The 71,622-nt window shown below is 44.6% G+C and overlaps 4 protein-coding genes and 1 non-coding gene across 8 annotated transcripts; 3 read left to right on the forward strand and 2 right to left on the reverse strand.

Annotated features, from left to right (window-relative positions):
- Nucleotides 1-3,465: 3,465 nt before the first annotated feature.
- Nucleotides 3,466-5,260, forward strand: LOC136351291 (uncharacterized). The gene is made up of 2 exons (XM_066303299.1): nucleotides 3,466-4,129; nucleotides 4,322-5,260. The coding sequence occupies exons 1-2, from the start codon at nucleotides 3,924-3,926 to the stop codon at nucleotides 4,560-4,562; spliced, it is 447 nt and encodes a 148-aa protein (XP_066159396.1). The 5' UTR covers nucleotides 3,466-3,923; the 3' UTR covers nucleotides 4,563-5,260.
- Nucleotides 5,261-11,502: 6,242 nt separating this feature from the next.
- On the forward strand, nucleotides 11,503-17,987 carry LOC4345329 (cysteine-rich receptor-like protein kinase 34). 4 transcript variants are annotated; one of them, XM_015792845.3, is made up of 9 exons: nucleotides 11,503-12,023; nucleotides 12,833-12,885; nucleotides 13,247-13,338; nucleotides 13,704-13,787; nucleotides 13,971-14,065; nucleotides 16,318-16,534; nucleotides 16,654-16,888; nucleotides 16,991-17,144; nucleotides 17,389-17,987. In XM_015792845.3, exons 1-9 carry the CDS (start codon nucleotides 11,520-11,522, stop codon nucleotides 17,728-17,730), a joined length of 1,776 nt encoding a protein of 591 aa, XP_015648331.1. In that variant the 5' UTR covers nucleotides 11,503-11,519; the 3' UTR covers nucleotides 17,731-17,987. The 4 variants fall into 4 exon arrangements, 2 of the variants coding, with proteins under 2 accessions (XP_015648331.1, XP_015648332.1); XM_015792846.3 differs by having other exon boundaries at nucleotides 16,991-17,122; XR_010734686.1 differs by lacking the exon at nucleotides 16,318-16,534.
- Nucleotides 17,988-19,072: 1,085 nt separating this feature from the next.
- Nucleotides 19,073-21,000, reverse strand: LOC107277430 (uncharacterized). Its single transcript, XR_010734589.1, has 2 exons — nucleotides 20,294-21,000; nucleotides 19,073-19,913 (listed from the first exon to the last, which is right to left on the reverse strand). It is a non-coding gene; the product is annotated as an uncharacterized protein (transcript).
- Nucleotides 21,001-29,152: 8,152 nt separating this feature from the next.
- Nucleotides 29,153-36,791, forward strand: LOC4345330 (uncharacterized). The gene is made up of 10 exons (XM_015795375.2): nucleotides 29,153-29,416; nucleotides 29,558-29,680; nucleotides 30,466-30,586; nucleotides 30,761-30,889; nucleotides 32,143-32,252; nucleotides 32,328-32,511; nucleotides 33,344-33,535; nucleotides 34,379-34,600; nucleotides 34,690-34,876; nucleotides 36,198-36,791. The coding sequence occupies exons 1-10, from the start codon at nucleotides 29,391-29,393 to the stop codon at nucleotides 36,290-36,292; spliced, it is 1,389 nt and encodes a 462-aa protein (XP_015650861.1). The 5' UTR covers nucleotides 29,153-29,390; the 3' UTR covers nucleotides 36,293-36,791.
- An 8,581-nt stretch (nucleotides 36,792-45,372) lies between these two features.
- Nucleotides 45,373-55,748, reverse strand: LOC4345331 (berberine bridge enzyme-like D-2). The gene is made up of 2 exons (XM_015793776.1): nucleotides 55,743-55,748; nucleotides 45,373-46,980 (listed from the first exon to the last, which is right to left on the reverse strand). Exons 1-2 carry the CDS (start codon nucleotides 55,746-55,748, stop codon nucleotides 45,373-45,375), a joined length of 1,614 nt encoding a protein of 537 aa, XP_015649262.1.
- Nucleotides 55,749-71,622: the final 15,874 nt, after the last annotated feature.

A 71,622-nucleotide genomic window follows, 5' to 3' on the forward strand; every position in this document is an offset into this window, starting at 1 on the left:
TCAACAGCATCCCTTTGTGAGAAGCCATTGAAATGGCTTCTGGACCGCAACAATGAATCCTTCTCTACCTCTCCATATCTCCATCTTAAGACTGTAGTGGGCCTCGGGGAGGAGTTTGCCAGCTGTGCCCCTAGGGACAACGTCGTCCCTCGAATGCTTTGGTACAAAGTGAAGAGCAGAGATGAGGAGAGGAGAAGAAAGGAAGGGATAGATAGGTGTAGGAAGATGGTCATAGGCAAGTAGGCCTACCATTCTTTATTATTATTTTTGCTGATCTAACGGCCACTTCATCATATAAACAAAAATCACCTCAATTTGTGCAAGGGGTGAACTAAATGGTTTTGATAGTTGAAGAGGGTTCAATACCCAGTTTTAAAGAGTACGGGTATTATTTGATGAAAACAAAATAACGAAACACGAATAACAGGAAACCCAATATTTTATTAGTCATAGATGAGTGTTTACAAATAGACGGGGTTCCCATAGGAGTCTGCATTTTGATTTCGCGAGGATAGTTTATATACATCTGTATGACGTGCAATCTGCTGATTCCTGGCACCTAGCAACGAGGCGATCAATTAATTACATTTGTAGGAAAAAGCCTATCGAACACCTTCGATTAAACTGTGCTCATGGTCATCGCCTTCAAAATTAATTGCTCGTCGAAGGTTGAGGTTAGTGTAGATTTAATGGTGAATATAGTGAATGTGGAACGGGTGGTTCGCCAAAATCTGAAAATAGTACACTATCATCACGCTGATGTGTAGAGGAAATTTTGTGAAGGGAGTGACTTTTGCCTCGTCAATGCCTTGTCACGTACTCCAGCCTTCATCAAATATGGTCTTTGTGGTTGCTTTTGCCTAGTTGTGCCTTGCAATGGTGTATCCATTTCCCATCCATTTTGGACGTGTTAATAGTATAGTGACCTAGCCTCGTCGGTACTCGGCCATGGTTTCATATAGCATCGTTAGTGATCAACACAAGGTACATTTTGGTGGTTGCAGTTTTGTCAGCTTTTAGCTGAGATATCGTCAGGTCTTGTCAGTCTCGCACATAGTGTAGATGATGATTGAGGCCATTTAATGTCATCGACACTCGACCATGATGTCGATGTGTGTTTTGAATATGAACGCCTTACCCTTGTGGCTAGCGTTGCTTTTTAAAGAAACAATCTTGTTATTTTCAAGGAAGAATTGCTCCCGTGTGTGAACATGAGGCAAATATCACAGTATAGCTTAATAGACATGATCAATCTAACAATAGTGATCGACTTTGTTTTAGTCGTCAAAAGATCAAATAGTACATCTGCAGTCTGATTGATAGGTTCAGACATGCTTAGTACCTTTGATCAAGCAACTTGCTCAATAACACCAACCACCGGCACTGGAAACGGATCTCGTCGAAACCATCGCCATCGGTGTGGATGGTTGTATTTCGGGATGGTACACCTCCCGTGTGTGACACAGACTGGTCATATTTGTAATCCTTCTAAAGTCGAAGGGAATGCACCTATGTATAAATTATGGTTGGTCCATTGCCAATGATACTTAAACTCCACCCAAGTTTATACAAGTGATTACTCAAAACCCGCAAGATAGATTATACGATTTAATGCCAATGAGGCCAGATGAGCCTTGTATTTGCCCACACGTACACACCGTTGATGGTAATTAGCTCAACGATGAACAATGATCATCTTCTTAGTGAAGACTACTTGATGAGGGTTTCATCGTCGAGATTCTATTCCTCAATCTCTTGGTGAAGATCAGTAGATGAGAATTTCATTGCCGGGATCTTGTTCCTTGATCACTTGTTCTTAGGGTGTGTTCGCTACGGCCAGCTCCCAACGTGCACACAGTACGTGCGGAAAACGGAGCGGTCTATTAGCACGTGATTAATTAAATATTTGCTAATTTTTTTAAAAAATGGATCAATATAATTTTTTTAAGCAACTTTCGTATATAAACATTTTATAAAAAACGCACCGTTTAGCAGTTTGAAAAGCATGCGCGTGAAATACGAGGGAGAGGTGTTGGGAACACCAGCATCAAACACAGCCTAGTGAAGTCCGGCTGATGAGAATTTCATCTCCTGAATATTGTTTCTTGATCTCTACTATGGCCGTGTTTAGTTCCTCTAAATTCTCAACTTTTCATCCATCGTATCACATCGAAAACTTTCCTACACACATAAACTACCAACTTTTTCTCCAAACTACCAACTTTCTCTCAACTTCCTAACTTTTCCACTATCTAAATACAGCCTATTAAGACCGGCTGATCAGAATTTTATCGCCAGAATCTTATTCCTCAATATCACTCTTGGTGAAGACTAGCCGATAAGAATTTCATCATCGGTTTCCTTTATCTCTAAGTGAAGAGTTGCCAATGAGAATTTCATCACCAGATCTTGTTCCTGGATCTATTAATGAAGACCTACCGATGAGAATTTCATCGTCGGGATCTTGTTCCCACAGCTTGACTTTTCTGTTAGCCGGGCTGCACGCTTGCTCAACGCTATGGCATGTGTGTTGGCTCCCTCTACGTGCCGATGCCGGGTTACACAAATATATACGTGCAACACTATGGCGTTGCTTGTGCTATCAATGATGAACAGTTGATGAAGATGGGCTGTGTATATCTATTATGGATGTAGAGGCCAGATTTTAATCTATTTTCAAAGAAAAAAAAAGTTGATGAAGGCCGGTGAAGATATCGTTGCTGCCAGTGACCTAAAGGATTTGGTTTTCATTTAGGCTTTGGGTTGAGATACGCTCCGGTGCTCTCTACTTGAAGTATTCTACTACAAGTAGAATTAATCTCAACCGTTAATTTTATAGGATAAATTAGTAATCTTCTAATATAGTTTAGGGGTAATTTTGGCATGGGATGTTTTCTTCGGTTGTTCGCATCAGGTCCGACGCATCGCATCTCGCCCCGACGCAAGCACCGCATCTCTCCCCGATGCAGGTTTTCGCTACTCCTCCCGGCAGGCAGCGGCACGACGCCGCTGCCAGCGGCTTGGTGTGGCGAAATCCTCAGGTGGCCACTCCTCCCACTCCTCACCCGTGTATCCGTTCCCCTTCCTCTCCTCTATTCCATGCCGGCATCCCGGTTCGCCGTCGTGGCCTTCCGTGGAGGAGCACGCCCTCACCGGCGCCCCCTCTGTCCTCTGTGAGTGGCCGATGCTAGTCTGCCTATTTGCTCGCTGTCTCAGTGGTGAACATGTCTTAAATTTGCCTGTATAAATGCATATACTAGCTTGTAAATGGCTGTGTATAGGAAAAAGTACGAATTACCCCCCTCCGAATCACAAAACCAGATATTCTTCACCCCCAACTATGCATACCGGACGAATTACCTCACTCGACCCAATCCGCGGTGGTTTTGGTCTACGTGGCGTACACGTGATAGTCCAGTCAACATTCTATTTATAAAAAAATTGTGAGACCCACCTGTCATACACTACTCTATCTTCTCTCTCACTCTCTCTCTCTCTCTTCCTCTCTCTCTCTCACCGTCCCACGGGTCAGCGGCGGCGGCGGCGCGTGACGCGGAGGCAGCGGCGGCGGGGGATGAGGAGCTCGGCGCGGCTTCCCCCCTCCCTCTCGGTGGCGTGCGCGCGGGGACGAGCACCCAACGAGGCAAACATCCATTCCTAGATCCACTCGCCCACGACCACCACTCCCCCGTCTCGCTCTCGCTGTTGCCGTGCTGAGCTCTGAGGTGAGCTGCTTGGTGGGTGGAGGGGTGGGTTTGGTTTGGTTGGTCGCTGGTTGGCTTGGCTGCGTAGGTGCGCAATGCAGTGAGGGAGGTGGGTAAGGGGGGGAGGGAGAGATCAGGTCAAGCGGGATTATAGGGTGCGCACAGTCGCGGATCGAGAACGAGGAGGCGGTGGCGAAATGCAAGGAGCGGAGGCAGTGGATGAAGTCCGTCGTGCAGGCACGGAACGCGTTCGCGGCGGTGCACTCGGCGTACGCCATGTCGCTGCGGGACACGGGCGCCGCGCTCTTCGAGTTCGCGCATGGGGAGGGCGTGCTGCCGCCGCCCCCGCCCCCACCGACGACGACGGGGCCACGGGGGAGGAGGCGCGCCCCGTGGGATCATACTAGTACTGCAGAAATCTCTAGGCAATCAACCATTCACTCTGTTTTTATTTCTGGAGTTACTATCAATCTAACCATGTTTTCAGATGTTAACACAACGTTATTGTTCAGCAAATACTCCTCTTCACCGAGCTGGAGCTGTAGACAGGATCTGAAATCTTCTGAATTTTATTTAGATATTGAAATCTTCTGAATATTTGTCCCTGTCATGTACAGCACGAGAAGTTGCAGCAATGGAGGAGACCTCATCAGGGGCAGCAGATCGCTCTCTGTATCAGAAGGCAGCAGCGATGGTTGCCTCCTACACGGAGACGTACCGCAGCAAGCCCTTGTCCTTCTGGCTGCTGCTCGTCCTCAGCGCGTGAGCATCCCGGCGTCGAGCCTCCTGTCGCGGCTGTACTACAACAACGGCGGGCAGAGCAAGTGGATCCTGTCGTGGTCCGCCGTCGCCGGCTAGCCGCTGACCGCCACTACTGGAAAACTGATCTTTGCTCGGTCGCCCAAAGCCACAATAGTCCCGGTTACAAAAAAACCCGGTTTAAAACCCCGCAGCATTATACGATCTATAGTCCCGGTTCATCCCTGTCAGTCCCTTGTCAAATGGGCAAACCGGAACTAAAGATCACCATTTTAGTCCGCTGAAGACCTCTTAGATCTTTACTCCCAACTAAAATCACGCATAGTATATAATCTCTATTCTCTATCCTCTCCCCCACACCGGCCTCAATCTCCTCAACAACCGGCCTCTCCTCTCCTCAGATCCATCTCCCTCTCCTCCTCCCCCTCCTCCTCCCATGCCCAGCAAGGGCCGCCTCCTCCCCCTCCTCCCTTCCCGCACGCCCCTTCCTCCTCCCATGCCCAGCGAGGGCCGCCTCCTCCCCCTACTCCCTTCCCGCACGCGTCAGGCGGCTGGTGGGGCCGCACGCAGCAGGCGGCCGTGCACGGGCCGAGTAGCGAGCGGCAGCAGGCGGTGCTACCGGCATCCATTCTTTTTTCTTTTTTTTTTTACAATTTGTGATTCACTGAGATGTATAATTTTATGATTTGTTGTATGGATCTGAGATGTATAATATGTGATGTATTTGGTTTGTGTGTAATTTTTTAAAGATTTGTGATGTATTTGATTTGTGTGTACAAGTAACTTAAGATTTGTGATGTGAATGTTTTGGGATGTTAGTTTGATTTGGGGAGAAGTAGAGAGAGAAGAGAGAGTAGTGTATGACAGGTGGGTCCCACAACTTTTTTTTATAAATAGAATGCTGACTGAACTGCCACGTGTACGCCACGTAGACCAAAATCATCAAGGATTGGGTCGAAGGGGTAATTCGTCCGGTATGCATGGTTGGGAGTAAAGAATATCCGGTTTATGGTTCGGAGGGGTAATTCGGACGACCGTGATAGTTCGGGGATACTAGCTCGTACCTATATTAGAGAATCTATATTTGCGGATGTTAAATTGAACTGGAGATCTATCTTAAAACTGTTTTTTTAGGCTGACTGATTGCGGTGGACGAGAGTCAATGGCTCGTTTAGGATAATGATAAATTACGATAATACCCCTACGCGAATTATTATCTCTGGAACAAGTATATCCCTCTACGTTTCTACTATCACTAACTCAGGCGGTAATAGAACTAGATCTTAACCATACGATTAAATACGTTAATGGCTCGGATTACTTTCTATCACAAATAGAAAGCACCGGAGTAGGGCTCGTTTTATTAATATCTGTAGAATAGAATATGTATGGGTGTGTCATAGGTTTAACACCGCACAGGGCGCTTCATGCGTAGCGCCTGGCGGCGGCATCGCGCATGTGCCTCAGTGCTTCTACGCGCATGTCTCAGCCCCTCGCGAGCAGGGGTCCTTTGTATAGGCAGAGAATATGGCAAAAGTGTGTGTTAATCCTCTATTACATTCAGGTAGTCACACGTTATAATTCCTTTGGATAAAGAGAAAATCTATTATATACGTCTGAAATATAGCTAACCTCTTATATACCTTTGAATTTTGCTTCCTTCATTACATACCCACAAAATTTGATTTTGATTCCTTCTATATTCCTTCCGTTAGTTGATCATTAATTGACCATCCCATTGCTATAAAATGACTATTTTACCCTTTGGATGAACATAAAAATTTATGAATTACATTATTGAAAATGCAATACTTTGTCGCATGAAACTATTATAGTTATGAGTTTGCTATGTGATGACAAAATTTAGTTTTAGATAATGAAATAAAAAAAATATGTTTTTATTTTATTTTTTAAAAAATCATAAAAATGAGGAGCATTCATACAAAGATAGAACTACCAATGCTCATAATATTTTTTTTATGAATGCTTTGAAAAAAATCCATTGTCCTATTATAATTTCAAATAAAATTTTTAATTTATTTTATTTTTTATTTTCAAAATTTATGTCAAAATTTTCTATACTAGTTATTTAGTCTCATTAGTTTCATAAAATACACATACTGTGTATTTAAATAAAATTTTCAATCGTTTTTCAAGCTTATATTCAAACGTAAATCATCGAGAGCATAAAAAACATTTCAACCAAACATAACAGAAATGAAGGAAAATGTAACGGCAAAAGTATAGAAGGGATGAAATTTCTGAGATATAGAAGGGATCAGCTAAATTTTTCGATCGTCACCTCCAACTTTCGTCCATCATCCGCATCAGACCTTTCGTCCTACAGCGCGTGCATCAACCATCGCTAGCGAGTCCGTGTCGATTTGGTCCGTCGTCCTGCCTCATCCGTTTCGGCGCCATCCTATTTTTTTTTTTTTTGCCTAACCATCATCCGCGAGACATGACAGATTAGAATCTGTGCGTGACATGACCAATCGGACGTGATCGGTCGGACGTGGCCATGCGGCGTTAGGCTACCCCTTTGAAGTTGGACCCCATGGACGTCTGTCTGTCGGAGGATGCTACGCGTCGGACGTTCGATATTTTGTAAATATCGGACGCCCGACCCTACACTGTCGTGCGCATACATATGCATATATACATGTGTTCTATTATTTCTACTCTAGTTGATTAGCTCGTGTAAAAAGTCTATATGCTTGTGCATGCATGACTGTTGTTTATACTCTAGTTGATTAGCACGTGTAAGAAGCCTATATGCTTGTGCATGCATGACTGCATAGTTACTATGCAGTACTTGTCTCAACCTACTTTTTATTTTTTTTAAATTAAATTTCCTTTTAAATTAATTATCCGATTTATGATTCGATTTCACCATTAAACTCCTTGCAATTAAATCTTTACAACAAGATCTCAGATGGTTATATTTTGATGAGAAAAAAATAAACATTGTTTCACCACTTGTAAAAAAATGTTTCACCACTTGGTCAAATGTTCCAACTCAGTCTATAAAATATTTCAGACAAATACAACATTCAAGAAATACTAAATGCAACACCGATAATGAATGTATGAAACATTGAGTCCCCATGAGTGAGACATAAAAATCTTGGTCAAATGTTCCAATTTAGTCTATAAAAATGTTTCTGAGAAATACAACATTTAGAAAATACTAACTGCAACACCAATAATCACTGTATGATAAATTATGATAAATTGAGTCTCAATGAGTTAGACAAAAAAAAACTTGGTAAAATGTTCTAACTCAGTCTATAAAGTGTTTCAGAGAAATGCAACATTTAAGAAATACTAATTGTAACACCAATAATCACGGTATGAAACATTGAGTCTCAATGAGTGAGACATAAAAATAAAAAAACAAATGACATAAAAACCCATATGAAAGATATAATATATTTGCAAATATGAAATATTATTAAAATATTTTCATGTAATTATAAAACATTAAGTTATTACATCTGAAACATTATAAAATACAAATTGGAACATTGAAAAAACAATATGTGCAACATTTACATATGTATTAGCGAAACAGTACTAGTTGACACATTTAAAAGAATAAAAAATATTTTTTCATCGGAATATAGCCATGTGTGATCTTGTTGTAAAGATTTAATTGCAACAAGTTTAATAGTGTAATCGGATTGTAAATTGGAGAAGTAATTTAAGAAAAAGATTATTTAAATATAAAAATGTATACGTGCATCGGTGCATGATTTGGTAAAGTGCTCTACATAGAGCAAGGGAGTAGTAAAGTGCTTTGCATGGAGACAAGGCAGCGGATAGAAGCATGCATGTGATGAGATAATGTTACGTCCGATATTTCATTGGAGCGTCGGACGGCCGATGCGAAGCATTTTCACTGTCTGTTCGATGTTTCGTCATCGTAGGCCGTGTTTAGTTTCTTCCATATTCTCAACTTTCCATCACATCATATCACATCAAAAACTTTTCTACACACGTAAACTTTTAACTTTTTTTTTTCAAACTCTCAACTTTTTTTAAACTTTCAACTTTTTTTAGGAATTAAACACACCCTAAGGCTTGTTTAGTTGGGGAAAATTTTTGGGTTGAGTTGTCACATTGGATATGTGGACACATATTTGAAGTATTAAACGGAGTCTAATAACAAAACAAATTACATATTCCGCCAGGAAACAACGAGATGAATTTATTAAGCATAATTAATCCGTTATTAGCAAATTTTTACTGTAGCATAACATTGTCAAATCATGGCGCAATTAAGCTTAAAAAATTCGTCTCGCAATTTACACATAATCTGTGTAATTAGTTTTTTTCTATATTTAATACTCTATGCATGTGTCCAAACATTTGATATGAGAGCGTAAAAATTTTTGTTTTGAGAAGTAAACAGAGCCTTAGGGCTTATTTGGCACAGCTCCAGCTCCAGCTCCAGCTCCACCCCTCCTGGAGTTAGAGCTTAGCCAAACAGCTTCAGCTCCACCCAAACTGGGAGTGGAGTTGGGTGGAGCTCTCTCACAAAATGTACTAGAGTTGTAGAGCTGGGTTTTGGCAGCTCCACAACTCCACTTCAGACTCAACTCCTAAAGTTATATTTAGGAGTTGGAGCTCTACCAAACAGTCCTAGTCCTAGTATCGACCGATCGCCGCCACAGCCCCACCACCTGCCGGCTGCCACGGTCGTCCCGGCGGCTCCCCCGCCGTCCTACCTCGCTAACTCGATCTGTGCGCTAGCTCTGTACGTCTCTACCTCCCAACAGTGGTTCCTTCGGATCCTCCTAGCTAGCTGGCCAGTCCGGGCGCTCTCCCCCTCGATGATGCCTTCCTGCAGTCTGCCATGCCCTAGCCTCTGCCTCACCGCAAGTTCTGGCTTGCCGCCGACGCCGACGCAGACGCAGACGCAGCCAACTGTGTGTGGTTGCGAATTGCGATCCGTCATCATCGTCTTGACTCTAGCACCTGCCGGTTGGGGCGGGGTAACTCGATCGGTTCCCTCATTCCCTGATCTGGTGTACGGCATCTCGATTGTCCTTGTGGCCTTAACACAGTATTAATTCTGTTTATAATGTTATACTGTTAGTATTAATCTTTTCTTTACCTATTATAATATTATAAGAATTATAAAGATGATTTTGTACTCACCCCTCCCTTCATCTGTCATCTAACAATCCATGCGGGAGTCCTGATCTGCTCACGATTTTTTTTTTTGCGTGCATAATCTGTTTTGGATCAGGCTGTCCATTTCCTTGCTTTTCGTCCATCGCGTGCAAGAGATCGTGCCCTGTGCGCATCAGTCACCCGTTCTAGTGTGCGCCGGATCGTGCTCGTGTGTCTCCTTCTCCCGCTCTCGCGCCAGTCATCAGCTTGCATATAGAGTTTGGCCAACCTCGATAATATCTGGCGCTTGTTCACATACCAAGATCTTGTAGCCGGCGCACGGTGATCGGACAGAAGCGTCAAGCAACACGACGCGGATGTGGCATGTGGCCGTCGACTGGCCGTTGCGTAGGCTGTCAAGAATTTTCTGTGCAACTCCAACGAACTCCTCCCGGATTCGGGATTCGTTGTCTTGGCCGCTATTTGCATCACCAGCATCTCGTAGCCAAAGGTCTTGATCCCTGTTGTTGACTTCGCTTGCATCACCTAGGTCACTGCCATTGCTCAGTCTCGATCCATCTTTTCTGTAGCCTGTAGCAAAATATCGATCTGATCTGTTGAGGATGTGAGTTTGAAGAGATAGGTGCAGCACATTCTGATGATTCCCCCCATATCAATATTCTTGTTCCAATTTGTCTTTTCGATCTAAAGTCTCAAATATAGTGTTTATCTCAATTTTGATGAAGTTCTGGGCAAATATTGTTCTCGGTGTGTCTGAATTTTGATGTAAAATTATCTGATTTTGGTGAAGTTATTGACAAATGTTGTTCAGTTACGTTTAGCTAAATTTTTAGATCAATCTAGCTGTACAATTTCAAATTATGTTCATATTTAAGCCTCGAGAGATAATGCAATGTTCATGGCTACATCTAATCGGAGTTAGACCTGTTGATGTTCGTCATTCATATCTAAAATATGTGAAAATTCAAGTTGGGAAAAATTCGTGTCAACGCACTTTTGTCAAAACACTACCAAAACCATAAGTTCTTCATCAGACAAATAGGGCTAAATTTACAAAGCCTTGCATGTCTTTTTACCACTAAGTCATCTTAAGAAAATGGGAGTAAACCTGAGCATTAGTTCAAAAACCAAGATAAAATCATAACTGAACATAAAAACAGAGTTAAAAACAGAGTTAAGAACATAATTGCCTATTGTCTTTTTAACCAAGAGTAAAAACTAATGATGCTACGTTCTGCATTATGATATGGTCAACCAAAATAGCCATCTCCCATTGCAACGCACGTGCATATTTACATATTAAGATATCAAAATTTATGATAATTTTATCATCTCTAAGAAGATATCGGAATATATCATGTTTTCTAGTATAATATTTAGTATCTTTAGATACTAGGTATATTAAGATATCAAAATTTCTAGTGTAGAATCTTGATACCTCCAAGAATCTACTCTGTACTCTTACAAAATACTATAGTGGTGGACTGGTGGTGTACTCGTGTTGAGTCTGCCCTCGTAACCACCAACTAACATGTAAGCCTGTGAGATTGGTGGATCTCACATAAGCAATTTAATTGCCAGAAAATCGCCTTTTCACATAAATAGAGGCAAAATACTTTTTTTCTTACTAAATAAATAATTGCAACGCACTGATATTTTGCTAGTTTTCAAAGGATCGTAAAATTTTTCCACAAAATTAAGTTTAGAGACAGCTTGTTCGCTACACTATTTTTTTTTTTTGGAGATAGTTACCTTGCCCTCTAGCCACTGGCACTTGTTTGATGGATGACTAGCAAATTTCAAAGTCGTGATCTATAGCCGTCCTCTTTCCGTTTGAATTTGGAAATGAAGTTACCTCGCGATTTCGTGAAATATGGAGGTGACATTGAAGAGAAAATTTGATAGGTTGATATTTATATGTGCTCCGTTCATGAGGGGGCAGTTGCCGCGAGAGAGATGGCGGCGGCGGTGCTGAACGCCCTCGCGCCGGCGGCCACCGTCGCGCAGCTCGCCGGCGCGGACGCGGCGGGGCTGGTGTCGGCGATCCTGCAGGCGGTGCGGGCGGCCCGGCGGAACCGGAGGGAGTGCCGCCTCCTGGCGCGGCGCGCGATGATGGTGGGCGACCTGCTGCGGCTGCTGCCGCCGGAGTCGGAGACGATGCGGCGGCCGGAGGTGAGGCGGGCGCTGGACGGGCTGGGCGGCGCGCTCCGGCAGGCGCTGGAGCTCGTGGAATCGTGCCAGGAGAGCGGCGCCGTGCGCGGCTTGATGACGGCGGGGAGGCAGGCGGAGCAGTTCAGGGAGGTGCAGGGCGAGATCAACGACTACATGCTACTCTTCCCCGTCGTCAGCCACATCGACATCACCCGCCGCCTCGACCTGATTTACGGCCTGCTGCTTCCTGCAGACTCTCAACCCCACCAGGTGAGGTGATTGCTCTTCCTAAATGACATTTATCGAAAAACCGGGGTTAAATTTTTAGATATCGTTGATTCAATTCCACCCCTGATTCCTCTATGATGTAAAATTGTTAATCCCTAGGAGTTACTGTACCATTTTACAATCCTTGGTAATTTCTGAAATAGAGGAATGTTAGTTGTGATGAAGGAATCGTAGGCTCCTAGCTTTGCCAGCACAACCGTTTGGGGGAATTGACTGACAGAGAAATGCCAGGGGCCTTCCGATTAACTCCACAAGGTGGTGGGGCAGTGGGTTAAATGTCCTGGGTTCAAAGCCTCACCCCTTCTAATTATTTGATATTAGGTCATTCCCTATTATTTGCGTCTTTTTTTTTTTTGGAATTGACTGAAAAGGCATCAGCGTGGGATCTGACAGAAAAGTTCATATCTAGTGGCTTGCGAAATCCTATAGGAGGAAGAGGAGGCTACTAAGTCGAGGGCCATCACAAAGAAGACCACATTTTGGAGGAGGTTAACCAAAGAGATTGCCTGTTTGTCTCCACCACACTGGGAGTTCGCCAAAATTAAGAAAACAATTTTGATGTCCATGGCATATTAGCCAAGCAACAATGGCAGCAGTGGTACCAAAAAAATATATTTAAGTGAACTAGTGGCATGAAACAGAATGGCAAAATTGCGTTGGCAAATAAGGAAACCACAAACCAGTTAATATTCAGAACCAAATCATGATTTTTTTTTCTAAAATTGTGCATGATAAACTATTGTCCTCTGCTTGATTTTCAGTGATTAACATCGTATTGAACTGTATTCCAGATGCCAGAGGATGCGCCAGGTTCACCTGGCGACCATTTTGAAGCTGATGTTAGGTTGGTCAGATGTTACCAATGTATTTTGTAAATATGTGACACACGACAGTGTTCAGATGCACATTTGTGATATTTTTAACCATGCATTGTTGTTCGAATTGTATTAATCATGCATTATGTACAGTACAATCCATTAGAATCATGCTTTTCCAAAGTCCACACAGTAAAACAAACACATTCTCTTGAACTCCAGGATAAACATCGTTCATGTATTTAGCTCTGCTAGACTACGAAGTAACATTCCTTTCTTACTCTGATTAAGGGTAAAGAGTTTTTTTTTCTTTCTAAAATAGTGAAAAGGTTTTTTCATACTCATGTGGCCAAAAAAGGAACTCTATCTTTTCATGTGTGTAACTTTCAGGAATGTGGAGATCACTGCAGCTGAGGTAATTCCGTTTGAAAGCAATCAAACTATAACAGAGCCTTTTGAGTTCGGTGAACACCATGTAGCAGGTGTGTGCTGACTTCTAGTGCACATATTTATTTATTTATTTTATTTAGATACATGAAGTAATCCAAACATTAAACAGTGTAAAGTAAAAAAAATTCTACCAGCAGACTTGGTAGGAATTATGTTGGCTAAAAAATGAAGTTCTACAAAAAAAATTCTTATACATGAAGTAATGCAAAAAAAAAAAAAAATGGCAACTGAATTCTGGGGGTCCAAAAGGAGATTTAGTGTAGGTTTTGACAATGTATCGAACCTTTTGTTCTGTTTCCATTAATGGAAATTGGGGGATGCCCTCTTGATCCGTAAAGGAAAGTAATGCAAAAATTTGTATGTTCTTATAAATAATGTTTTGGGACATTGTATCTAGGTCATCAGGAAGGTTTGGAAGAGCTGCTGTCCAAAGTGCAGAGGTTGAAATGGCTTTGCTGGTGGTCTCAGCATGATTCTCTAGGTTGGTCACAAAAGTCATCTCAGCATCCACCATGATGCGCATCCTTGTGTTGAGTACCACATCCGACATTTAAAAAGGATTCAATTATTATAACTTTATCCTGTTAAACATAAATAAACTGTTAAATTCTGCTAAAAGAAATTTTAATGCATGAAATTAACCGAACTCCATTCCTTTTGACAGAGCGTCCATCAACTTATGACTTATTAAAGGCTGCTACAAATAATTTCTCATCTAAAAGTAAAATTGCAAGTGGGGGTTGGGCTACTGTTTACAAGGTAGTTCACAATTTTCCATGCCCTTATTATATGTGTTATCGTATAAGCATTTTAGGATGAAGCTGAAAGCAATAGTCATATTTTTTCTGATTGTTTAAAATATCTTATCAATCATCAGAACATTTTTTTATAATAATCAGAATATGAATATTCTTTAATTGTGTTATATAGTTCTTGTGTTTATTAGTAAATGATAATGAGATAAGGAATTGAGTTTATGCTAAATTATGACTCTTTTTACCTTAGTGCCAGATCATCGATTGAATGACTCGAACAAAGCCAATTTGTTGGCATGCTTATGTATATAAAGCACTGCGATATATTCAACTAGATGAAACCCCGCGCGTTGGTGCGGGAGTTTAGTATGATAATAGTAGAAATAACGTGTAACATAGCTAGACGTTTTAAGCTTATAGAATTTGTATTTTTTTATCGATCATTGGAAAAAGGCTATAAACCATTAAGTTGATGTGGTTTATGATAATTTAAATGGTATATAGATTGATAATCCAAAAAAAAGTAAGGTGGTGTGACTTCATGAAAGAAGAAAATGGGGGAAATGATTTAGACAATAGATTAATCATTTAAAGGCTAGAAACAATAATATGGTTTAATGGGAGAATATAGATACTGTAGAAATTGATGGGGATATATATGTTGAAATATTATGTAAATTATGTGGGATGATGATTTAACATGCTTGAATTTGAAAGCTTCAAAATATAATTAAATATAGATGATATAACATGTTTGCATGAGGTTTAAGATTTAATAATTGCTAATGAATGATAATGTGGTATCTTTGCATATCGAGTTTTAGGATGTAATGAGTTGTAACTTTATAGATAGTATAGATAAGCTTATAGAAAACACATAAGATGCCATGGCCCAAACCTATGCATCTTGTAAACAGCATTGAGGTATACCCTTTTAGGTATATAAAGTGTTGGAAATGAATTTGTCCAGCATAATTTAACTGAAGGTACAATATGCAAAACTTTTTTTTTTTTTTGTATTTGTAGAACGGGCAAGGAATATTGTAGTTATTTAATTATTCTAATTTTGTTTGTACGTTCCCTTTATATGTTGTAACCAACTGCACACTTATATGTCTGTTGGTCCTTGATGTCTCTGGTTTGAAATATAGCCAAGCAAGATATATATGATATACTAGGAGACAACTCATTTTCTATCTGGACAAATAACTCTGTCATCAAGAATAAGTTTTAGAAAACCCCAAATTTCTTGTCGAAGTGCAGAAAATACCAAGTATTATAACTCGTCATATATAACACCGGGTTTTATAAATGTTTCTGAAAGCCCCATTGCAAATCCAATTCCAATCCTACATATTTTACTATCTTGGAAACAATAGCCCAAAACAACAAAAGAATTAAAGACTTCATCATAATTAAGTAATGTACAGTTCAACACGCATAAAGATTTTGTGAAAATGTGATAAAAATTTAAGTAAAAATATGTGATCAACATGTCACAGGGTGTTATGAGACCCTAAGACAAGAAACCTCCGGTTATATATGTACCACAACCATCAGACCCAGGGTTTTCTACAACTTCAACCATAAAACCTTGGTTTTCTGCATTTACTCTTATATTCATGTTAAAGGAGCATTTGATTTTATTAGTTTTTTTGTATGAGTGGTTCAAGGAGAACAAAATTTAGGGTCTGTTAGGCACAGCACCAGCTCTAGCTCCACCTCTCCTGGAGCTGGAGCTCAGCCAAACAGTTTCAGCTCCACCAAAAATAGGAGCGAAGCTGGGTGGAGCTCTCTCACAAAATGAACTAGAGAAGTGGGGCTGGGTTTAGGCAGCTTCACAAGTGCACTCCAGACCCAACTCCTGGAGCTAAATTTAGGAGTTAGAGCTTTACCAAACAGGCCCTTAATACCTAGCTGTGGTTTCAAAGGGCACAATGGTCACTTCCTTTGGCTTTCCTTTTTGATGTTGCAATATAGAGAAAACTAACATTTTATACACTAACAAGATTAAGGTGTAAAAGTGAAGGTAGCCTAGTCAGTGATCAAGACCCCTTTGCTCCACATGCTTGGATTTTTTTAACGTTAAGTTTGGATGTTGACGAGATTGATTTTGCATAAACTTGGGCTAATATGTATATGCATAATCCCTCATATGGTTAGGATATTCAAACACTTACAATATGCAAAAGCTTTGCTGCACAGATTGATAATCAATCTCATTTAGAGAAAATATCTTTTGACTTCACTTTCCAGGCTCAAATGCGTAATAGTCTTGAGATTGCAATCAAAGTATATCCTATGGGCACGGGAGAAAAACGTGTATTTTCCCAGTACGAAAGGGAGCTTAATTTACTTACGAAGCTTCAGCATACGAATATAATTAAACTTCTTGGACACTGCACTGGAGAATGGGAGCTGATTTTGATATATGAATATATGCCCAATGGGAGCTTGGACAAATTTATACATGGTATTCTTTCTCGGATCTTGTATACATTGTTTATTATTGAACCAATTTCCACGTATTGTATTGATCTTGTATACATTGTTTATTATTGAACAAATTTATAAATAATTGCCATGTTGCAGGCCCAAATAGAGAAGTATCGTTTGACTGGTTTTCGTGCTTCAAAATAATTCAAGGGATAGCAGAGGGTCTGCTCTATCTACACACGTATGAAGCTGAGATATGCATTGTGCATAGGGATTTGAAACCGAGCAACATTCTGCTTGATTCAGATATGAATGCTAAGATAGGTGATTTTGGTATAGCTAAAACTATAAGCCCGGCACGGCAGCAAGACACATATGTATCAGGCACATTGTGAGAAATTATGAAACGCGTGGATGATTAGATTTTATAATTTTACATCCATTAAATTCTTCTGACTGGTAATGTGTACTGATTCTATCTCTTGAATTGCAGTGGGTATATTGCTCCTGAATATCTTCGTGGAGGTATTTTATCAACAAAGGTTGATGTATATGCCTATGGTGTCATTCTTCTAGAGATTATTACTGGCAGGAGGTCCTGTATTCCCTGTCTAAAAGATGATGAGTATGTGCATTTAACTGAGTATGTAAGTAAATTATAATCTAAACGCTATTCAATCTCTAAATTTTGGGCCAACATCCAAACAAATTAAAGAAAACTGCATAATATTTTGTACACCCTCCATTTCAAATTACTTCTTGTTGTAGATTTGTCCAAGTCAAACATTTTAATTTTTAACCCTGAAGTACCTCCACGTAGAACGACAACTAATTAGAACGGAGGGAGTACATATTTATAGGACATTTTCTGAAAGACGATTCTTTTCGCAGGCCTGGGATCTATGGAGAACCGGAAGATCAGCTGAGCTTCTAGATGCAGCATTGCGCAATGAGGCTCGAATTGCTGAGATAACAAGCTGCATTCAGATAGCGTTGTTGTGTGTTCAGAAGGATCCGGCTGACCGGCCTTCCATGTTGGATGTGCTTGCGATGCTAAGAGATGAGAAGATTGTAGCTGCCCCTAAGAAACCAGGTGATCTTCTCCTTGGAGACGAAACGAGCGTAGAGTCAGGTGATCTTCTCCTTGGAGAGGAAACGAGTGGAGAGACTGCACATTGGTTCGCAAGCAGCGGCGCTACTTGCAGTTCTACTGAGTTCACGGTGCCCCGGTGAGAAGAGATTTTGTCATATTTGAAGCTGGTGGCTACTTAAGGTGCAAGTACGTTATGTATAAAGCTATTACCTTTGATTATTCACAGCGTTGCAAGCAAAATAAGCATGGTGAATGTGTATTTCAGATTCTGAGTAATTATGGATTTACCATATGTGATGGAAATAAATTAAACATACAGAAGGTGGAATGTATAGTATATCATAAATATTTTAGACAAAATTGGCTACAAGCAATATAATTCTGTGGCATTTGCTTATGGGCGAAAGTAAAAAACCAAACATTTACTGAAACACTAGCAATTTTGTTGCATTTTGCTATAGAACACTGACAGTTAAAATAGTAGCCCTGTACGTGGAAGATAGGCAGAGACGGAAGAATCAGATGATAGAGTTTGTGTCGAATACGTGTATATGGTAGGTTATAGTTTAGGACTTGGAGTTGTATTAGATATAGAAATATAGTAAGAGTCAGATTCTATTCTAGAATTGATCTTAAATAAAGAGGTAGACTTGTTGGAACCACATGATGACTTAGCATAGCGATATGTAATGGCTGCTGGCGGTGTCCGGCCAAGGGTCGTTGTAACTTTGATATACTGTATTATGCTAAATTGGGAAGTAGTGTCCGTAATTAGTGCCCCTAGGATGTAGACTTCGGTTGAACCTCGTTAATAAATATCGTGGCCCGGCCCGGTATCATTATCGTGTTTGGATCTCATATGATATTTTTCTTCCACGTAGTATACAAACTCTATTTGCGTATGTATACAAAGTTTGTATACGACGTATACAAAGTTGAATACATATGTATAAAACCCCTGAAAAAATATGCACATATACAAAGTTTGTCTACACATATACAAAATTGTATATACAGTTTTACTTTGTATAGGTGTATACAAAGTTTATATGCAGAGAAAAAACAAAAAAAACCATAAGAAACTGAAATAACCGGAGAAGAAATGGAAAGAAAAAACCAGAAAAAAAACGTGCCACGCAGTTCTGCCAGGCCCTTCTCTTCACGCGCACCACATGCATTAGGGATTTTGCCACCTATAGGAGGTATGGAACCCCGACCCGATCTTGGTGGAGTAGTTTGTTTTTACTTTGTTTATTTACGGCGGTTTCGTTCCCCCTCCATCCGAATTATTGACCATGTTCCATGGATTGTATGACATCGAATATATGTTTCATCTAAACCCAATCTCCATTGCTTTTATGAGTGTTTTTGCTCATCTGTACAAGGGCTGTTTTGGCGTTGTTACACACACATTCAAATTGTTGTTTTGAAACGTACATCTTCTAAATTGTTGCCATAATTTACACCCAGCTTGCAAGTTCGTACGCCATGAGTCAATATCATAGTTCCGAAAATATTCATAATATACATGGAGTTGTCCCAAATACACAACAAGACATGTTTTACTTGGCGTTTCAAGCACACAATACTTTATTATAGGTTTACCATTTGTTGGTCGAGGCTTGCTTACCCAACTCTTCATAATAGTGGTACAGCTAGCTGCAGATGATCAGTATATATACTGATGAAATGATTTTCCCCTTGTCAGGTCGAATGATTACCTGGCTCTAGCTTGTGCTTCCTTGAAGCGTTCTTGTGCTTCTTTCACAAGAGAAGAGAGAGATCTAGCAGGCTTGATTGCCTCATGATCATTACCAGCAAAGAACATGCATTTATCAAGTTCTAACAAGTTCTCTGAAGCCTTGGTCAGTACATGATTTCGATCATGTTCATTGAAGTCCTTGGCGCAGCTCGGTTTGTGCTGAATTGCTAGTATAGCCACCTGACAGGAAAGCTTCATTATTCTCAGACAGTCAGCTGTGGCATCGTTATTTACATCTATTATCTCTATCAGCTTCTTCAACAGTTCTCTGTCCACATGAGCAACATTAGAGAAGTCATCTGCATCAATCAGTTTCTCGCATATCACCATTGTAAAGGATAGCAAGGCCGCAAGCAATTTCTTTTCCTGAGATAGTATATCATCTTGCTCCGTAGGGGACTTGTCCTGAACGGCATCTTTTGGCGGTTGGCTTTCTTCATCTCTGGCTATTGCAGAATAGTCGCTTCCTCTCGCCTCTGTCGCAGCACCTGCATAGTTGCTTGAATCTGAACCTGCCACTGCATTTCTTTCCGTATTACTGGACAATATTAGGCCCAGAACCTGTATATAGCAGCACAAAATAAAAGTTATCTCAAAGGAATAAGAATATACACAATACTCCCTCCATTTCATATTATACATCGTTTGATTTTTTTCCTAGTCAAACTTTGTTAAGTTTATATTTTTCTATAAACTTGGTCAAACTTAAAAGAAATTTGACTAGGAAAAAAATCAAAACGATTTATAATTGAGAGAAACGATTTTACAATCGTGCCATGTATGTATATGCTGATTCAGTGAAATGAAATACCTACCGCAAACTACTATGATTCAGTGATCACACATCACTTAATTTAGGCATCAAATTAGCACTAGCAGGAAATATAACACTATTTACGGTTTAGAGTTTAGACCAAGAGGAGGAAATAGCAGAGATTTACCGTTGTCAAAAGATTGATGGCATCCTGCTTCGATAGTTGGCAGCTCTTCAGGAAGCGAGAACATAGGTGCTCCAATATTGCTGCTGCGCTAATCTGGCACTGCTTGTCCTTGACAAGCATTTCAGTGAGTTGATCAACCACGGTGCCGTATCTCCTTATATCCAAAACATCCTTGGAGTCGCCTTCACACAAGATTTCCATGATGGTCCCTGCTATCCCGTCGCCGTTACTTGGAGTTGAGAGAGATTTTACAAGCAGTTCACCTGCTTTTCTCCTCAATGTTATCCTTGTTGCCGAAGAAGATGTCCCGAAGCAGACTAACAAACTCTTCCTTGGTCATGAGCCCAGTATAAGGCCCCAATGCAACCTGTGCAAGGATCTGTAGTGCCGGTTCCTGCAGTCGAAGCCAGCGATCGTTGTTTCGCTTGATAATACGTAGCAAGTTGCTTACCATGTCCTGGCTAGTTGAGGTTTCCTGGAGCAGCCTTGTGCTGGCTTCTCCAGGAGAACTGATAAGCCTGGCCAGGACTCTGAGCGATGTGCTTAATATGTCAAACCATACATCATCGTCTTCGCAAACGGCGTCAAGGAAAGCACGTGAAGTGATCGGAGCTGTGATCTTGGACAGCAGGCCTTGGGTGTCGCATATCTCTCTGCAGTTGTGATCGTCGCCAGCGAGCCTCTCGATGATTAGCAGGATTAGTTCTTTAGCTCCTCTGGGCTTGAAGGAACTTGCACTCTTCCTCCTTTTGACGTCCTCACGGAGCCTCTCTCTTCTAGCTTCCATCAATTGTTTGGAACTGCTGACTCATCCGGTTCTTGTCCTCTTCTTATTTGCGTCCATGTTGCCTACTTGGCGATGACAAACTGACTCGTTGGTCAGCAGTAGTGTCAGTATGACTCCTCTCTGATGACGTACTGTTGAAAAGCTTGCATCGGCGAACCACATGTGTCATGCTTTTGGTGGTGTCCAGCACAATCAAGAAGGCAAGACACGGATTGCAGTGCTCCTGGGAACCGAGCTATGTGTAGGTCGCCGGCGATGCCCGCCATAATCCTTGCAGCACGCTCCCTTATCTCTCTTTCATCCAGGGTCCAACTTGTCGGGCGCGAGAGCATCGTGAGCAGATTTTGGATGGAATGCCTGGAGGATAGCATGTGGCGCCGTACAGATCTCGTCTTCTTGACGACGAACGTGTCGAGCATCCGTACTCCGGTGAGATGGTCATCATGATATCCAGACTCGAGCAGGATATTTGCACATTTCGATGTGGTTTCTTGAAGGTATCCCGTGGGCTGAAAACCCCACTACCGTTCGAACCCGCATTCCGTGTCACAAGTCTGCGCAACAGGAACCAGCTATAGAAGCCCACACCGTGAATCAGAGCAAGAGAGTAGAAGGCAAACAATGCTGCCTTGAGTTTTCCTTTGCCGGCATCATCGGAGCTGTAGTAATCCAGCTGTATGAGGCGCATCACTGATATCACGATGGACACCATCGGCCCAAACATAATCACAAAGTAACTGAAACCCACTAGAACGAATGACAATATATACCAGGGGGATACAAGTAGCCAATAAGCAACAAGATGCACAAGCAGCTCCACGTTATGTCATAGCAAGGGTTTTTAATTTTGTCACTTTTATGTACTAACGGTTTGATAGCCCCATCCAGACTGCCGATAATACCCATTATTGTGTTTTCTGTTGCCATGACAGTCTTCTCGCCGTAGTCATCGAGGGTCAAGATCCTGGTGTGCTGATTAACTACTAATATATATTTAGATTAGGGTGTGAAAGCAATCAATCATTTCAATATAATTACATAAATACTATAGAACAACCTCCCATCCACACGGGATGACTAAATAACCATCCAGCTGCACATCTTATCCATATCAGTAAATCACGTATTCTCCTTCCCCTCCCCCCTCTCTTTCTCCATCTCCCTCTATCCCTCTCTCTCCCCCTTCCCCCCTCCTCTCTCTCTCTCCCCCCTTCACCCTCATGGCTCATCGGTGGTGGGCATTATGCAGCCATCGGTCCATGTGGTCAAAGACGACCAGTGTGCTACCGTGAAAGGCCGATCCACTCGAGGTGGAGGGATCGTGGGCGTGATTCTTGAGGCTTCTTCGAGGTGGTGACAAATCAGATCGGCGAGCTTTTTGTTGGTTTTTTATGTGGTTTTTAAGCATTTGAGAGGTGATTTCTCAGGTTAGTTTAGCTCATTGATTTGAGTTAGCTAGCCATATTGAAGGATTTTGTGTGCCTTTTCCTATACTCGATTACTTGTTTTTAGGGGCAATGGAAACGTGTAGGAATGTTCTGGCTATGGGGGTAGTTTGTTCTTGTTTTTATTAGATTTTTTCTAGAGTTGAAATTATTTCTGTTGATTTTTCTTGAGTTTTCTTTTGATAGATGGATGTCCTTTTAGATATCTCAGTGATTCTCTAATAGTATCATGATACTATAGTGTATCACGTCGGTGATATCATGATACTCATGTATCAGACGTGATACCTAACGATATCATAGGTGATACCTACAAGTATCATGCTTAGTACCTGGGTACCACGGTCTAGTACCCAGGCACCAGACTTTCGATACCAAGATCTGGTACCTACGGACCCGATACCTGGTACCTAGGTATCAGGTATCGGATCTAGTACCTATAGGCATAGTTATTAAGACCGGACCGGTGAATGAACCGCTTGAGCTCTTGGTTCACTGGTTTAGTGGTCGGACCAGTGGTTTTACTGGTCCAACCTGGTTTGATTAGTAATATAGAATAAATGTTTTTCTACTGTCACGAGCTGTACAATGGTCACTTGGCTAGCGCGTGGTGCACTCAACCCATGACCTGAGGTCGAATCTCCATCCCCACCAGTTTTCTTTGGATTTTACGTGCGCCTGCGTTGGTGCCAACTAGTTGGGCCCTTCTCTCGGCCCATTAACCGAACTTGGCTGGTTCAACCAGCTCGGTTTAACCTCCGGTTCATACAAAAACCACCCGGGTTAACCGGTTTCATCCGGTCCGACTGCATGCCCGACCTTTTCAGGGGACCGGACCGGCGGGGGTCCTGGTTCCAGTTTTTACTTGGTATCAAGTCGAGGGGAGAGACGATCGACATGCCACTAGCTCTTCTTCTCCCTTCCTCTCCTCGATGCCGAGAAAGGGAGGGAGCAAGGGAGAGCGTTGCTGCTTCATTGTGTTCTTCTTCTCCCTTCCTCTCCTCGATGCCGAGCAAGGGAGGGAGCAAGGGAGAGCGTGTTTGGTATCCTAGGTACTTGGTATTAAGTCGAGGAGAGAGACGATCGACATGCCACTAGCTCTTCTTCTCCCTTCCTCTCCTCGATGCCGAGCAAGGGAGAGCGTTGCTGCTTCATTGTGTTCTTCTTCTCCCTTCCTCTCCTCGATGCCGAGCAAGGGAGGGAGCAAGGGAGAGCGTTGCTGCTTTATTGTGTTCTACACATGGTTGTGCAGGCATGTAAAGAAAAGAGAAGGGTTCATTAAATGTACCATTCTAACGGTATCCCGTACCGTAGCAGTCATGTATAATTATCTATCTATTATATATTAAAACTTTCAACAAATGCTTCTAAACCATCACATTGTGCTATAATAAATTAGAAAAATAAAAAATATTCTAAGGAAAAAAAAAGCAAAACATCAAGCCCACTAATGAAATTGGTACTGATACTTTTCGTCCATCCGGATGTTTTTTTGGAATCAGATAGGTTCGGTTGGATAGTTCCGGATATTTTCGGATTCGGAAATGAATTCGGATTATTTTTCCTCGAAAATAGAAACAAATACGGTAAGTGCACTATCCGTTGGAAAGTATTCGGAATTTTTGCGGATATCCGCAAATCCTATCTTACTATAAAGTTGATGGCCACTAACTTCTAAAGGTCAACATGAAAGTGTGCCACATCATCACACACTAGAAATTATTATCTAGAGTACTTTAAATTACATGCAAGTGTACCACATCATCACCCACTAGCAATTATTATCTAGAGTATTTTAAATATCATGCAAATATGACATATCATTTACAATTTTGTTGTATTTTTAGAACTCAATATTCAAGCAATGTCAAATCATTATCTCCACATCATTTTATATTATTTAAACATATACTTTTACCATTTTTAGAAATGTATAACATATATACATATCCCGCAGTAAAGAGCGGGGTATCAACCAGAATATTATATAGGTTCAGGTCGTATATATTTGCTGGTGGTTGGTTTTTTTTTTTTTAGAAACACAGTACAAACGCAGGCGCTCACAACGTGCGCACACTCACCCCTATGAACGCACACACGCACACCCTACCCCTATGAGCACCTCCGGAAGACTGGGCCGGCATATCTTGGACCTCCGGAAGACTGGGCCGGCATATCTTGGTTTTTTTTTTGAGAAACACAGTACCTCCGGAAGACTGGGCCGGCATATCTTGGTTTTTTTTTTGAGAAACACAGTACAAACGCAGGCGCTCACAACGTGCGCACACTCACCCCTATGAACGCACACACACGCACACCCTACCCCTATGAGCACCTCTGGAAGACTGGGCCGGCATATCTACGCACACCCTACCCCTATGAGCACCTCTGGAAGACTGGGCCGGCATATCTTGAGACTGACGAAGTCACCACAGGCGCCTCGCTGTCGACGGGTACAACGCCTACCACTGAAAGAATAATTAGCCGTAAATACGAGCACCCGTGTCAAATCTAGGATTTGAACCCGGGTGGGCTAGTTCCATCACAAGGAACCTAACCAGTTGAGCTATGCTCACTTCGCTTGGTGGTTGGTTTTTTATTGATTTAGGAAGATGGTTTTAAGGGTATATGTGGACCTATTCTAGGCCTCTATGCTAATGTTGTGTAACGCCCCGATTTTCGTTCGGGATTAAAAATCATTTAATAATGCATTTTATAGAAATTAAATAAAAGTTAAATCAATTTAATCAAGTGAAATATTGAGGGAATTAAAATTTTCCTTTAAAAATCATTGGCCGGGAATGTTTTGTGATATTCTTTGTGCCCTAAAATACTCTCTGAAATTTCCCGCGAATTTTCGGAGCTTAATAGCTAATTTTAAAGTCACAAAGCTCATTGCATCAATTTAAATAAATTGAAAACCAAAGAAAAGCTCCCCTTCCTTCCTTGGGCCGCCTTCGGCCCATGCCTCCCTCCTTTTTGGGCCGCTCGGCCGTTCCCCTCCTTTCCCTTTGCCAAGTCCGCATCACCTCCCTCCCCTCTCTCCCTCTGGCTGACAGGTGGGACCTGTGGGCCCCGCCTATCATCCCCGAGCTCCAGCCGGGTCGGCAACCGCCGCCATGGCCACCGATTTTACCCACTCCTCTCGCCGAATACGCGCCACCTCACCCACCGCATCCACCCCGCACGCGCGCGCACGCCCGTGCGACCTTCTCGCGCCCGCAACCACCCCACTCCCCCTCTATCCTCGCAAAAACCGGCCACCAATCTCCTCCACGTCGCCGCCCACTCCATCGCCGGTTGCCTCCTCTCCTGGGCTCGATCCCGCCTTCCCGAGCCTATAAAAGTGATCCTCGTGCTCCCCTCCTCCGTTTCCCCCTCCTCCCGAGCTCCCCGCGCCTCCCTACCGCCCTCCCCACGCTGCTCCCGCGCACCGCCGCTTTCCGATGAGCTCCGGCCACCCGCCACCGCTGCTCCACCCACCGCCGCGCCAATCCGCCACCACCGTCGGCTTCGCGGCGCCGTGCCGCAGCCCGGCCCCTACTCCATTTCCCCTCTCCGCCTCCGGAACACCGCCGCTTCGCGCACCACCTCTCTCCGCCGCCGCCACCGACTCCAGCCGCGCGCCACCAACGCTCCCACCGCCGTTGTGCTGCGCCGTTTCCATTGACGGCTTCTCCGCATCAAGCTCCACCCCGGCCTCCACTCCAAACCCACAAAACCACCACCAAAACACCATTCCACCATGCATCTGAGCCACTGCCGCCTCCCGTCGCGTAAAACCGGCCACCACCGCCACCCTAACCACCGCAAGGGCAAGCTCGGCCACCACCTCCCCGTCGATGGAAACTCGCTGAACGTTCGCTTCCCGTGCACCGCCGTCGCTTGTCACCGGAGTTCCGCCGCCTCCCTCCGCCTCGAGCTTCGCCGGCCGCCGCGTTGCGCCGCCACCGCCGGTGGCCATCCGGCTAGGCCGCCGCCGCCACTGTTCGTCGCTGCTCGGCCGGCCGGTCTAGGCCACGCCCGCCCTGCCCTGTGGCCGCCCGTGGACCGGCGTGGTCCTGGTCCACGGTGCGCCCGAGGCCGCGGTGGTCCGCGTCCACCGTGGGCCTCCCCCTTGAGCCGCTGACGCCTAGGGCCCGCTTGTCGATGCCACCTCCTCCCCTCGGTGACGTCATAAATGATTAATAATTGCCTCATAATTCGATAATAATTGTAGAAATTGATTTAAATGGCTCAAAACTTCTAAATTCATATCTATTTCATGCGAACTCCGAATTGAGCCATTCAACTTGCAAAATTCATATAAAATTGAGATCTACATGTTTGTTTACTTTTTATGTACTATTTCATTGGTGTTTATTAGAGTTTTTCCTCATTTTGCGTGCCAGCGTGTAGAATCCGTTGTTTCGGAAGATCGCGGTTGCAAGGAAAAGTGTTCAGAAGATCGTTTGAAGAAGCAAGGCAAGTCACACATTCCCCTTGAGCATGTTGATCCCAATTTACAAATGTTTTACCATTTGCAAATAAATATGCATGTTTTGCTAATTACATGGGATCAGGGTTTACCTATCTGCTTGCTTGTGCCATGTTTACTTGATATCTGTCCTTTGTCAACCTTGGGTAATAAATCGACTAGCTCAGGTTACTTATGTGACCTAGCTAGAACTATATGCTTAGCCATGCTTAATTACCACTAGCTCAGTTGATGTGATAATTGCAGTATTAGATCTTTTTAGTATCAGAACGACCTGCGTGCTCGAGACACCTGACCATGTTGCATTGGTCGTAATTATCCAACTAAAATACGACTGAATGGTGGGCTGTGGGTGCATGGTTTCGCTGGTCGCACCTATGGCAATTAAGGACCGGTTCGCGGGATGCACTGGAAGACATACAGCGCTTGCCACAAGCGGGAATGGGTAACTGTCTGACTTGAAGTATAGCTTTCCTCTAGCTGACATTCCTAGGCAAGAGTGGGCGTGATGGAGTTGGGTCGGCCGGGGTGTTCGGTTGATCGGCTTCTGGATTCACCGTGGCATGAGAGGGGACTGCCCGCCGCCTTGCGAGGAGTGGGGGTGAAACCTGAGGTGTGGTGCGATTGGTCAAAGGGGGTTATATGAAGGGTCTTGTCACAATCACTCGACATGGTGATGTGTTCATCATGGGCGCATGATGATGCGGTGACATGCCGGTGGATTGTGTCTTGTGGGTACAGTTGTGCACCTCTGGCCAGAGTAAAACTATTCGAATAGCCGTGCCCGCGGTTCTGGGCGATCGACCAGATTCACCGTGATTAGTCTCACACTTAATAAATCGACTCAATGCACTGTAGTTCAGGTGTGTTGGTTGGGCCTGTTCAACATGGTGTTGTGTTGATCAGTAGAGATTTAATATTACTTTAATTACTCAACAGTTTTATTGTTTGCTCAATAAAATATTTTACAACCGCCTTTATGCAAATAGCCAGGAGCCATTCTTGAATCCCCTTGCACGTCTGCATCATTGGTGTGGCTTGCTGAGTACGGTGGTTGTACTCAGCCTTGCTATTATTCCCCTTTTTCAGAAGTGTAGTGCTTCTGAGCTGAAGACGAAGTTAGGGGACTAAGGCTCAGACTCCAGTTGAGTTTTGCCTGTGGAGTGGAGCTGAAGCCCCGCTAGGATCGTCTTTTTCTGCTGCTGCTGCTTTCTTTTCGGTGTGAGGACTAAGTGCCTCTTCTGTAAGTATTTTATGCTTTATTTACATTTAGAACTGTATATTACTTGTCGTTTTGTATACCCTGGCTGGTACTGGACTGTGATTTAATACACAAAATAGTCTGAAAATTTAGGGCTAAATTTCTGGGCGTGACATGTTGTTGGGAATTCTAATGAGGGTAATTGGTGGGTGCATCGAGGAACTCATCATCTCTAGCTCAATGGTGTAGGGAGCAATAGGGAAACACCTCACACCCGATGTTGGGTGTTGACCATGTACTAATATAGCCAATAGTATGTACAAGATCCTCAATTAGAGCCATGTTGACGATTATTATAGACCAATTTTGACCGTCAATATAATTGAAATAAAGGAGAACTAGCTATACTTGCAATGCATATTTATTTTTAGAATAATCTATTTACACTTGTACTTTGAATATTTTTTTGTTTGCAGAGATTGCTACGTAAACGGAGGAGAATCGACAGAAAATAACTGAACAATCAATCGCACGCCATCGAGAAGTAGACTTATGGGTAAATGGACCGACATTTTCTGAGTTTGTATCCGTACTCGATACTATCCGTGTCCGACCTGATTCTGATTATAAAATTTGGGTTAGGATATGGGAAGGGTGAGATCCGACTGAACCCGACCCATTTTCACCCCTAGCTGCCAGGGAAGAAAAGAGATAAAGACGCATGCACCACAATTTTTTTTATTTTAATTTTGCTGACTAGGATGCCATATCAGTGAAACCGTGCATCCATACTGCTATGGGACCTAAATTGTACGGTTTTGTATAGTTTAGGGGTGAAGATTTCTGGTATTGAGGATTATGTTGGCTGGTGAACTTAATCCATTTTTTTTTTATCTCTGACAGCATCCGAAGGAGCCCATAACCAAAGCAGCCCAAAGCCCAACCGATTGACGGTGCCCTGCCGAAGTGCCGAGAGCTCGAGAGACGAATGCAAAATTAATCTGTCCGTACGGCTGAATAATCCATTCCCCCTTCCCTTTCCTCCCCCCCCTCCGATCCAACCGCCGGCGGCGGCGGCGGCGACCGGCGGCCAGAGCGAGCTCCGTCCCGATCCGGCGGGGAGGGGCCTCCCCGCCCCCACGCGCTAACCTCCCCAGGCGGCCTCCTCCTCCTCCTCCTCCGCAGCGATGGGCTCCATGGAGCCGTTCAACCGGTGAGTCCCCCCTCCGTTTCGCACGGGCCCTGGAAACTCTAACCCTAGCGGGTGGGGGGTGATGAGATGTGCCCCCACCCTCGCCTGCTTTTCGTCGCTGACCTCGGCCGATCGTGCCCGCTGATGATGATGATGATGCAGGCTGGTGAGGCTGGCGGCGCGCGCCTTCTACGACGACATCTCGATGAAGGGCGACAACCAGCCCAAGACCTCCCGCGGGGACAACCGGGGGATGGCTGTCGTCGTCCTCGACGCGCTCACCAGGTGATTGGGTCTGCTTCCTGAAGATTCTGTGGGGGGAGAATTTCTGTGTTCGCGAATTCGTATACCTAGGTCTGGGTTGAAGGCGGGGGTTTTCCTCTGTTGGTAGGATCGTGAGGGGCGAGTGGAGTTAGTAGAACACAGTTCATTTGGGTCCATCCGGAAATGAATTGATAAATTGGATACTTCTAATGAGCACACTTAGATGATATTGTTGCTGCTGCTTAGGGACATCTCGATGGATGAAAATGGTGGAGGTGTTTGCATGAACCAGAATTCCCCCAATTGGACTGTTGTAGTTAAATTTAACAGTGATGTGCCACAGCAATTTTATTTGAGTTTTGACTCTTTCTTCCTTTGACTGGTTTTATATGTTTTTTTTAAAAAATTGGAGGTTAAAGATGATAACAATTGTTAAGGAATTCTGTACTCAGGAACTGCAAATTTACTAATGGATCAAGGATAAAATCCTAGATGTCCTCTTTTCTTGGTTGTTAAGACATGTAGATTGGAGCCAACGAATGAAATGTCTAAATCCTTATAAAACATTCTTTCTTAAGAAGTTTTTATCCACAAATCTTTGGACCTCAGCACTTCAGCTACATCATGTTTGATGGATTGTTAATTTTATTTATTAGTCCTCATGTTTTCCATCCACTTATTTGTGCCTTCTTTTCCATACACATTGATACTATCAACTGATGCCTTTTATGCAAATTACATTGTCTTGGTATAAAATGGTTTTTGGCTCTGAAGTTATGCAAAAGCTAATATTTTTCCACCACCAGACGCCAATGGGTTCGAGAGGAGGATTTGGCTAAGGCATTGAAACTCCACTCAAAGCAATTGCGCCGTATCCTCCGATTCTTTGAAGAAGAGAAACTAGTGACACGAGATCACCGGAAGGAGGTTAGTTTTTTATTGCGGCTATTATTATTGAAGTTCCACTATATCTCCATTGTCTTTTTCGTTTTCTAGGGATGGACATGTTTTAACTGACATCTCCTGCGACCCAATGAAAAATATTTTTGTTGTGGTTCATTTTCCTTTTCTAATTTTAATTTTTTTACTTTGTTGCTGCAGTCAGCAAAAGGAGCAAAAATATACAGTGCAGCAGCTGCAGCTGCTGGTGATGGTCAATCAATTACCAAGGAGGGAGAAGAGAAAGTAAAGATGCATACCCACTCGTACTGTTGCTTGGACTATGCACAGGTAGTTATCCACTGGTTTTATCTAGATGTTTTTCATGATAAATACCATTCAGATTGAAGGCATTCCCTCCACAATATAGGGCCAGTAAATTGTTCTTTTCCTTTTCTAGAATGTTTTAATAAGGACGAGTTTAGTGTAGATGCCAGGGAGTGGGATACTGTTATTTCAGGATACCCATGCAAAGTGTTGAAAAGTTAGTGTGGTTTAGCATATTTTACCTATGGGGGTTGAATACTGTTTAATGTTCAATCACTTATTCCGAGTCAAGGTGTGTGAACATTGTGGATAATAAATTTTCTTTAGATTTTTTACATTTAGATAGATTTTTTACATTTAGATATTGCTTGCATGTACTAGAAAATCAGTGTTTCATCATCAGGGTTCATATGCAAATACAGTTTCTTCGTGTGTAATCTGGCTGTAGTAACTCCTATAAATGTCATTCTCTCATAATCATAGATTCATTTATTCGAATTTTTGGTGTAGTTGCTACAATTTGAATCCACGCCATTAGGAACCTAATAAGTTGCATAATACTCCCTCTGTTCCATCTTGTAAGGTGTTTTAGTTTTCTCCTAAGTCAAACTTCTCTAACTAACATTTATAATACCAAATAAACACTATCAAGGCATATTTTATGGTGGATGTAGTGAAACTAATATGATGTTGTAGATGGTAGTGCGTTTTTCTATAAACTTGGTCAAAGCTAGAGAAGTTTGACTTAGGACAAAACGGCAATATGGAATAGACAATGGAGTACTCTAAGAAACAGTACAATTGTAGATAACCAAGGCCTACTTGGTTCATGTGGTGATTATATTCATTTCTACTTGTTTCTAGAGACACAAAACCAAACATAAGAAACATGTGCTAACAAAAACTATTTTTGTGGATTGTTTAGATCAATTGTGCATCATAAATTTCGGTTGAATGGCAATTTATGAACTAGTTTGTATAAACAATATAACATAACATAACATACAAGTTAACCTTGTCATACATGTCCATTAAATTGACTTTACCACACTTTTTTGTGCATGCTGCTAATGGCATTTACAATATTACTAAGTTTGTAGTTTTTGTTTACTTCTATGTTGCAAGTATTTGAGTTATTTTATTGTTTGAAGTAATGAAGGTCTTTGATCTGTTGAGGACTACAACTACAAAACCTAATCATTCTCATTCATCTTTCATCTTATTCTGTCATCATATTTGAATCGTGTTTGATAAGATGCATTTTTTTTGAAACACAGATCTGTGATGTTGTAAGGTATCGGATACATCGCATGAAGAAAAAGTTGAAAGATGAATTGGACAGCAGAAATACAATCCAACACTATATATGCCCTAACTGTAAGAAAAGGTACTAGGTACAATTATAGTTCTTTTGATGCTAGGCACAAAATCAAGTTACTTAACCTTGTTTTACAATATGCAGGTATTCAGCCTTCGATGCATTACAGCTTATAAGCTACACCGATGAGTACTTCCATTGCGAAAATTGCAATGGTGAGCTAGTTGCAGAGAGTGACAAGCTTGCTTCTGAGGAAATGGGAGATGGTGATGATAATGCAAGAAAACGCCGGCGTGAGAAACTAAAGGATATGCAGCAAAGGATCGATGTAATTATATTTTTATTTTACAATGCTAAGAACATTTTCTTGTGAGCATTCAATTTTAAGCACTTTTAATGCAACTTATATATATAATGGTTCAACTAGTGCAGAATAAGACAAAATGTTTTTGATTTACAATCTGCAATCATACTGTTGGTTAGGCCATGATTCCATGCTTTTTTTTTGGCACAACAGGAAATATAGTAAGTTATCTGCTTGTGGTCTTTCTGGATGCTGTTGAAATTATTCTTTTTGTTTCTTCATTACGAGTTTTTGCTTGGAGAAAATTACTTGCATGCATTAGTATGCTAGATGTTCATCAGACATGAATAGGTGACCATGTTAGTAACACTTATATGTACATCCCATTATGGGACAGTTTACATCGTGAGTTCTACTTCAGAGTTGTTAATGCTTTGCTATAAACTACAGAAATTAAATATACATTAGTTTCAACTTTAACAGATACCATGATATATTTCCACAGTACCATCTAAACACTGTTGCTTCACTGGTTTGCTTATACAACTTATGATTGTAGATGTGTCTACAATCTGCTTAAAGTTCAATATAAAAATCTCTTGCTGTTTCAGTCTATTCAACAAATACTTTAATGCGGTAGACAACCAGTTCTTTTGGATGAGAAATTTAGTATTGTGATCTTTTGGATTAAAACGATGTGCCCTTTTTTTAGTGAAGAGTCTTTTCTTTTTTGCTGATAATGAGTAGTAGTCTGTCAATATTTTTGTACTAATTTGGAAATTTATGTTTGTTAGTCTTGATCTACTGGAGTTTGGTGTTATTTATTTTTTTTACAACTTCGTTATATTTGGTTCAGGAACAATTGAAGCCATTGCAAGCACAACTTAATAGGGTGAAGGATCTTCCTGCTCCTGAGTTTGGGAGCTTACAATCATGGGAAAGAGCTAACATTGGTGCTTTTGGAACTGCTGACCCTAGTGCTGCTGACTCGTCTAGGAACCCACAAGGGCAGTATGGTACACCAATGCCATACCTCGGAGAGACAAAGGTAAGATTATTTTTATAATAGTAGTTTTTAGTATTGTTTGATTTTTTATTAGTACGCAATCAACAATGGCGCGTCTTGAAGCTTCCTGAGATTGTAGGTGGGTCCAACATGTCAGGTGATGGTGGATCTAACGGGCAAGACTAAGGGAACATATCCTATGCACACAAGTTTCCCGTGCACACATATCTACAAAGTCTCATATTCAAATTCATTATATTTTAGCCGTAACAAAAAAAGTGAAAAATCTGACAGTTTTAAGGGTAAAAATCTGTCAGAATTGTCTTTTTTATTACGGCTAAAATATAATGAATTTGAAGATAAAATTTCACATGTAGGTGTAATACTATTCGAAATATGTGTACAATTTTTTGTAGAATTTTTCGTGACATTTGCTAGTTCGTGTGCACTGAGTGTGCACGGAGTGTGCACGAGAAGCTTGTGTGCATAGGATATGTTCCCCAAGACTAAAACCTGTAGTTTTGTGATAACGGAAACACGAAATCTGTATTTTGTGAGACAAGTTCGTAAATCTGTAATTTTGTGATAGATTGTGCGAAGTACCTGTAGTTTAGTGAAATTTACTAAAAAGAACTCTGAATCAAATCTAACATAGTTTCTTCTCGAATTTTAGCAAGGATTGTTGTTTTCTTTAAGAAAAGTATTACTGATCTTCTGTAAAATAATGCGATGTGTTTATTTGTTAATCCTTACTAATGCATGTGTGTTTAATATGTGCTTACACATGAACGTCTCCTGTCTTGTATAGATGATACTCGGTACATTTTCATACATTTTCAATCATGCCTTGATCTAATCATGCTTTTTACTTATTTTTCTTTTCAGGTTGAAGTTGCATTGTCTGGCACCGGTGTAAAAGATGAAGGTGCTGAATCAGGTACAAATGGTAACGGGCTGAAAGTCTTGCCTCCATGGATGATCAAACAAGGTATGAATCTTACAAAAGAACAAAGAGGAGAGACCAGTAACTCATCAAATCTAGATGAAAAATCAGAAGTCAAGGATGAGAAAAAACAGGACTCAAAAGAAGATGAGAAGAGTATACAGGTCAGTTTGGGAATGAACATAAAATCTGATTTTACTTTTAAGATTTATTTTCTGTTCAGAGATACTTATGTTATTCTTTTATTGTGTAGGATGAATACATAAAGGCTTATTATGAGGCCTTAAGGAAAAGACAGGACGAAGAAGAAGCGAAAAGGAAGATACAGCAGGAAGGGGATACATTTGCTTCTGCGTCTCATTCTGAACGGCAGGTGGGCATGAAATCCAAACGAGAGGATGATGATGAGGGTGTTGAATGGGAAGAAGAGCAACCTGCAGGTAAATTTATGATTGTAACAACAGTAAATTGATCTTTTAGGCAATGTATCATATGCACACAGTCATCTTGGTGTACTCATGCACTCAATCCAGACCCTCCAATCTCTATCCAAAGGATAAGAATGAAGAGTGGTACTTTTTCACAAAACCGCCCACACCACCCTAGTAAGTTTGCATATAACCCCTAGTTTTATTCTCTCCTCTTCCGTCTATGTCCAGGTTCAGGCTTCTCCTTTCTATCTTTCTTTCTTCCCAAATCTGTCTTTGAAACGGTGAAACCTCCTCCTTCCTCTTCGCCCCTCTTAGTGCGGCACCGACGGCATCTCAAATACAGCCCACGCTCTTTGATCCTTCTGTTTCCCTTTGTCCATGTTCTTCTCTTTCTCGTCCTAACATTAAGTTAATCCTAATCCTACAAATTAATTTCTATCTCTCTCACAGCAGTGGAATCAGTCGCGGCATTGCCATTGCCTCTTAGTTTGTAGCTAGCTATATATGGCACATACGAGAGAGGCCGATCCGTTGATGCCACGGTGCCATTCTTCGACTAATACTTATAGTCTTCCATATAGCAAAAAGCAAGCCCGTGATTAGCAGCATTGTCTCCCTTTCTTTTGGGTTTGAGAGGTGATTGAAGCATCTTTCCTATTAATTGAATGCAACAGCTTTAGTTTGGCTTGGTCAAGCGTGTACTTGCTTAGAGGATTTGAATCGTTGTGGAAGCCACACGAAGCGGGAGGAGACAACGCAGATAGATCTGGGAAGAAGCTTTGGACCTGGACATGAAAAGAGAGAAAAGAACAAAGGGGTTATGTGCAAACTTACCAGAGTGGAGCGTGCGGTTTTGTGAAAAAACACCACTTTTCGTTCTTATCCTTAGGATTGAAATTGAAGGGTCCAGATTGAGTGAGTGCATGAGTTTACTAGGATGACTGTGCACATAGGATACGTTGCCTTGGATCTTAATTCTATGTTTATCAAAGCTGCAACATTGAACTGACTTAATATTTCTGACTATTCACTTATTCGCTGATATAATAGATTAATAGCCATATCATGACTCATCTTAGTAAGACTGCCATAATTTCTTGCAATGTTGATGTGTTAACACAATTTTATATATGCATGTGTTGGGTGGGTGGGTTTGGGGCATCCTATCCATATGGCCTTTCATCTTGGCATATGCTTTTGGAATATTTCGATGGAAGTTCATACGCTACATATTTCTTATCCTTGATGTGTCTGCTTTTGATTATATGCTTTAGACATTTGAAGATGTCCTTTTATCAAGTATTATGTCTAATTTTTTGAACTAATGCAGGGAATACAGCTGAGACATACAAACTGGCAGATTTGAATGTTGAAGCCCAAGAATCTGGTGATGAAGAAGATGAAATTGACTGGGAAGAGGGTTAAAAGGCAGTCACAAATTCGTTAAAGTAGTTCAATTTCATTCCAGGAATTGGATGATGAGCAATATCACCAACTGAACAAGAAGCCAAGAAAAAGGCATGAAAAGCATTGCCACCAAAGAATTAGTTTGTATGGTTTGTTTGACCAAGGGAACTTTTCGGAAGTGAAGCGTTTTCCTTTTAATAGCGAAAACATTTCCCAACCCCAGGCGGCATTTTCTCCCCAAGATCCTTAAAAAGCTACCATACTGTAAAGTATTATGCTATTGACATCTTCAAGGGCCATGTGGGTGGAATTTATTGTCGCAAAATCAGCTCTGTTTTCAGTGAATGATCTTTTTTTTTTTTATGTTGTGAGACTGTACGCTATGGCCATAAACATGCCATTTTTCAGATGTTCTTGCCATGACCTGTATATTATGATGGCTATGCGCTAGATTAAATTTCTGAGATTAATGAATTGATTTACTCCAAGATTAATAATATCAATGGTAGTTTGCCTACTTGTCAGCATGCAGGTAACTCGATGAACGAATGGATGTAGCTAGTATGCTGCACCGAAATCTCGTGCCCAAACTGACGTTTGTTTTGTAGGATTGACACGAGAGCAGTCAGTAATTAAGCACGTAAACGCTAAAACGCATTAATAATATTCATCCGTTCCGTTCAGTTGTTAGCTGTTATCGATCAGCTCTCTTTTACCTACTTAAGCTAGTTTAATTACTGTAGTTAATAACACCCAGGTACTTGACACCATACATATATACATTGGATCAACACACCACACGATCGAGCACACCAACGGCGGCGGCAGAACACCACCACCGCCGGCGGCCATGATCTCCGGTAGCATCGACGTCCTCGCCGTCGCCTTCGCCGTGGCAGCGGTGATCGTCGTCCCGGTGCCCGTGGCGGCAGCGGCGGCGCCGGCGAGACTGGACACGTACCTGGTGCGGATGGTGAACCGGATGGAGAGGAAGATGGAGTTCGACTGCGACGAGTGGCCCGACGATTTTGAGCTGAGGGCGAATGGCGGCGACATGAACGTCACCTACGAGACCGCCGACCGCCCCGGCTACGACTACCTCACCCCCAGGGTCTCCTGCATATGGTCGTAAGTAGATGCTCTCCATCTGTCATAAAATAAAATAATGTAGTTAGATTATTGACAGAAATAATGTAGTTAGATTATTTAAATTCGTAGTAGTATAATGTGTAACTAGATTTGTTTATTTATTTTAAAATGGAGATAGTATTAGATATAGACACGGCTACTCCAACTTACATTAATTACTTGATCGATCATTACAATAAAATCTTTTGAGGGACGATCCGTGGTTCTTCGAAAGTAATTGATGTTGGTAGAGTGCTATATTATTTTATATCTCTTCATGGTTTTCGGGATGTCACTTAGTTTGGCCAAAAGTTTTATTTATGTTATGAAAGTAGTATTTTTAACTTAAAATCCAAATTATGGTTTCTAACTATAACTCCAAATCTATTTCAGATTCAAATCTCTACCAAACAATCTTATTTAAGATTTCGTTTGGCACAACTCTAGATCTTAAATTCACACTGAATTTAGACCTTATAAGTTAAATTAAATTGATTTAAATTTTATATTCCTTCTGAAGTAAAAACAAAATGATTCATTCAAATATTATCAATATACTCATATATTCAAATCGGTGAATTTACGAAGCTAAAAATATTACTATATTTATCTACAAAGTTAATCAAACCTTATTTCTATATTTATTTTCTATATTTATGAACAAACTTAGTCGAACCAAGAATAGTTGGATCTAAAACGACGGAGGGAGTATCATGTGACTCGCAGATACGAGGGGAACTACATGAGCAGCGTGATAATCTGGGACGAGGAGAAATGGCCGGAGAAGAAGGCGTGCCTGGTGGGGGGCGGCAGGAGATGCGAGCTGGTGTTCGAGAACAAGGAGGAGGTGCTGGTGGTGACGACGTCTTCGCCGGCGGCGCCGGGGACGGGGTCGTCGAGGAGGGTGCTGGGCGACCTGGCCGTGAAGGACTGCAGCACGCACTGGTACGGCCACCTCCTTCCCTGGGGCGCCGGCTGCACCTACCCCAGCCACGACCACGCCTACGCCGGCGCCGTCCACAGCACCTGGACCGCCGCCGCCATGGCCAGCACGATCGGCCACTGATCCATCGCGGCAAAAAAAAAAAAATGTTGCAAGAAGATGATCGATCACCAGGAGGAAATATATGCAGAGCTGGATTGGTTTGAGGCCTAAATTACGCTTACCAATATTTGGCAATTTTAATAGTGTTTAGTGTCTATTTGTTTTGAAGCCAAATTTTGGCATGCCTAAGAAAATAGGCCATTTCATAGTGAGCTTAGACTATTTTGGCTTCAATCCAAACACAATTTTGCCTTACCAAAATTAGTCATACCAAAACTTGCCAAATTTTGGTATTGACAAAATTTGATAAGGCCTATTTAGACCACAAACCAAACCAACCCGTAAATCTCTCTAGCTATCTCTCACGCAGATCACGAAATTTCACGGAACCCCCGATCGATAGTAGTAGGTATAATAATGGATCAAGTTGTTGTGTAAAACATAGGGGATTTTAATTTGGTACGTGACGTATGACGATCTCTATTATACTATGGCTTTAGAATTTCACAAGTTTCGTCCCTGCCGGCAGAAAGAACAAGTATCTAGTGTGTTGGTTTTTCCTTGCTTTCTCTGGCACGTTCTGATAAAAAAAAACATCATATCAAAACAAGGAGGATAGGCAAGTAAAAGGTTTTTTGCGAATTTATGGTTTACTTTGATCAGGTTCATTACTCCACCCCGAGATCATCATAGTAGTCGCCGGCGCCACTGCCACCACCACCACCAGTCCGCCAAGGTTTACAAAACAATACGGTTATCATGGTTATCACGTGCGGTAACATTCTCAGTTTTTAAAACCACAGTAAACCTTGTAGTAACCGTCTTACCGTGGATCGGTAACCGCACCCAAAAACGGTTTGGTGAACCCTAGCTGCCGCCTACTCGCTCCCGTCCCCTCCACCTCAGCCACCGGAGAAGATGGGGCGCCGGGGGGGGGGGGAGAGATGAGGATAGGGAGTGGGAGTGGAGTGATGTGAGGTGGAGCAAAGGAGAGGAGAAGAGAAGTTAGAATCTACAAAGTGCCAACATTGTTCAGGAGGCTAAAGTGCTACTGTCTGGAGAGCGAGAAGTTAGAATCAACAGTCTCCCGTAGTCAAAACTGTGTAAGCCATTTCTTGACAAATAAGTCTAGAGTTGATTCAGTTTATGGTTTTTGGATGGGTGAGAGTTGTAATTTTATCTCGTAACTTGTTTGCGAGGACGCTAGTTTTGAGTAATATATTTTCCCCTTCCCCGCAAAAAAAAGGGAGAGGAGAAGAGAAAAAAAAAAGGTGCATGTGAGCGGAGAGGAGGAGAACGAGAAAAAGGTGAAAGAAAAGTAGTGTGTGGCCGGTGCAGGAACGCGTGGGGTCCACTTGCTCTTCACATTGCTCCATAAGTGGTTCGCTTTGCAATAATGCACGTATTATCGTTGACGGGTCTCTTAATAGATCATCTGTGAAAATAGTTTTTTCATGTGGTCCTTGAGCCATTTCCGGGGAACGATTTTTACATGCAGAAGTAGTTTTGGTCCACCTATGATTTGCAATTTGAAGGATCTTGTCCGGAAAAAGACAATTTTGTAGTTGTGTTAGTTCAATGGGATCGAGCTAACTTTGGAGCATACAATTTAGATATACAGTTGCCATTAGAGGCGATTTTTAGCGTACTAATTATGGTAGTAGCTAGGTCTCGATACAAAATTGCAAACAGCTTCCTGGCATATCCTCGGGCTCATTTTAAGTATCCGTTAAATTATCCAGTTTAATTCATAGCACTCAATATTTTACTAATAAAAACTGCGTGGAATCACTCCTATCTTGTTTTAAATGTACGATGCTAATAACATTTGGACATGACGTTTGACCATTCGCATTATTCTATTTGTCCTCTATTAGTCCCTGAGTCAACATACTTAATTAGGACAGATAAATTTTGCTATAGGACACTACGATGACTTCGTGGTTTTAGCTCTAGAACACATCAAAAGTTAATCTTTAGGGGAAGACGCTCTCAAAATGTGATTATTTGCTGATGGACACCGTAGACATTAAAATATTAATTTTCGGTTGATAGGAGAGATAAACATCGTGAAATGTAAAAAAAATGCCCCTTGACCCACTTGTCATATTCTCACATTTCACTCCCTCTCACACTCCGGCCACAATACCTCCTCCGCTCACTGCCGATGACCACCAAGGCCTTCCCTCCTCACCTCCTCCGTCTCCGCCATGGCGGTGCGAGTCGGCTCCCTTATGCACGCGGCCGCTGGCATGGCATGCTCCCTCGCCCGACTCCCCGGCGCGTGCTAAGGGGCAAGGGCGAGGCGCTGAGTGTCGTACACATGTCGTCGGCTCCGGGGGCCTCTGCCTCCCGCCATGGCACCACAAGTGATGGAGTCAGAGGTGGTTGCACGAGCGCTCGTGTTGCTAGTGGAGGCGCACCTGGGCGGCCGCGCTGCTATTCACCTCGACAGTCTTGCTGTTGCTGCTCATCTGCTCTGTCGCCAAGAGCCGTCGGCCCTAATAAGCTACCTTCGAGCAGAGAAGATGGAAACAAAGAACGGCGCCAACGAGGTGGGGAGGAGAGCGGCTCCTGCTGGGCGAGGGGGAGGGAGAACGGCGTCGACCGGTGGGTGAGGGGAGGGAGTAGCTGGCTAAGGGGATCATATTGAATAAGAGAGATGGAAAGGGGTAATTTGGTCACTGCGTGTCAAAAATGTGAGTTTGCTCTCGTCTAGTTAGCACTAAAACATAAAATAAATGGGCTCGGTGTTCACTGGCAAATAATCAAGATTATAGTGGCTTTCCTCAAAAGTGACTTCGTGTGTTGTCTCACAGCTAAAATCACAAAGTCGTAATATCCTATAGCAAAGTTTACCATTATTAGTAGGCAAATTTTGATAGAGGACAATGTGACTTCGTGGTTTTTGCTCTAGGACACGTCAAAAGTCAATCTTTGGGGGAATGCACTATCAAAATGTGGTTATTTGCTGATGGTTACCGCGGAGGACTACTGGGCGGAGCATGCAATTCATAGGCCAGAGTTAGCAGCGTCGGCTGATGCACCCATGTTTCGAGTTGGTGCGTCGACGGCGTGGCAGGAGGCTTCGCCCGCGGATCTGCCACCCTTGCGTCCTCCAGGCCGCCACCTCGATGCTAGCTCCTCTGCTGCGTCGATGCTGGGAAGGGAGGAAGGAGAGGAAGAGAAATGAGGGGCAATTTGGTCACTCGCGTAAATGTTTAGGCCCACTTTCGCCTCGTCGGCACAAATACACTATTTTAATCGGTGCAGTGTCCGTTGGCAAATAACTATGTTTAGAGAGTGCTTTTCTCCAAAAGTGAGTTTGTGCGGTGTACTACAGCTAAAACCACGAAGTCGCGGATGTCTTTGTAGCAAAATTTGCCTAGGATTTATCCCCTATTAGTAAAAAAAGGGACAGATACGATCATGAAAAATATGTCGTCAGCCCATCACCAAAAACGTAATTTAATAGAGGTATGAAAGTTATCATCGAGATTTATTGTACTACCTCCATCTCATAATACTTGTTGTTCTAGATTGTTTAGCATGTATCAAGGTTAGGAAAAAAGATTATAGTACCCCTTATTAAATAATGTATATTGCATGTTGGATGATAGTTGAGGTAGAATAGGCCTTTTTTGACAAATTGGTCCTTGTAGAAAACTTATTTTGAAACTAGTCCCTACCAAAAACTAGAGAGTCGGCTCAGCGCCAACAATATAGCTGACCTGATGTGGATTCGAACCTTGGTGCTAGGGTACACAAGCAAATGAACATACAATTGCACCACAAGTACATTGCTTATTAATCGCCGTGCATCAGTCTAATTAGCGTGTACAAGGAGTCAGCGCCAAATGCATTGGCGCTGAGGCCCTGCCACGTCGTGCCTCGCCCACCACGCTGGCACGATGTTAGCACCAACCGCTTTGGCGCTGATAGTTTTTGGCAGGGACTAATTTTGAAATAAGTTTTCTATAAGGATCAATTTGTCAAAAAAAAGGGTAGTATAGGATGAAATTTGAATTGGAAGTGGGTTATGTGTTACTGTTTTGAGATAACTTTTGGATGCTAGGAAGATCGGTATTGTGGGATGAAGTAGTACTACATAGGTATTGTGTAGATTGATGGCAATATCATAGGAGTATCATCTAGATTATAGTAGTATATATATCATAAAGGTTGACCAGACTGTCCTATGATGATGCCATAAATATATCATCACATTTTATAGTGGTTCAATTGATGTATCATGATATCTATCGAGAAGGTATATAAAGGTTGACCAGGATTGTACTATGATGATGCCATAAATATATCGTCACATTTTATAGTTGTTCTATGAGTAAAATACATGGCCGGTCCTTAAACTTGTGGGGCGGTGTCAGGGTTATGGATACCACATACCTAATAGTAGTCGACTAAATCTCGGCAGAACCCACCATATACCATGTCTTATACGGGAACAACCTTCGGATATAGGAGGAGTTCCGCATAAGGAAGGATATGAATAGAGTTCTACATGGAAACGACAAGGACTACTCGGATTGTATCCATATTGATCTCCCTAGTTCTACTTGGACAAGGGAACACCTATAGGTATAAATACAAGGCCCCCTAGGAGGAGAGGTGACACGGAACAATAGATCAAGACAAAAGATCAACAAACAAGCCAACACGCCCTCCAAATATCAATATCAGAGATTAGCTTAGACAAACCCTATCCGGTACCTACGGGGGCCGGCAAGAGGGGTCAAGCACTATCTCTGATCTCGACGAGTTCGTGTTCGAGGAAGAAGACTACCCTGTCGTCGACTACGAGTTGGTTATCTAGCCGTCAAGTCGACTGACAGCCAGATATGTTATCCCACATGTTGTATTTGTGTGATCCAGATGAATAAAGAGCAACACCAGTTTCGGCCAACAGGATGTAGGGTTATTACCTGATAATTCAAGAGCCCGAACTTGTATAAAAATCCTCGTCTCCGTCTTTTTTACTACAGTCTCGCATATATCCTAGTACCAACGATCCCCATACTATGCAAATACCGGAATCGCGACATCAAACGTTGACAGGCGGTATCACTTAAGTTCATAAATTTAGAATATGCATGTTTAGGTCTACGATCTCGTTTTAATGTACCATCCCGGTCTAATCCGCGGTTGACCGCGTCTTACCGCCAGCGCAGTACATTTGCATCTGCCCCCCTCCACAAAACGTAGGCATTAATATCATCCCTAAACACCATCATGTGATAAAACGATCCATAACAAAGTAGTCTTCAAATGTGAAATATGCAGTACCATTGTGTGGAATTACAGATAGCGCAGTAGCAACCTCAGAGGCTTGATTTAAAATGCAGCAAATAATGTTGATCGAAGATAGCTCAAGTGCCTTTGATTAAAACAACAGGACAAACCACATTGTTGATGCAGTAGTTGCTCACACTTCTGTAGAACATTCTGTAGAACAAAACCAACTCGGAATTTGAATCAGAAACCAAAAAAAGATGATTTATATTGCAGGGTCTGTGTCAGGTTCCAGAAATCATCTCTCTTGATTAGGCTAGGAATAAGAATAGTATCAAACAGTGATGTGTGTTGTCGAAGCGACAACTGCATACGTCGAAAGACATGGTTACTCAATAGTAGTCGGAAAAGAAGTGAAGTGTATTAAATTGAGAATTTTTCTTGGGGCCCCCCTATTACATGGCCCTATGAGACTATTTATAGCCCCATTACAGGTTCTTACTACTAGGGTTTTGGTTATACAGGGGAATTTACATGGTTACCCTTATGAAAGGGACATTTACATGGGTACATAATGTAATTGAGGTTCATGGGCCCTTGATGGGCCGCTAGGCGATCGTCGGCCCAATAGCCCCTAGGCTTGATGGGCCTGAATAGCTTCTTCGGTCCTCGCGGGGGCGAACTTGCTATGGCGAAGTCGTCTCCCTTCGGCATATACTCTTCGCCCTACATCTTTTGCCCAAGAGGCCTCTGGCCCGGCAAGGTACCCGCGCGATTCCCCGCCTCTCGCCGTCCTTGTTCCATAGCCTTCGCCATGGGGGGGAGGGGGGGCTTCGCCCTGACTAACCTTGACGTCTCGGGCTTGAATCCCCACTGGTCGCGTGGTTTCGGCAGGTTTTGTCGAAGGGCCTGATGCCATACCGCCAACAATGTGATTACATGACTTTTCAAGCCTGGCAAGCACATTTTTGACAGAAACAAACACAGTCCTTGGTTCAAATTCAACCCACGATACACAGGTGCTGGTTCTCTATCTGCTCTAAAGTTGAAGTCCATCACCGCCGCGCCGACGATGTAGCCGCCACGCGCTGGCCCTCATGGAGCCCAGCGACGCTGCCTCTCCGGAGCCCTACCACGCCGATGCCCCTCGCGGAGCCCAGCGCCTCGCTGCCTCTCCCGGAGTCATCGAGATCGCCCTACTCGCTGCTCTCTCCCTTGGAAGTGGAGAAGAATGCAATGGATTTAGGTTTGCAACAGTGCCTACGTTTTGTGGAGGGGAAGGATGCAAATATACTGCCTGCGTGGCAGGCGGTCAGAGGTGGTCAACCGCGGATTGTACCGGGATGGTACATTAAAACGAGATCGTGAATCTAAATGTACATTTTCTAAGTTTATGGACCGGTCATGTATTTTACTCTTGTTCAATTGATGTATCATGTTATTTATCTACAAGGTATTGCCAAGATTTTGTGGGCAATATCATGGGCATATCATCCAAGTTTATTTTTTTTCCTAAAGCTATTCTTAATTGCCAGTATTTTTTTTATAGCAAATCCCTTTTTATATCATATTATTCTGATGTATCCTTGATTTTAAAATTTTAGATATTTTCATGGCAGTACACACTCTCTAAACATTGTTCTTGCCGGCAAAAGAATTGTTTCAACTTTCAACTTTATATTTGTAACGGTGGAATGCTCTGCGCATTGCTGAAGACGTTGGAACGATCGATGAGCGTCTTGGCCCCGACGAGCCGTTCGAAGTTCGCCGGCGAGAAGTACGCCGAGCCCCACGTCGACCGTGCTCGGCTCACCGACGACGACGGCGAGGACACGTTCCCGGCGAGAGCATTGGTGCCGAGGTCGAGGTCCACGTAGTTGACATACGCGGCGCGCGGGTTCTTGGACACGTGCGGCGCCATGTACGCGTACAGCGCCCGCAGCCACGCCATGCGCGCCTCGCCGCCGCCGCCGCCGCCGCCGCCGTCGTCGCCGGCCTCCCACGTCACGCCGTACTGGACGCTGTACAGGTTGCCGGCGCGGTGCGGGAACGGCGTGTCGCCGCTCCCCTCACGCGCCATGGCGCCGCCGTAGGGGTCGAGGATCACGTACCCCGCCGGCTCGCCGGCGAGGTACCGGAGGATCGCCGCCACGGCGCCCCTCGCGATGGGCGACCGCACGTAGTCCGACTTGCTCTTGGCGTAGTGCTTCGTCCTGGAGGCGCGGCTGGTCAGCTCCTCCGTCGAGCTCAGCCCGGCGAACCTCGCCGCCGACTCCACCCAGCTCATCTCCGACATCTCCGGCTCGGCGAGGCCCAGCTCCGGGAACCTCTCGCTCAGCACCGACATGGCCAGCTCCTTGGAACCAAGAACCAGCCCTGTGAAGGACACCGTCACGTTTCCATCTCGTGATGGCGACGACGAGCTGGCGCCGCCGATGGTGAGGAAGACGGAGAGGTAAAACTCGTCGGGCAGAGCTGAGCCGACGTACTGCCACCGATGCACTAGCCCGGCGATGGCGTCCACCGAACCGGTCCTTTTCGGCGTGAACGCCGTCAAGGTGTTCGGAACCTGGACGAGCCGGAGCTTCCAGGCGTAGACCACGCCCCAGCCGCCGCCGCCGCCGCCGCGGATCGCCCAGAACACGTTCTCGCCCATGGAGCTCCGGTCCAGGACCCTGCCGTCCGCGTCGACGAGGATCGCGTCCAGCACGTTGTCGGCGGCGAGCTTGAATTTGCGCGACAGCAGCCCGAACCCGCCGCCGGAGATATGCCCGCCTGCTCCGACGGTCGAGCACGACCCAGCCGGGAACGCAAGGGAGGACGACGACGACGCGACGGCGTAGTAGATCTCGCCGAGCGTCGCGCCGGACTCAACCCACGCGGTGGCCGACGCGGCGTCGACACGCACCCTGTTCATCCTCGTGAGGTCGATCACCACGAAGCGGACGCGGTCGGCGTCGTCGCCGCCGTCGCCGACGGTGTACGAGAGGCCCTCGTAGCTGTGCGCGCCGCTGCGCACGCGGATGCGCAGCGAGGCGTGGCGCGCGCACAGCACCGCGCTCGTGAGCTCGCTCCGGCCGCGCGGGAGCACGACGGCCGCCGGCCTGGGCACCGCGCCGGCGGCCGGGAGCGCGAACCGGAGGTTCTGGATGGAGAAGTTGAGCAGCGCGTCGTAGGCCGGCGACCCGGCGAGGGAGAAGTTGCGGACGCCGGTGGCGAGGAGGCACGACGGCAGCGAGCCCGCCGCTGCTCTGTCGTCGCAATGCTGGCCGGCGGCACACGCCTGTCAACGGTGGCGGCCATGTCGAGGACGAGGAGAGCAAGGTGAGGAGGAGGGCAAGAAGCAGAATGGTGGTGTTGCGCATGGCTGATCTCACTGCTGTGCTGTGCTTAAGCAAAGAGGAAGTCTATATATAGGACCTTTTTTTTATTAACGATATACCCCCTTCAATTTTATTTTAATTAACGTTTTAGACAATAACACGGTCTACAAAATATACCTTTGACCTTATTTCTCTATTATAATATATATAACTAGTATGGTGGCCCGCGCAGATTGCGCGGCTAGCATCATTATATTTTCTCTCATATAATAGCATATATGTTTTCTTATTATATTATTAAAATATATTACAATGACAACATAATTTTAAATTTTGCAATAACTTTACGAAACTACTAATGTGTAATATTCATATTGTATTTTATATAAGTGTTAGTTATTAATTATTTTTAATATCAAATTTTAGTTATTTGTAAATTATATATATTTCTATATGAACTCTAGACTTGTCTTTTAATATTTCTTTTTTTTAATTCTGAATTTTTATTATTTATAATTGTATTTCTATGTAGACTCTAAACTCATCTTTCAATATTCTTTAATTTTTAAATTTTAATTTCAAATTTCAGTTACTTCTAAATTGTATTCCTATATTGACTTTAAACTCTTCTTCTCATGTTTTTCTTAATTTCGAATTTTAGTTATTTATAAATTGTATTTTTATACGGACTCTAAACACTACTTTTTATTTTATTATGTTTATTCCGAATTTTAGTTAGTTTTAAATTCCTATATGGAATCTATACTCTACTTCTAATATTCCTTATTTTTTAATTCCGAATTTCTATTTTTTTCTGAATTGTATTTCTATATGGACTCTATACTCTACTTCTAATATTTCTTATTTTTAATTCTGAATTTTTGTTATTTCCTAATTGTATTTCTATATGGACTCTATACTCTAATTCTAATATTCCTTATTTTTATTCCAAATTTCAGTTATTTCCTAATTGTATTTCTATATGGACTCTAGTATCCTCTTCTAATATTCCTTATTTTTTAATTCCGAATTTCAACTATTTCTAAATTGTATTTCTATATGGACTCTAGTCTCCTCTTCTAATATTCCTTATTTTTTGATTCCGAATTTCAGCTATTTCTAAATTGTATTTCTATATAAACTCATCTTTCAATATTCTTTATTTTTTAATTTCAAATTTCAGTTACTTCTAAATTGTATTCCTATATGGACTCTATACTTTACTTCTAATATTCCTTATTTTTAATTTCGAATTTCAGTTATTTCCTAATTGTATTTCTATATGGACTCTTGTCTTCTCTTTTAATATTCCTTTTTTTTTAATTCCTAATTTAAACTATTTCTAAATTGTATTTCTATATGGACTCTAGTCTCCTCTTCTAATATTCCCTTTTTTTAATTCCGAATTTCAGCTATTTCTAAATTGTATTTCTATATAAACTCTAGTCTCCTCTTCTAATATTCCTTATTTTTTAATTCCGAATTTTAGCTATTTCGAAATTGTATTTCTATATAGACTCTGCTTTTTCTTTTTCTCCGATTAATGTGAGAATTTTTAGGTCATGAGAGCGAACGTGGAGGCTCCTTTTTCTATTCCTTTAATAATATAATACATTTCATCGCCGGTCCCTAAACTTGTACAGTTGTGTCATCCCGGTCCCTAAACTCGCAAATCGACCGTTCATGTCCTCAAACTTGTTCGACTATGTTATCCTGGTCCCTCGTTTAGGTCCTCCAACTTGTTCAGTTGTGTCACTCTGGTCCCTAAATAGGATGGTCTAAAAACTTTATTTCAAAAAATAATTCATAATATTTTTATGTGAACTCTAATGAAGACAAACTTTATATTAAAATTGTAGCCGTCGACGCGACCTACAACTTTGTAGTTGAAAAGTTTTTGAATTAAAACTGTTTAGGGTCCCAAAATATTGTTGCATGTTTATAGATTTTGAAATTTTAATTTTAAAATTACATTTTGGGACAAAAAATGACTTAGAATAAAAAAAATCAACTACAAAGTTGTAGGTCGCGTCGAGGGCTACAAGTTTGATATCAACTTTGTCTTCATTAGAGTTCACATGAAAAAGTTATGAATTATTTAGACCGTCCTATTTGACCCAGATGATATTCAAATCCAAGTTTAGGGACCGGGGTGACCCAACTCAACAAATGGGAGGACCTAAACGAGTGATCTGTAAGTTTAGGAACCGGGATGACATAGTCGAACAAGTTTGAGGACATGAACGGTCGATTTGTGAGTTTAGGGACTGGGATGATACAACGGTACAAGTTTAGGGACCAGTGATGACACAACGGTACAAGTTTAGCAGAATGGTGGTGTTGCGCATGCCTGATCTCACTGCTGTGCTGTGCTTAAGCAAAGCGGAAGTCTATATATTGGACCTTTTTTCAATTAACTATATACTCCCTTCAATTTTATTTTAATTGACATTTTAGACAATAATACGGTCTACAAAATATATCTTTGACCTTATTTCTCTATTATAATAAATAAATGTATGTTTACTTTTATTACAATACTTTGAAAGATAATTCTATATATCTTGTTCTAGTTTCTTTAAACTAAATATTTTTAAAGCTATTAGTGGTTAAAGTTATAAAAGTTTGAACTTAACCTTGTTTAAAATGTTAAATAATATGAAACAGGAGGGAAGTATAAGACATTGGGACAGTAGTATATCCCGTCCCTGAAACGTAAGACATTGGGACAGTAGTATATCCAGTCCCTGAAACGTAGGGCATATGCCCAATACCCTATTGGCACCAGTGGCGGTAGTGGTGGTGTCGCCAGGAAGAAGAGAGCCGGCAGGAGAGGTGGCACCGCGCTAGGGAAAGGAAGAAGAAGATGACGAGGGGAGGGGACGGGTGGGTGTTTATATATATTTATGATTTTTAGGGGTATACTGTCAGACTTATATGTGAAAAAAAAACCTAATGATTTAAATGCAAAATGCAACTGACTGATATGGCTGAAATGCAAAAAGAAAATACAGGTGTGGCTCGTACTGTGTAAAGGGTGTCACAAGTATGATTTCATCATACTTGGCATCTCCTTTTTCTCGTAGATATATCTTCCATTGGCTATATGCCCTGAGAATTGCTCAAACGTCGTGTGAAACATGTGTATTGTGGAGGCTATTCGCATACTGTACCCTATTCGCTCCCTTAAGAAAACGGTACTATTACCGCTATTAGTTGCAATTTGATTTGTTATTTTGTTTAATTTGAAGCTTATTATGAGCTAGTCAAACTTATGTATATATAAGTGTACGTGTTAATGCAAGCAGATATCTTTATGTTTCTGATGTGTATTGGTGTTTCCGTTGCTTTTCTAGCATATTCTTCTGTTGACTACATTCCAGATTTGTTACTTGATTAGGCAAGCAAAAGGATTTGTGCGAATTTAACTCAATGGGGATTAACTTTGGAGCGTGTAGGAATAAGGTGTTCTTGGATGCTACTAGAGGCAATTTTAGCTATACTTATCACAGTGCATTAGCTAGTCATACAATTTTGCTGATGCTTGTGCATATGCATGTGAGGTTCGTCCCTGATGAAAATCACTATGCATACGTGGAGGTCAAACTACGTCCTTACATATATGACTTTGGGAGCTTCTCAACTTTTGGAGGATTCACTATGAACAGCATGTGTAAAGGGTATGAGAGTGGCTTAATAGTCACTACTGGAGAAATGATCTTTGGTGGGTCGGACGATTTCCACAATAGTCCCAGTTCCAAAAAGAACCGGGACAAAAGAGGTTTATTAGTCCCAATTTATTACTCCAACGGGACTAAGAGATACCAACCGGGAGTAAAGATCATCTTTAGTCCCGGTTTGGCCTCTGATAGGGCATGTCAAACCCCTGTTGGGGGGCTAGGGAACTAAAGATCGTCTCATCAACCAAGACTAAAGATATTGCAGATCTTTAGTTTCGGTTGGTGTTACCAACAGGGACTAAAGTTGTACAACTTTATATACTCCTTCTTCCTCCTCCAGCCTGAGCCATTGCTACAAAATGAAGCTTTGAGGGAGGGAGGTGCTGCCAAAATTTTTAGCAATTTTTTTTGGTGTTAATATACAAATTTGAGGTCTCTAAAACATTAGCAACTTCATCCTCCTCTATTTTTTGCTTAGCATTTACATTTAGAGCTATTTTTTTACACATTTTTCCATCTAGAAAATGTGATGGAAGATGATGAGAGAGAAAGTATGTGTAGGGAATATAGAATATAGACAATTTGTTTATTTCGAATTTTATAAATACTAGTTTGAATAATTACATATAATTATTGTATGAATGTTTAATTTTAAAACTAAGTTAATTTAAAATTAAAATAAGTACAACATATTAAATATTTATTTACAAATTTAAATATAATTAAAACATGAATAATATGTGGTATTATTATATAATAATGATTGTATGAAGAATTATATTCAATTATTATATCATTATTTAATGAGTTTGTATTCCGTGAATTTTATATATTTATGATTTATATGCATTTCATGTAGATGGATCGGCAATGGATGTACGTGGACCAGCGGTTGAAAGAGTTTATTGGCGGCGTGCATTATTTTTTGGGTGTGGCCAATGATAACAAGCATAATGTTTTATAAGCTGTCCATGCAACAAGTGCAAAAAACAAAAGGTGTATTCCACTGCACGAAGTATTCATTCCCACCTGTTTCAGTGGGGGTTCATGCGTAGCTACAATTTTTGGACCTCGCACGGAGAGTTAGGGGTTGCAATGGAAGAAGATGAAGTAGAAGATGAGTAAATTACGGACTAGGCTCAATACGGGGGATTTGAAGAAAACACAATGGGCGAGGCCGAGGTGGATGTTGAAGGTAATGACGGTGCTGATAAACTTGGTCAAATGTTGCGGGACGTACAGGAGGACTGCGAAAGTGAAAAGGAGGTGCAGAAACTGGAGCGCATGTTAGCGAACCACAGAACATCGTTGTACCCAGGTTGTGAGCGGGGCCACAAAAAGTTGGGTACCACCCTGGAATTCTTGCAATGGAAGGCTAAAAACGGTGTGAGTGACAAGGCATTCGGCGAGTTATTGAAACTCGTAAAGAACATTCTTCCAGAGGGGAAAAAATTGCCCGAAACAATGTACGAAGCTAAGAAGACAGTCTGCCCTCTAGGTCTGGAAGTACAGAAGATACACGCATGTCCAAACGATTGTATCCTGTATCGCGGTGAGGAGTACAAGAACCTGGAAGCATGCCCTATTTGCAAAGCACTACGATACAAGATTAGACGAGATGATCCAGGTGAAGTTGATGGACAGCCTTCGAAGAAGAGAATTCCTGCTAAGGTGATGTGATATTTCCTTATAATACCAAGGCTGAAGCGGTTCTTCAGGAACAAATCACATGCTAGAATGATGCGGTGGCACGCAGAAGAACGTAAACAAGACGGGATACTGAGACACCCGCCGACGGGTCATAGTGGCGAAATATCGACAGAACATTTAAAGACTTCGGCGAGGATGCACGAAACGTGAGATTCGGTTTAAGCACGGATGGAATGAATCCGTTTGGAGAGATGAGCAGTGGCCATAGCACTTGGCCGGTCACCATGTGCATCTACAATCTCCCCCCTTGGCTATGCATGAAGCGGAAGTACATCATGATGCCGATTATTATTTAAGACCCGAAGCAACCTGGTAACGACAGTGAGGTGTACCTAAGACCATTCGTTGAAGATTTGAAAGTGCTATGGAGGAAAGAGGGTGTCCCCGTGTGGGATGAGGACAAGCAGGAGTATATTGAATCACTTTTTTGTTCTAAATTAGATATGCATATTAAATCTCTCGTTGTTTCTCCTTCAGTGTGCAAAGCGGGATCAGGGGACTAACTTGTGTGGCTACTATGTATACTAGTATATGCACTGCCTAGCACACCAAATCAGGACTGGCTAGGACCTAGAAGTACATAAAATTATTCATCCATTAATTATTGCTCCATTAGCTTATTGGTTTCATATATATAATCCCATTTTTTTCAAATGACTGATGATTTACATGATAGAGAACCTCACCCATGATGATTTCATAAGGGTTGTTCAACAACAAATGATGGGATTCATCAACAAGCAGATTCTCGCTCCCACAGGAGAATTATATAACGATGGAAAGCCTATTCATCAAGCCGGTCCTTCTTCCGATCTCACGAAGTCGTAGTATATGACAAAAACAAAAATTACAAAGTCCGAAGGAATTGTCATACATGTATATATTTATATATGCACACATGCATTTACTTTTGTGTGTACTTATTTTGGTAATATATGTGTATATTTACTTAGGTGCAAACTCATATTTTGTTAATATATGCATATGGCCTCTACTTACTTAAGTGCATATATGTGTATATTATATGTATTTCTACATATGTATGCAAATTGCATATATATGTGTAAAAACATATAGTACACATATATGCACTTAAATAAATATAGGCCATATTTACTTAAGTGCATATACATATATGTGCATATACATATATATATGCATAGATACATATAGTGTACACATATATCACTACAAGAAATATGACCTTCTGTGACGAATTTCTCGTGACGTCGGAGCTATTCGTCATTAGCACATTTCGTTTTATGACGATTAGTATGAGATGGGGTGGCTTAGTGACGAAAAAAAGATGTTCGTTGTTAATACCAACTAGAAATCGTCATAAAGTATTGGGACATCATGAAGAATATTAATTTGTCATATATTTATATAATGCATTAAATATATTAAAAGTTAAAGCAATTTAATCAAGTGAATTAATGAAGAAACTAAAATTTTCATATAAAAATCATGGCCGAAAATATTTTTTTAATATCCTACGTGGGCTAAATTATACTCTAAAATTTTCCGTGAATTTTAGAAGCTCAATAACTAATTTTAATACCACAAAGTTTATTTAACCTATTAAAATAAATAGAAAACAAATTAAAATCACTCACTTGGTCCTTGGGCCTTTTTCGGCCCAAGTATTACTCTCTCCCTCCCTCAACCCACAGCCTCTCTTTCCCTCTTGGGCCGACTTCCCCTTCCCCTCCTCGCTCTTGGGCCGCCAGCCCAACCCCTTTTGCTTCTCCCTCACCGAAAAGTCTATTTTGCCTCTCTCCTTTCAATTCAAATAATTTTTCGGGTAGTAAATGATTTCAGATGAAAACAATGTCAATAACAAAGTTGTATAACTTATCAAGATCTATAACTTTTGTTTTGGTCATTTTGCTATATGACTTTGTTTTAATAATTTGAATTTGAATATCAAATTATGACAACTTCAAACAACATTTTCAAGTACTAAATGATTTCAAATGAAAAATTTATTAACAACAAAGTTGTATAACTCATTAATATCTACAACATTTTATGTGTTTGTGACGTAAATGAAACGTCACCTATCATAAGATCTCTTGTAGTTATGTATATGTGTAATATATACATTTTTATATTATGCATATATATGTATTTAAACATATATATGCATATATGTATAGGCAGCACACAGCACAACCAAATTAAAAAAAATAAAAAAAATATCTTTAGTTCCGGTTGATAACACCAACCGGGAAGTGGCTGAGCCATCTTTAGTCCCGGATGGTGTTACTAATCGAGACTAAAGATGGAGCTTTACTCCCGGGTATTTGAACCGAGACTAAAGACCACCATCTTTAGTCTTGGATTCTCCCTCCTAGTTCGCTACCCGGGAGTAAAGGGGGTTGCGAACCGGGAGAGATGAGGAGTTCTCCAGTAGTGAGTGTTACACTATGAACAACATGTGTAACTTTTGGAGCTTCTCAACTTTTTTTTGGCTTATGTGAGATATAGGTATGACTCCACTACTAAATTTAGGATATTAAATCCACCGACTTATGAATCATATAAGCCAATAAGGGCCTTATCGGATGGCATGAAGCTTTGGCTGATCAGCTAAATCTGCCAAATTCAATTCAGCCAAAGAAAAACCATTGTTTGGCTTATTTTGCTTATATGGCTGGTGAAGGATTTTCTATGGCTGGTGGTATTGGGATTTTTATTTTCTGTGTATGTTCACTAGAGAGTTTCCATAATTAGCCACGACTGATGATCCAACTCCCTTGCGGGTCCCACTTGTTTGGCTGAAAAGCCTCAGCCCAAGCCTCAGCCAAACAAGCCATCCGATGAGACCCTAAGCTAACTTAAAACCTAAGCTAATAAGTCTAAGCCTAAATAACGAGGCTTTATATAGTTAGCATTGTTACATTTGTGATTATTGTACTTGTGAAAGTACATGAGTATTGATTATATGTGTCGAGGAATGATCCTCTCTAGCGGGTGATCGTGAGACACCCCTTTTGTGAGTTCGGCCGGGGGAAAGGGCGCGTTGATAAGGATCGTATGTCCGCCTAGAGTCTTCCGAGACCGCGCGTGAGAGCTGGGATTATACAGGTTCGGGCCGCTACGGAGCGTAATACCCTACTCCTGTGTGTGGGATTTAGGATGGAGTGTTACAAAGGTTCCTAAACTCCAGGGAGAACTCTAACTCTTCTTCCCCTGGGGCTCAGGCTAACTGAGAGTCGTCCCCTCCTCTCGGTGAGGAAGGTCCTCCTTTTATAGTTCAAGGGGATACCACATGCACCGCCTCTACCTACTCCTTCACGGGAGGGGGACCCACACCGCCTGGGTCATACCGCCATTCGTGCCTTCGCCCGGAAGCTAAGCAGCCGTCTGTCCTTGAGTGGGACCCAGCGTCGTCCCCCGCCTGACACGAGGGACGCCCTTGTCATTCCCCTTTAAAAGAATGGAGACTTTTGGCGGTTCACCTCACGTGGAGGGAGCTCCTGACGGTACATTGATGGGATGGAGCATAACTGCCCCCACTTTGCTGAGCACAGGGTGGAACGTGGGGGCACCGCCGCTCGTCCGATCGGATGTGACCGGTCACAGACCGGTCACAATCCGGTCAATCGGGCAGTGCTGCACGACCGCCCTCACCGCATTAAATGTGGCGAGGGACGGTTGGGGCACCGCGCATTGATGGCGGTCCAGCTTCGACCACCGCCCCACTCACTCCCCTGCCACGTGGCGGCCGGATGAGGGCCTCGGGGAGAGGCAACCCGAGGGCCCAAGGGGCGCGACGTGGCATCCCGAGGCCCCCTGGCTGCCTCAACGTCGTCCGAGGTGCGGGGGGAGGGCAAGGCTGCATGGCCGCGTGGCTGGATGGGAAGGAGACTTCCCTACACTTCGCATACCCCCGGGACCATATCACCGACAGTAGCCCCTGGAACCGCGTCGGACAGTGGTCCTCTGAGGGCGGTCTAGCGCGGTGCCTCATGACTTCCCGTGCCATGACTGTGGGCCCCGCGGGGAGTCAAAACGGCCGCCGCCGGCTGGCCCGGCTCGTGCATCAGCCATGATGACGACTTGACCGCTACTAATTGCGCCACTCACGGTGGTACTTAGGGCGCGAAAATCGGGGGCTCTGCCAGACCACACCCAGAATTATCACTCGACGTCGCCTCGACTCCCCCGCTTCTTAGGCAAGCGATGGGACTAACGGTGGGCCCGCCTAGCCACAACCGTGGTCATCGCACGCCCCGCGCCGAGTGCGCCACTGGCAGGCGCATTAAATGCGGGGCGCGGGATTAGTGGGGCGGACGGGACGAGTGGGCGCGAGAACCGAGGAGGCAACCACAGCGGCGAGAAACGAGGAGGCGGGCGCGGGCGAGGCGTGGATAAAAAGGAAGAGAGGCAGAGAGTTCGTCTCCTTCCTTTCGCTGACTCCACACTCGCATACTCACACCTTAGCCCCCAGCGCTTCTCTTCCTCCATCGTGTTCCGTGCGCCAAACTCCTCGCCGATTCCCGCCGGCTATCATGGCCCAAGACGCTGGCAACGCCGTTCTCCCGGCATCGCACATTACGGCGGAGAGGCACCTTAGCCTCATATGCAAGATCATGCCGGAGGATGCCGCCGTGAGGGCAGGGGAGACGCGGCCGCGGCCGCGGTACCTGGAGCGGTCCGTGCACCTCCTGTCCTTTGCCATGGCGGGGTTGATCCCGCCGCTCTCTAGGTTCTTCTACGAGGTCTTGGATTTCTACGAGATCCATGCCTTGCATCTCGCTCCCAACGCTGTGATGACGCTGGCCATGTTCGCGCACCTGTGCGAGATGTTCGTCGAGGTGCGGCCAACGTTGTGACTGTTCCAGTTCTTCTTCGTCCCACAGCTGCAGCAAGGCGCGGTGGTGGGAGGATGCTACTTCCAGCCCCGGCCAGGAGTGGCGGGGCAGTACATCGAGAGTCACCTCCGCAAGAAGTGGGAGGACTGGAAGAAGGACTAGTTCTACACCGTGCTGCTGGACCACCAGCGCCTCCGGCCCCCCGCTGATCCTCCCGAACGATCTACAGGCTGGCTGGCGGTCTCGGAGCTGGGCAAGGAGTACGACGCGGTGCGGGATCGCCTCAGGGGCCTGCGAAGCCGGGGCCTAACGACGGCGATGGTGTTCGGCGACTATTTCCGTCGTCGCATCACGCCTCTCCAGGAGTGGTCCCGCGGCACGTGGGAGTATACCGGGTACATCGACCCCATGCGCACCCAAGTGGGCGAGCGCTGGGATTGGGGCGAGGAGGACGCGAAGACGGTGGTTCGGCGGGTGCTGGGCCTGGACACCATCGAACAAATGCTGGTTCTGGATGGGATCCTCCCTCTCTGCAGTGACCCCGACCGAGGGAATATCCTGGCTGTGATGACGGCTGTCGGCGCTGGTAGGGGTCGGCCCCGCCGGGGCGCCGTTGGCGGCGGTGGCAGTGACGGCGTAGGTAGCAGCAGTGTGACCGCGGGTGGCAGTCGGACCGGCGGCTCCGGCAGGGGTGGCAGCTCCAGGACGCCTGATCTGAGCCGTGGGCCCGGGGGGACTCGGCCGTCGACCCGAAAGGGAAGCGGAAGATGTCTGAGTCTCAGCCGCCCTCCCCCCCCCACCCCCCCGCACGGAGGGGGAGCCGAGCAAACAGTCGACCGATCACCAATGGGCCATAAACGCCCCGCCGCGCCTGAGGCAGGGCGGAAGAAGAAGCGGCTCTAGAAGATAGGGCAGACAGAGCCGTGTCGGGGGAGCTTCGTCGAGCCTCCGAAGTGGACGTTCAAACGCCCCCTTCGCAGGTACGGTCATCAATGCCCGGCCCGATGCTCTCCATCCACTTTAGCTTCTTGCTTCTTCCTCTTTTTTACTTTCTTAACGCAACTAGGGTTCTCCTGTAGCGAGATTCCTTCCCAAGGGGCCTCGGCGTTCGAACACCCCCAGGGGTCGAAGCCCGAGCGACCGGGACAGCCGGGATCTGGCTGATCCGGTGCTGCGGAGCCTTTGCAGCCCCCCGGCGTGCGGCCCGCGGGCCGCCCGCCGGGTCCAGCTCCGAGTCCACCACGGCCGAGACCGCCCCCTCGAGGGAGGAGGGGGCGCAATTCGCCGTGGGCGATAGCGGCACCGAAGCACCCATCTGGGGCGATCCCGAGGGTGCAACCTACGAGGAGCGCTGCTCGGGAGCGGAGACCGAGGCAGGACGCGGCCCGGAGGTCGAGACGGGACGCGCACCGGGGGCCGAGGTGGGGCGTGGCCCGGAGACCGAGGCTGGGCGCGGGCCTGAGCCTGAGGCCGAGGCTGAATCGGCTCGGGGGCCCAAGGCGGAGGGCGACGGCAGCAACCGTTCTGCTCTGCACCTGGGGCGCCCTCCGGGCCGGCCACGCGGAAGGGGGACTGTCGCGACCGGGAAAATTGCCTTTTCCCGAACGCTAGTGTATTAATCCCCGTCCCAGGAAAAGCCGGGGTACACCATACAAACATGATATAAAAGACACATCTTTATTATATCGATAATATTTACATTATTACAAAGGCACTTAGGGCCTGACAATCAAAAATAAACGGCAGCGGACTAGCGGGCCTACGGCTCCATCTTCATAGGCGCTCAACTGGGGTATAAGCCAGGACTCCACCTAAGACATCTTCTCCAAAGCTTCTCTTACTGAAGAGGGGAAGGATTGAGCAAGAATGAGTACAACCACAGTACTCAGCAAGCCACACCGGCAGATGCATGATTAATGCAAGGGAGGTACAAGGGAATAATAATATAGGGATTAAGTTTTGCAGTAAACAGCATTTAAAAGTCACTTAGTTGCCCAAAGCCATTTTGTAAAGACGATTCTAGAGCTACACAGTGTTATTAAACAAGGCCGTGAACCCTCACGAACCTGCCTTAACCCAAGGCCTACGATGATTTGGACCGAACTGGCAACCCGACCTGGGTTCCAGCTCGTCCCAAGCCAACCCAGGCCAACCATTCCATATTTTAGTTGTTGAGCAAATTTTAAGAATTAAAACACTGACTTGGGTACATTGCTCGGCTTGCCCATATCCGAGGGCTCGGCTATTCGAATAGATTTACTCTGATCAGAGGTGTACATCTTTACCCACAAGACACATCTTTACTCCGCATTCCATGGCCTTGGAACCCGTCGTAAAGATGTGACATAGTTTCCAACCCATCCTAGCCTTAGACAAGAGTACCGACCCAATCCCACCTACGGCCGGGATACCCGGGACAGGCAGGCAGAACTGAGCCCCTAGCAGCAGGGCACCAACCCTCTGCCGTATGACATCTCGACTACCGGGCCGCAGCTCGTGTAGCCTTCATTTGCCCTGGAGAATGTCCATCGACGCCCGACTTCATCCATCTCCAATCCGTGTACTTTTGTTTACGACTAGACTGAGCCACAAACTAAGCCTTACCCATTAGACATGTGGAAGTACGGTAGTGCTTTGCAACAGAGGCCTGAGCTTCATCCTTATAGTGGCCGGGGTGCTACTTCCCACAACTGGCATGCACCCAAACCCCACCGAAAACAGGTTTTAGGGGTTTTGAAAGAGGAAGAGAGGTGTATGTCCAATTCCACCATCAACCAATAATTCCATAGTGTCCAAATGATATGAGACTTCCCAAAGTCTAAAGTTATAAAACCACCTAATGTTGCCTAATTAACCAGCGAAGCATCTACCTAAGTTCATACTAGTGGAACCATAAATAGAGTACTCACTAGTTGGGGTTTTGTTTAACCTAGGGTGAACAAAGTAATAATAACAATAACAATAATAATAAGGTCATAACAAAGGTAAATAGGTATGGCTAGATAAAACAGTGATAACGCGGGAATTTAAATAAAGCGGTAATGCAATAATTTAAATCAACATAATTTTACAAACTGGGATTCAATATGATCAAGGATGATGTGACTTGCCTTGCTCACTTTCCCAAACGCCGGCTTCAACTTCCACGAAGAGCGGATCTTCCGAAGCTGCAGCGTCTACACGACCAACGGAAAAGAAAAGGCTTTTACTCTAATAAACTCCATACAACAAGCAGGAACAAAGCACAAAAATGGGTTCTTTACTTCTTAAGGAAAAAATTAGAGACTTGAACGGTCCAATTCCGAGTTCAAATGGCCAAGATATGGCCATTTGAAGTTTATATGCTCTTTAAATGGATATTTACGAATTTCTTCATTTAATTTTCAATTAAAAAATCCTATTTATTGCGTCAGCCGAGGGAGCGGGCGCGCGGACCGGGTCCACGGGAAGTGGGGCCCACGCGTCAGCCCCACGGTCCACGGTGGACTGGGCGCACGCGGCTGGCGGCGGTCGGCGCCGTGGGTCCCGCGGGTCAGCCGCACCCGCGGGCGCGGGCGGCTGACGGCCGGGCCCACTTGGCAGCCGCGAGGGCGCGCCCGAAGGCGGCCTCGCCGGCACGGCCGACGGGAGGGGGACGCGCCCGCGCCCCGATGGTCACCGCCGGCGACCACCGGCGCGGCGGAGCGGCACCCGAGAGAGAGGAGGGAAGGGGGAAACGAACGGAGCGGTCCACGGCTCACCCCGAGACAGCGAAGGCGGCGGAAACGACGGCCGGAGCGGAGGAAGACGGCGGCGCGGTTCGGGATGACGAGGGCGACGGTGCTCCGGCGGTCGGCGGGCGAAACGAAGGGGCGGACGGAGTCGGCGACGACGCGGCGAAGCCGATGGAGGTGGCGCCGAGTCGGGAAGAGGTCCGGAGCGGCGACGGCGGCGAACCGAAGGTCGGCGGCGACGGCGGAGAGAGAGGTGAACGGCGCGAGCACGAATCCGACGGCGAGAGCGAGCGGTGAGCGGCGGAAACGGAAGAGCGGAGCACGGGCAACGTTTTTATAGCGCCGAGAGGGGGAGAGCGCGGCCGGAGAGGAAGGAAACCGGCGCGGAGATCTCGGCCGCCATTGAAGACGCCGGCGACGATTGCGGGATGAATCCGGACGAATCCGAGGGAGAGAGAGAGAGGGGAAAACGGGGGAAACGGGAGAGGGAATCGCGGGGAATAATTCCCCCCACTTCAATGCGCGCGGGGACGGCGGGATGCGGCGGATTCGCGGCGGCGGCGGCGCTAGGGCACGGGCGGGCGGCGGGCGCGGCGCGAGGTCGGGGATGACAGGTGGGCCCCACCCGTCAGCGAGGGTGGCGGGCGGGCCCGCCTGTCAGCGGCGCGCGCGCGGGGGAGGAGCCGATGGGCCGCGGGGGAAGAGAGAGAGAGAGGGACTGGGCCGAGCCGGCCCAAGAGGGAAGGGGGGGGGAAAGGACTTTTAGGGATTTTCTTTTTATAAAACCTTTTTAACTTTGTTTATTTCTTCTCAATTATTATTTGTGCTCTGAAAATTCCACTAAAATTTGAGGGCTCCTTTTAGACCAAGGAGAATTTAACAAAAATTCTCCGGGCCACATTCGAATTTTTCTTATACGTATTTTAATGTTTGCCAATTTCTTTTCGAATTTTAATTAATTCTATTATTCCTTTTAGAAGATGATTTTTATTTTGGGATGAATTTATCAGGACGTGACAAATCCACCCCCCTTACAAGAATCTCGTCCCCGAGATTCGAGGAGGCTAGCAAGAAGATAGGTTGGGCGGTCTTCTCTTCTTGTCTGACTTCTTCCGTTACGTCTTGACAAACTTCCAGCAAAACTTCACCACTCGGAACTGCTTGGCTTGACCTCCTGTTGCGGATGGAATCTTCTCTTCACCTGACTTGGACCAGGGTGCACCTTTTGGCTGACTCAGACTAGGTTGCGGTAGTGCAGTGATGCTTCCGTTCCAGAACTTCTTATGATTCATATCTTCGGAGTCAACCTCAGACAAGTCACCACTTCATGTCATGCGTCAACACTAGCTTGTCATTACTAGGATACCATGCTTGTCATCATAAGGATATCAGGCTTGGCGTTTCCTTCCAGCTTACCACCATACGCTTTAGACTATGATATCCCGCTTACTACGGATATCATGATTGACAACTTGCCATTAACTGTCTCATATTGGCTTTCCTGGTCTCCAGTGCTAGGTACTTCTGCTATTCGATGCCAGGGTCAACCATTCTAACTATAAGTTATGCTTCCCAAGAGAACCAATTTATCCCGCTTGACATGCTTTGACGTCTTCCCGAATGACTTTGCTGCTGGACTTGTTATTGTCTGATCGTGGTCCTGCCAGACCTGAAGCTTCGTTGTTGGAGGTGATTTTAATCTGACCTCTGTAGACTATCTTCGATCATATCACTTGGTTCATAACTGGGAATAGCTCCCACGAACAAGCAACGCAGATTCACTTTCTTTATGTTCAGTTTACTTCCCATTATTATCTTCAGGTTGTCCTCAGTTAGCATTCAACGTATTCCTTTACACCTTTAACCTTGATGTGTTCTTTCCCATTGGATCATCTCCCAAGACATGGCATTACCTGGTAACCGGTGCTTGCACTTTTCACTCCGTGTAGCATCTGATACCGAGTTGAAGATTTCACTCCTTGCCTTCATAGAAACATTTTTACCTAGATCATCTCGCTTACTTAATGACAAGGTGACTGTTGCGGGGCAATTACTATCAGGGGTCGTCCTTGAGCGATGCAGAGCATGTTTCTGTTTATCAATCACCTTTCGGCCTACTTCTTTCATGCTAGAGAACATCTTTGCCAATCTCTTTTATCAATCATCTTTCGGCTTATCTCTAACAGGTGGTATTCTTTAATGTGGATTGCGGACGCTTCTGGGGACGATGAGGTCCTTTGGCTTGCTGCCTTTCAGTGAAACCTTGATGTGGTGCGTCAAAAGCTGCACTGACTACCTTCAGGGAAATACATTGCCTGCTATCTGTATCTATACCACTAGGGTTTAATTGCCGATGGTCATCTTTAGTGCTTCCTCGAGATGGGGAGCATCCAAATTGTTCTTCTGCCACATCACCTTTGACCTTTTTCTGATACCAGATAAACTAATTACCAACCATCGACTATTATGTTCTCAAATATTGATGTCTCCTGGATCTCCTTAACTGTTGGCAGGTATATCCGATCTTATCAATGTAGAGGCATGGCGGGTACCCTTAGGGGTTTCCTCCAACAATCCTTATCTTGATCTGTAAAAGGCGTATCCAAACTCCTATCCTCAACTACTGTCTCGTTGGCTTTTTAACCCAACACAGTTTAATTGTTTTTCTTTTCTATCCACAGGTTGGTTATTAACTCGAGGTTAGAATATAGTTCCTCTGACACGAGACCCTAGGTCTCCTTTGTCAGTAAACAATTATACACATGATCACATATCCGCATCTTTCAAACGAATCCTCAGGGAACTTGTCTGTATTACACATTTCTCCCTTATTACACGAATACAAGGCACTGCCTTAAACAAAAAGGGAAGGTGCTTATCATCGGTACATTGTATCCTCAACATGAATCATCTCTAAACATAGCAAGCTCACTGTTTACAGACATGATTATATTTATGAATTACATGATTGCTGCAAACTTTCGATTACACCATGATAAGTAGCGAACTAAAAACCACAAACATGGCTGCTCATTTTGATTCTGGAGAGATATAGCTGGCATTGTTCTAGTGACTGCATCCTTGATTGGTTCTGTGATGATGTGACAGGACTGCATAATGCTATCATTCACAGGAGAAGCTTCCTTCTGATTGCTGGTTGAAGCGGATGACGGTCTTCTGCTTGGTATCGCCCTCCGGAGGTTGATTGCCCTTGGCTCGGCCTGGAGTAGGTCGGGGAGAGACACAACTTCTTCCATCTACGACAATTCTTTGCTGAGGCTGTCGGTGCAGAGAATGGTTGCTATGATTTATTGTCGAGTCAGGTGCAGCAGGAGGAGCATTGGTGCATTGTTTCTGCTATGGGTTCTGATTAACACGAGGCCTTACGGGTACGGCGTTTGCTCCAGTGACCACAATACGATTGGAATGTCTGCTTCGTGTAAATTGGCGGTAATGTGGAGGTCGATTTTGCCTTGGTTGGGGACAGTTTTTGGAGTAATGCCCTTCTTCACTGCAGTTGTAACAAACAATAACTTTCTTACACTCGGGTTCTTCATCTTGTACTTGATTTCTCAGCTGCTGTATTGGAACTTCTAAAGGTACAACGCAGATACTGGCCTCTGTCTTGTCAGCTGGTGGCTGGGGCTGAAATTGAGCATTGACACCTTGTGGTAGTGCACTCATTGGAGTTGGAGCTGTTGCAACGCGGGCTATAGGACTGCTTCGGGATGCATGGATGACAATTCGTTGAGGAGCAAGCTTCTGATTGCAGGGAGTTGCGTGGACTGACGTGCCGGCAGCTATGTTTCTCGGTTTTGGGCACTTGTCGGCGAAATGACCCATTCCTTGACAATTGAAGCAACAGATGTCTTCCCGGACTCGGCATTTTCTTTTCTCATTTCGATTCCTCTGTCCTGGCACTGGAGTTAGGCTGAAACTGGAATCTTGGCGAGGATTTGTGTTTCCTTGATGCTTCTCTCCGTTGGAACTGGCGGGTTGGTTGGCCATCTTCTTCGTTAGCAGAAAACTGAATCGACAATCTTTTGGTACATGATCAGTTCCTTCTCAAAGGAAACAAGTGATCCTGCTCGTTGGACACCTGTCGGGTGGATGGTCTTCCTCACAATGAACGCATGTAGAGGCACACGAGCTGGCAACATGACCGATTTCTCCACAACGAGAGCATGCCTTAAGTTCTATTTTATTCTGGTTAAAACCTTGGGGAGGCTTCGCACCTTCATCATCTGAGGAGACTTGATCTGAATCTTCACTATCAGACACTCTACCTCCATTAGCTAAAAGATGCTCTGTCAACTGTTGTGCACCTCGGAAGGAATTTCTTCTCTGATGTTTTGTCATTCCTGGTGGAGGCCATTCTGTGCTGGTAATGATCATCTTACGGACTTCATCTTCGGTTCGCATTGGTGCTTTTCTTTTCTGCTGAGGACAGTTCCTTGCATAGTGCCCTTGCTCATCACACCTAAAACAGATGATACTTGCTTCTTTTGAGTCAACATGTGGCATGGCATGAGGGGCCTTCTGGGATGTTGGCGGTGCGCTGACTTGTGGTGTGAGTGCTTGGACTGCCTCCAACTGCACTTGAGGTTGCATCTGACTCGGGTTCAAAGTTGGCATCCGATGCTGCTGTAGTATTTCTATAAGCAATTTGTTCTGGTTAATCAGGTGTTGGACCACTGCCGCACAACTGGTGTCTGGTGCTTCATTCACTCGGGAGCTTGAGGTACCAATGTCCTGACTTCTGACCTTATTGCCTTTCTCATTGTCAGCCATCTGTTGCAAAGGTTTGGAGAGGGAGAGAGGGAAAACAAAGGGGAGAGACAGATTAGAAACTAAGGATAGGACCTTAACAGATCTAAGTCTTTTGCTGTTATGATGTATGTTAGGCTTATTCTGCAAGTTGATTAAGCAAACAACCTAGCATGGTTACATCACACCCCACTGATGCAAACCACGCGCTACACACACAAGCAAGGAAACACACGACTAACGACTCTACCCTAGAGGGTGGCTTAGGTTCTGCGACGGGTTCTCCAAGATCTTCACTCCTGCTTCACAGCTGGCTTCACTGCTTCCTCCACTTCACTAGCAGATCCTGCAGTCTTCTGGAGCTTCGGCAAACAACTGACGATGTCTTCTTCTTCGCAAAGCTGACCATCTAGTACTAGTTGAAAATCCGAAGAAAGAAAAGAGTAAACCTTTTGCAAATAGCATTAGGGGAAGGAGAAAAAGAGGAACTTTCGCAAATAGTTTTATTTATAAAATATGTCCTTAGGTTTTATCCACTTGGCTTATCCTACAGTCGAGATGGCTCTGATACCAGCTTGTCGCGACCGGGAAAATTGCCTTTTCCCGAACGCTAGTGTATTAATCCCCGTCCCAGGAAAAGCCGGGGTACACCATACAAACATGATATAAAAGACACATCTTTATTATATCGATAATATTTACATTATTACAAAGGCACTTAGGGCCTGACAATCAAAAATAAACGGCAGCGGACTAGCGGGCCTACGGCTCCATCTTCACAGGCGCTCAACTGGGGTATAAGCCAGGACTCCACCTAAGACATCTTCTCCAAAGCTTCTCTTACTGAAGAGGGGAAGGATTGAGCAAGAATGAGTACAACCACAGTACTCAGCAAGCCACACCGGCAAATGCATGATTAATGCAAGGGAGGTACAAGGGAATAATAATATAGGGATTAAGTTTTGCAGTAAACAGCATTTAAAAGTCACTTAGTTGCCCAAAGCCATTTTGTAAAGACGATTCTAGAGCTACACAGTGTTATTAAACAAGGCCGTGAACCCTCACGAACCTGCCTTAACCCAAGGCCTACGATGATTTGGACCGAACTGGCAACCCGACCTGGGTTCCAGCTCGTCCCAAGCCAACCCAGGCCAACCATTCCATATTTTAGTTGTTGAGCAAATTTTAAGAATTAAAACACTGACTTGGGTACATTGCTCGGCTTGCCCATATCCGAGGGCTCGGCTATTCGAATAGATTTACTCTGATCAGAGGTGTACATCTTTACCCACAAGACACATCTTTACTCCGCATTCCATGGCCTTGGAACCCGTCGTAAAGATGTGACATAGTTTCCAACCCATCCTAGCCTTAGACAAGAGTACCGACCCAATCCCACCTACGGCCGGGATACCCGGGACAGGCAGGCAGAACTGAGCCCCTAGCAGCAGGGCACCAACCCTCTGCCGTATGACATCTCGACTACCGGGCCGCAGCTCGTGTAGCCTTCATTTGCCCTGGAGAATGTCCATCGACGCCCGACTTCATCCATCTCCAATCCGTGTACTTTTGTTTACGACTAGACTGAGCCACAAACTAAGCCTTACCCATTAGACATGTGGAAGTACGGTAGTGCTTTGCAACAGAGGCCCGAGCTTCATCCTTATAGTGGCCGGGGTGCTACTTCCCACAACTGGCATGCACCCAAACCCCACCGAAAACAGGTTTTAGGGGTTTTGAAAGAGGAAGAGAGGTGTATGTCCAATTCCACCATCAACCAATAATTCCATAGTGTCCAAATGATATGAGACTTCCCAAAGTCTAAAGTTATAAAACCACCTAATGTTGCCTAATTAACCAGCGAAGCATCTACCTAAGTTCATACTAGTGGAACCATAAATAGAGTACTCACTAGTTGGGGTTTTGTTTAACCTAGGGTGAACAAAGTAATAATAACAATAACAATAATAATAAGGTCATAACAAAGGTAAATAGGTATGGCTAGATAAAACAGTGATAACGCGGGAATTTAAATAAAGCGGTAATGCAATAATTTAAATCAACATAATTTTACAAACTGGGATTCAATATGATCAAGGATGATGTGACTTGCCTTGCTCACTTTCCCAAACGCCGGCTTCAACTTCCACGAAGAGCGGATCTTCCGAAGCTGCAGCGTCTACACGACCAACGGAAAAGAAAAGGCTTTTACTCTAATAAACTCCATACAACAAGCAGGAACAAAGCACAAAAATGGGTTCTTTACTTCTTAAGGAAAAAATTAGAGACTTGAACGGTCCAATTCCGAGTTCAAATGGCCAAGATATGGCCATTTGAAGTTTATATGCTCTTTAAATGGATATTTACGAATTTCTTCATTTAATTTTCAATTAAAAAATCCTATTTATTGCGTCAGCCGAGGGAGCGGGCGCGCGGACCGGGTCCACGGGAAGTGGGGCCCACGCGTCAGCCCCACGGTCCACGGTGGACTGGGCGCACGCGGCTGGCGGCGGTCGGCGCCGTGGGTCCCGCGCGTCAGCCGCACCCGCGGGCGCGGGCGGCTGACGGCCGGGCCCACTTGGCAGCCGCGAGGGCGCGCCCGAAGGCGGCCTCGCCGGCACGGCCGACGGGAGGGGGACGCGCCCGCGCCCCGATGGTCACCGCCGGCGACCACCGGCGCGGCGGAGCGGCACCCGAGAGAGAGGAGGGAAGGGGGAAACGAACGGAGCGGTCCACGGCTCACCCCGAGACAGCGAAGGCGGCGGAAACGACGGCCGGAGCGGAGGAAGACGGCGGCGCGGTTCGGGATGACGAGGGCGACGGTGCTCCGGCGGTCGGCGGGCGAAACGAAGGGGCGGACGGAGTCGGCGACGACGCGGCGAAGCCGATGGAGGTGGCGCCGAGTCGGGAAGAGGTCCGGAGCGGCGACGGCGGCGAACCGAAGGTCGGCGGCGACGGCGGAGAGAGAGGTGAACGGCGCGAGCACGAATCCGACGGCGAGAGCGAGCGGTGAGCGGCGGAAACGGAAGAGCGGAGCACGGGCAACGTTTTTATAGCGCCGAGAGGGGGAGAGCGCGGCCGGAGAGGAAGGAAACCGGCGCGGAGATCTCGGCCGCCATTGAAGACGCCGGCGACGATTGCGGGATGAATCCGGACGAATCCGAGGGAGAGAGAGAGGGGAAAACGGGGGAAACGGGAGAGGGAATCGCGGGGAATAATTCCCCCCACTTCAATGCGCGCGGGGACGGCGGGATGCGGCGGATTCGCGGCGGCGGCGGCGCTAGGGCACGGGCGGGCGGCGGGCGCGGCGCGAGGTCGGGGATGACAGGTGGGCCCCACCCGTCAGCGAGGGTGGCGGGCGGGCCCGCCTGTCAGCGGCGCGCGCGCGGGGGAGGAGCCGATGGGCCGCGGGGGAAGAGAGAGAGAGAGGGACTGGGCCGAGCCGGCCCAAGAGGGAAGGGGGGGGGAAAGGACTTTTAGGGATTTTCTTTTTATAAAACCTTTTTAACTTTGTTTATTTCTTCTCAATTATTATTTGTGCTCTGAAAATTCCACTAAAATTTGAGGGCTCCTTTTAGACCAAGGAGAATTTAACAAAAATTCTCCGGGCCACATTCGAATTTTTCTTATACGTATTTTAATGTTTGCCAATTTCTTTTCGAATTTTAATTAATTCTATTATTCCTTTTAGAAGATGATTTTTATTTTGGGATGAATTTATCAGGACGTGACAGGGACCGAGCGCAGCCCCCAGTCCCGCAGGGGGTCCAGCCGCACTCCGTCGTCCCGGGGGCGGACCGTGACCTTTTCTTCCCCGATCCCCGCGAGTATGGAGCCGCTCCTGCAGGTGCTCGCCCCCGCCGACTCCACCGTCCGGGAGGGGCTCAACGCCCAAGTTCAAGCCCTGGCGGACGAGCGAGCAGCCCTGGAGGCAGAATGGGCGCAGCTCACGGCGGACCGTGCGCGGGTGGATGAGGGACGCCGCGCCGTGGATGGCCTGGTGGAGACGGGGCGCAAAATGTGCCAAGCCCGGCTGGCGGAGATCCAGGCGTGCGAGGAGACGCTGGACTCGGTCATGCGGGAGACGGAGGAGGAGCGGTAGGCGGCGCTCATCGCCTCGAGCGCCTTAGAGGAGGCGCTAGGCAACATCCGCCTGTAGTACGAAGCCTACGCCAAGCACCTGGCGAAAAGGGCTGAGGATGCCCGCGGGGTCCTCGACGCTGCCGCGGCCCAAGAGCGGCGGGCATAGGAGGTTGACACCTCGCTGCGGGCCCGGGAGGTGGCGCTTGAGGCCGAGCGCACCCGCTCCGCGCAGGAGTTCTGTCACGACCGGAAATAACCCAACGGGCGTTCCTTACGTGCGTGCATTATTCCTTGTCCCAGGAGGCAAGGTACACCAAAAGTTGATACAATTCAGAGTTTAACAAACGGAAGCGTAAATAGATAATTTATTACATGGGCAGCGAAGGCCCAGCACACACAAAGACAAACGAGAAACAGCGGAAGACTAGGGCGACGACCACAGGCACTTGACGGCAGGCACGAGCTAGACACCAAAGCCTTCATCTTCCAGAGGCTCCTCTTCTGGGTTTGGGAAAAATTGAGCAAGACTGAGTACAACCACCGTACTCAACAAGACACACCCACAAGTGCAGAATAAATGCAAGGGAGTACAAGGGAGTTATACTATAAAGGGTTAGGGTTGCAGTAAACAGCATTTAAAGATATTTAGTTGCTCAAAGCTATTTTGTAACCACGATTCTAGAACTATACATTATTATTTATCAAGGCCGTGAACCCACACGAACCTGCCTTAACCCAAGGCCTACGATGATTCAGACCGAACTGGCAACCCGACCCTGGGTCCCAGCTCGTCCCAAGCCAACCCAGGCCAACCATTCCACATTTTAGTTGTTAAGCATGTTTTAAGAATTAAAACACTAACTTGGGTACATTGCTCGGCTTGCCCATAACCGAGGGCGCGGCTATTCGAATAGATTTTACTCTGATCAGAGGTGTACATCTTTACCCACAAGACACATCTTCCTCACGTGTAACCACGTGCCACATACCACCACGGTATACAGACGGAAGACGTGACATAGTTTTCAACCCATCCTAGCCATAGACAAGAGTACCGACCCAATCCCACCTACGGCCGGAACCCCCGGGACAGGCAGGCAGGACTGAGCCCCTAGCAGCAGGACACCGGCCCTGTGCCATGACATCTCGACTACCGGGCCGCAGCTCGTGTAGCCTTCATTTGCCCTGGAGATGTCCATCGACCCCCGACTTCGTCCATCTCCATCCGTGTACTTTTGTTTATAACCAGACTGAGCCACAAACTAAGCCTTACCCACTAGACATGTGGAAGTACGGTAGTGCTTTGCAACAGAGGCCCGAAGACCGGTCCTTATATGGCCGAGGTGCTACTATCAAAACCATGCACCCTGAGCCCAGCCTAAAACCATTTTGGGGATTTTGAATAGAGGGGGCGGTGTGAATCCAATTCCACAATACTCCAACAATTCCAAAGTGTCCAGGTGATATGAATATCCCAAAGTCTAGAGTTGTAAAACCGCCTAATGTTACCTAATCAATTAGCGAAGCATCTACCTAAAATCATACTAGTGGTACCATGAGTAGAGTGTCCACTAGTTGGGGTTTTGTTTATTCTAGGGTGAACAAGGAAATAATAACAATAACAATAATAAGGTCATAACAAAGGTAAATAGGCATGGCTAGATAAAACAGTGATAACGCGGGAATTTAAATAAAGCGATAATGCAATAATTTTAAAGCAACATAATTTTATAAACTGGGATTCAATATGTTCAAAGATGATGTGACTTGCCTTGCTCGCTTTCCCAAACGTCGGCTTCAACTTCCACGAAGAGCGGATCTTCCGAAGC

This window comes from Oryza sativa, chromosome 8 (genome assembly GCF_034140825.1).
Source record: "Oryza sativa Japonica Group chromosome 8, ASM3414082v1".
Classification (NCBI taxonomy): Eukaryota; Viridiplantae; Streptophyta; class Magnoliopsida; order Poales; family Poaceae; genus Oryza; species Oryza sativa.

Excerpts from the sequence above, each read along its gene's own strand:
- LOC136351291 (XM_066303299.1), top strand. The coding sequence starts at position 3,924 with ATGAAGTCCGTCGTGCAGGCACGGAACGCGTTCGCGGCGGTGCACTCG. Across the intron at positions 4,130-4,321 it reads AGTACTGCAGAAATCTCTAG|CACGAGAAGTTGCAGCAATG; the intron begins GCAATCAACCAT and ends TGTCATGTACAG.
- LOC4345329 (XM_015792845.3), top strand. The coding sequence starts at position 11,520 with ATGTGCTCCGTTCATGAGGGGGCAGTTGCCGCGAGAGAGATGGCGGCG. Across the intron at positions 13,788-13,970 it reads GTCTCAGCATGATTCTCTAG|AGCGTCCATCAACTTATGAC; the intron begins GTTGGTCACAAA and ends TCCTTTTGACAG. Across the intron at positions 17,145-17,388 it reads ATGTGCATTTAACTGAGTAT|GCCTGGGATCTATGGAGAAC; the intron begins GTAAGTAAATTA and ends TTCTTTTCGCAG.
- LOC4345330 (XM_015795375.2), top strand. The coding sequence starts at position 29,391 with ATGGGCTCCATGGAGCCGTTCAACCG. Across the intron at positions 33,536-34,378 it reads CATACCTCGGAGAGACAAAG|GTTGAAGTTGCATTGTCTGG; the intron begins GTAAGATTATTT and ends TTTTCTTTTCAG. Across the intron at positions 34,601-34,689 it reads AAGATGAGAAGAGTATACAG|GATGAATACATAAAGGCTTA; the intron begins GTCAGTTTGGGA and ends TTTATTGTGTAG.